The following is a 72,089-nucleotide window of genomic DNA, read 5'->3' as shown; positions in this document are numbered from 1 at the left end:
ACCTCTGGCATGTTCCTGTTTAAAGATTTCTTTTCCATATTGAATAAACCACATGACTTAAACACTAAGTAGCAAGTTTGTTTATAAACTGCCTTTAATTAAGTAGAACAAACTACTTGCCTGAAATATTAGGTGGGGTGAGGGGGAGTTCCATACTAGTTAGAAAACCTGATTAAGGTATGTCTTTATGCTCCATTTTATTGCTTAAGTTTTTTGTTCGTTTCTTTGTTTTAAATTGTAGAACTTGCCACTATTGGCCATTTGTCAGAAGTCTTCTTCCCCCTTGGTGGCTGTAGCTTCTTTTTAGAGAAAAGTTAGCTGTGACTCCAGATAAAAGGGCAGTCAAGATTTGGTACTTATTATTTTGCCCGGTTCTTACTGAAGTTTCAGTGAAGCACAGGGAAGCTGTTACTACAGATCAAGGTGTTTCCAAACATTTGCATTTATATACTCATTTCTTAGAGTGCAGTGCACACATTAAAAAGTCTCATAAATGATACATAAATTCTCCATTTCTACATGAAAGCATACTGTCCCTTCAACTAAACTCAGGCCTGGAGGCTTAAATAAAATCCTTTTCAGATTATTGTTAGTGCTGTGCCTGATTCTGCAGCAGCTGTTGCTTTTGAACAATATGATGCTTCTCCTCCCCCAAGAGAAGTCGAAAATGCCTCTTTTGCAGCATTTTCAACCTTTGTAGACTCAGGGAGCATATAATAGACTGAGAAATGAACCCAAGAAAGTTTCTGTTTGGGAATTCGGTGCACAACTTAAAAACTATTGAGTTTAGCCACTTCTTGACATTGACTTTCACAGCAACAGTTTAATTTGGAGAAAATCTGCTACCTCAAATGGCTCAAAGTATTTATGTGGAAAATTTTCCAAATGATTGACTTTACTGTGTTGCTATTTTCTTTCCCCATGAATATGTGAGTATTTGGCTTCCTCCCAGGAGTTTTTCTGCATCACTTCTCTTTAGGCAAAGAAAATTTTCTATCCAGAGTAGAAGAAAGAAGCACCAAGAGTTTCTCCTTTTTAAGTGAAGTATTATTTGAGTTTAAACCATAGCACCTGTAAAAATGAAGAATTTGAGTGTGTCTCCTAAGTCCTGAAATTTTCCCATGGCCATCTTTCAGGCAGTCAGAGTAACCTTGCTCATCACTTTGGAGCCAAAGCAACTGTGGTCGGCTCTGTGCACCCTCCAGCTCCGCCTTGTCTCTCGCCTGTCCATTCGCATCAGTTTTGCTGCAGGACTTGTTTGTCTCCAGGCCCTCTCTTACTGCCTTACCTCGCCTCCTCCACCTCTGCGGGATGTTCTTGCCAAGGTCACCAATGACTCCCTGTTGTTTAACCCAATAATTATTTTCCACTAGGATTGATCTTTCTGCAGCATTTGATGTTGTTCCCCCCATTTTCTTTAACGTCCTAGGACCACTTATCCTCCTCATTTCCCTAAATGGCTTCCTCTCCTTCTGTCCCTTTCCTAAGTGCTGTTTCCTTAAGGAATCAATGCCAGGCCTACCTCTCTTCTTACTCTATGCCCTTTTCCTAGATGATGGCATCTGCCTTGTGGCTTCAATTCCATTCTACTGGTAAAGATTTCCCATGTATTTTTCCAGCCCAGGTCTTGTGAAGACTGGTCTGTGTTCAAACTGAACTTAATTCCTTCACTTCCCTGTTTCTCATGTAAGTTCCCATCCTTAGGGGGGAATACCATTGTTCACTGTGTAAGACAGAAAACTTAACTTCCTTTATCTCTTTTCCTCTCCCATAAAATAAACAAAAACTTTCTATTGATTTTTATTTTCTACATGTCCTTTAATCCATATATTTTCCCATGAGTACTCCTCCCCCATCCTAGAGCAGGAGACCTTCCATTCCCATCTGGATTGCCCACCTCTAGTCTTGCCTTCCAACAACCCATCCTCCACATCGCAGCAAATATTTCTCCCTGATCAAAAGCTTTCAAAAACTCACAATCTGGCTCCTCTTGCTTCTCTAGCTTCAGTTCTTGGCCCTTTGTACCTTATTTTGCTCATCTTTGGTTATTCTGAATTTCTTTTAGTTTTCAGACATACCTGCTCACTCTCATTTCTGGGCCTTCATATGCTACTTTTTTGTCTGAATCATTCTTTCTATTCTCTCCTCTCCTGGTGAATTCCTCCTCCTTCTTTGGATCTTCAATTCAGAGCACTTCCTCTTATTATAGATGCTGCCCTGAAAGCCGAGTCTGGCAAAGCTCGGTCTGTACCCCACTGTCCTATGATCTCTACCCCATGGTCTCTACCCCACTGTCCTATCAGAGCACAAGCTCCCCTTTATCCTAATTGCCTGGGTCGTTGTATCTACATTGGATTGTCAGTTCTTCGAGGACAGGAGCATGTCTCCCATGTTGATGTTGTATCATTAGTGCCTAACACAGCTCTTGATGCATGGTAGGTGCTCAACAAATACCTGTTAAATGAATGAATGAGCCTCAAAGTAAACGATGATTCAGCCTTCTCTACCACACAAGTACAAATGCCTTTCTCTCATTTGCAATTTTTTCCTCACTAGTCAAGCTCCCCTGACTATAACAACTATTACTTTTCCACAAAGCAGACAAAAACTTTGTTGCAGACAAAGCAACTTATATATCCCAAAGGAAGAGAAACTTTCCTTTTCTGAGAATTAGCATATGGTAATTGTCAAATCCCAGGGTATATTTTAATTGAACCTTCACAGTAGTTCACTTAGCTTGTACTCAGTGCTTAAATTGAGTAGAACCTCATTAGGGAGGTTGTGTCATGTCATGCCTTAGTGAAAGTGTAGAGAGTGAGAAATAGAGCTTTCCATGACATGGAGACATGAGAGAAAGGGAGCATTCTGGTCTGTGATCTTAATCCATGTGTCTTAACTATATTGACTCCTGATTTTGGCAGCGACACTCATGGCTATCAAAGGAGGTTAGGATTTTGCTTCCAAATCCCATTCTAGGTTTTGTATTTTGCAAGGATCCACTGCATGTTTCCCTCCTTTCCTCTCCTGTGCCTCTCCTTTCATCCCAGCCTCATGAGCAACCTGTTTCTAGGGTATTTTTCCCCAGGAGCATATCTTCCTAAGGGAACCCTGTGGCTGCCAGCCTCAGCCACCAGTACTTATCTGGGCTTCTCTGTCACTTGTCATTCACTTGTTCTGTTCTTGCCACCCTGAGCTCTTCCCCTCTTGTGGCCCTCATGACTCGGTTGAGGCAAGTGAAGGCCGCTCTCAGATGCCAACCCTGCAGTTGCTCTTCTGCCTGGAATCCTAATCCTCAAGACCCTGCTCAGATGCTGCCTCCTCCATGAAGCTCTTGCTAAGTTTTGCCAGCCCCTCTCACAATGCAGCAATTGGACATCTCACATTTCTCCAAATTTTCAGTGGCTTTTATGTGTACGTCTCTTAGATCACATGTCGATGCTTCTATTTCTTTATATCCATAAAATGGAATTAAAATATGGCACCCCAGCATATGAATGTTGTGAGGTCTAAATGAGCTAAAACATATAAAGCACTTAGCACAAGAACTGATGCACGGTGAACATGCAATAAATGTCAGAATCCAGAATGTAAAAGGTCTAGTGAGGGTGTCTCCACCTTGGAAAATGCAGATGTGCACACTAAGGGTAAAGGACATTTGTGGCTGATGCCACAGAGAAAGCTAAATCTAAACTGTGAATGATGGAAGGCTGAGTGAAGATCTAATACTCCCCTGAGAACCAGGTGCCTACTCTTTTGAAAGGATCAATTTCATCTTTATAATTCAATAGAATAGCTTGGGCAAGGAGATGGCAAGGGAGGCTGCCCAAAAACGGCAGCAGAGGAGGGCCAAGGAGCACAGGGTTTTAAGCTGGTATTTAAGTGTGCCATATTTTAATAGCTGATGATTTTAAGGGGGTTGGAAATAGAATGCTAAGGGAAAGTCATGTTTTTGCTGCCATCTACAGATGTCAAAGTGCAATTTTAAAAGTTGCTTCACACACACACACACACACACACACACACACACTCTCCAACTCAGAAAGTGAGAATGTAGATGATAATATATGTAAAGTATAAGCTCTAGTAAATAAAATCATTTAGACATTATTATAACAGCTTATTTTACCTTTCCTTTGAAAACTTTGTATATTAAATCGTAATGCAGACTTTCTAACAAGTCAGTGTGTGCTAAAACTTCTCATTGAGAGACTGCTATAATATAGCTCACTTGAGAGTGAGTCAGTCACCTCTCAGGGCAGAGAGTTATAGCAGCCAGTGGGCAGATAGAGAGTTAATAAAGTGATTTCAATGAGGAATGAGAAAAATGGAATTTTACCCCCACACTTTCCTGCATTTCTCTGGTTGGTATTAGAATTACTAGGAATTGCATTTAAACAAGTGTCTTTTATTGGTTTGGACATGATAAATCAATAAAAAACAAGTAAAAACAAAATATAACAGTGACGTCTCTGAGATGTGTTCTGCCCCATGCTGTTTTCCGTACAATCTCCAATATTATTATGATGCTTCCACAACTTCCTTCTGTGTTACTTTTAAAGGGTTAAATATAGACAAGAATTGTTGGAAAAGCGTTTGATGGAGAAAAAGGAGGCGGCCCTTCAAGAAGCTCATGAAGACAAAGAGAGAGCACGGCGGCTAGAAGCCCTTAGGAAACAGGTGTTTTTAATTTGGAAATTTTCATGGGTGGTTTTAAAAAAAAGTTTCTGAGTGCTCTTAATAGCATTCTTCCTGGGGCTTAGTTCATGACATCTGCTATATAAAATGTAACTTTTCCAAATTGGGACACTGCTCTTCATTTCTGGGAGCAATTAGATTATATTGAACCATTTCCAGTTTCTCAGTGTATTGAAAGAACTTTATCATCACCTTTTAAAAAGCTCTCCCAAGATTTAGCTATATCTGTACCACCTAGAGTTCATTAGCTGGATAGTATCTATTTACAACAGTGAAGCTCTACATCTAGTCTACGAAGTTTACTTTTCTCGAGAAACCTGGTGGAGCTCAAGCAAGATAATCTTCTTTGGTATAGGAGCCTCCCTTTGGAAACATTCCACAGTCAACAAATGTGTTAAAAATGACTTTTGAGAAAATATCTATTTTGTGGAGAAATAAAAGACTCCCATCACTTTGCCTAGTGAAAATAAGCAAAAGTAGATAAAAATAGGTAGTAGATGGCAAGAGCAAGAATTTAAGAACTTGGGAAATGTGATAGTTTTACATGGTAATTTTTCAGGGTGTTTAATTTGAAGTGGTTGTTTCAACTCAAAATCTCTAAAATCTTCATTGATAGCATTTCCCAGCTAATAGGAAAGGACTATTTGGTTTCCCTTCTATGTTGGTGGAGGGAACACAGAATCATGGATAAGAACTAGGCCTCTGGTGTCCTTCCAACCTGGTACAAGCTGGTTCTGTTCTCACTGGGACTGGAAACAGGTCATTTACTTAACCTCTGTAAGCTTTATTTCCTCACCTGAAAAATGGGAATAATAGTACCTGCCTTATAAGTTTGCAATAATGTGAGTTCAAATTTATTATTTACTAAGTGTAAAGCCCTCTCTAAATGCTGTTAGGTATTACTTTAATTTCTACAACAACTTTATGATGTGGGTAATATTCATATCCCCATTTAATAGGAGAGGAAACAGACGGGACACAGAGGTTAGGTGCTTTCCTCAAAGTCACACAGCTAGTAAATGTTATACTGATTCAAACCAAAGAAGTATAGCTAAATGAGATGGTATAGATGTGGTGTAAATGCATACAACTATTATATCATCATCTTCTTTGATTAAAAAAAAGATTATAAAGATAAATTTAAAGCATAGAAATGTAAGTCCTGGTAATCCTGGATCCTACAAAATTTTAGTTATTCAACCATTGGCAAATATTTATATACCATGGCCTTCTGGGTACAAGATTTAATGTCACTATTACTAAATACATTCTTGTTCAAAACATAACTTTGATAACCACAGTGTCTATATGATTAGAATTCTTTCCATCTGTGAATATTTTGAAATAGGAAATAGCTGTTATCTCTTATCTATATTCAGTATTTAGAACTGTGATGTAAGCTATTTTAGCTAGGAAAACTATAATAATTGAAGCATGTTCAACCCTCAGTTATTTCATTGCAGTCTTTAAATGCGTTAAGAATGCCATTTTCTTCATGTGAATTCTTGACTTTCCGAATTAATAGGCAGTTGTTATTAATGGTGCATATCATTTACAAAATTACTGACTTCTTTTCATTAAGATGCAGGTTTGAATTATCATAAAACACAAAGGCATTTGGGTTAAAATGACTTTGCAATTTTTCAGTAGAAAGAGGACAATGGTTTCTAACAGTCTCTGGAAATCTGGTTGCCTGGTACAAAGGAAATTTACCCACCTTGCTCACTAATGCCAGCACACTTGACTTGGCCCATGAATGTTATGCTCTAGATCTAGTTCAACCATATTAAACTTCCTAGAAAACTTCATGGGGTTGTTATTATAACCATAAATTGCTAATGGCTAAAAAGTGAATTTTTTTTTTTTTACATTCTGTGACTTCCAAGGTGGTTGAATATGTAAGGTTTTCTATACAAGATTTCCTGTGACTTCATATCAGAAAGATAAATTGTTATCTGAAAGTAATTATAATTATTCAGTCATTAGCAAATAACTATATGCCATGGCATTTTCATATTTTGTCTTATATGTACTGTCTTGTTTTGTGTTCACTCCTTTGTGGATCTTTAGGACTGGCCAATCAATGTTTTTTCTACCCTTTCCTCTCAGGCTTTACCTTTAATAAAATTTCTTAACTTTAATGGGCATTAGACATCAATAATGTTGCCTAGAAATATTTAGTTTGTACATTGTTCCCAGTAGCCATGCTTTCTCATTTTTAGGTTGCTGTTGTTGCTCAACTTGATCCTGTTAGAATGATGTCAGATACAATGGCATCGAAAGCTAGGCTGGGCATTGAAATTGAAGAAGAATTTATTCTTCAAAAGCCACTCTTCACATTGAATACATACAATGAACAGCAGGTAATTATGGAAATTAGCATGACTGATGAAAAAGCCATGATGATGATAAGGACTGTAGAAGTGTGTGTTTGGGATTACAACAGTTTTCAGTATTTACGTTTGACTATCACACATATTAGCATAATTTTTACTTCTAAATGATAGTACATAATTACTACATAATTCTTAATATTACAAATTAGCTAATAGGTTACCATAGAACAAGAGGTTACCTAAAAACGTTATAACGCTGTCATTGAAACTTTTATTTTTAAAAGTTTTTAAAAATCTCTTTACAAAATGTTATTTGAGAGTTCTGTATTAATCTTGTGTTTTGTTTAAATGTTTCTCTGTTACATTAAGAATTACATTTAAATTCATAACATAAATTATATTAAACAGCTGATACTGATGGCAAAGCAGAGGAAAGCTTTTAGAAATTAAAATGAACAGAAGATAATACATAAGAATTAATGATAAAATAAAGCATTTTCTATGGAAAAAAGTGTTAAGGGTTTATTTAACCATTTTTAGGACCTAGGGTTCATTTTAATCTGTGCCTGTAACTGAGAAAGTATTTTAAAAAGATCTTTTAGATGGATGGACAGATGGAAGGTAGGAGGGAGAACAGATGAATGGATGGATGGATGGATGGATGAATAAATGAATGAATAAATATCAGTCACTAAAATTAAGAAAGTAGTTGTCAATTCTACAAATCTAAGGAGAGAAGCTAGATAATTATTTAATTATTTTAAAACCAGGAAATCGTCCATTCATCCACTACCAAATAAACCTGTTACGTCTCTACTATGTGCTGCATACTTTGCTAGGGATTATAAAGAGGCATAATTCATTCATTTATTAATTGAACCAATATTTATATAACATATATTATATTTTTGCTCTGCATATGGTGCCTGGGTTACATCTGAGCAAGATAGACTGATCTCATCTGGAGGAAGTGAGCAAAAGAGCCTGCCGGGGAAGAAAGTAGCATGTACATCAACAGCGCCACTAGGGTGGGATCAACTTCATAATGAAGGTCTAAGGTTGCCCTAGGAAGAGGAAGGGATGGCTAACCCTGACTAGAGAAGTCAGAGAAGGTATCAGAGAGAAAAACAGAGCCCTGTCTTTTAGTCAAAGATTTTTGGCAGCAGTAGCAAAATCCACTTCAGATGATTTACAATAATAACACATCAACAACCACAAAATAGGTTGTAGGGGAGGATACATAGGGAGAAGGAAGAGGTGTCTCTAGATCCTAGCTGCCAAAGTGGGGAGAACAGCTGAGGCTTGAAAGAATTAAAGTCAGAAGCTGAAAAGCCTCAGGCAGCTGGGCTAACCCTCATCCCAAGTTGAGCTATGTCACGTCTGGGCTTGACTGAGCGTAAGAGGGTGGTGCAAGGCTCTTCCTGGTATGTCTTCAGTGTAAGGTGCATGACAAGGGGTACATGACACATTCTGAGAGAGGAGACTGGAAACATGGGTTAGGTTCAGGCAGTTAAAAGCATAGTAGGTCCTCCTACTAAGGCATCTGTATGATGATGCCAGACTTTGAAACTTATTATATACAGTCATGTGTCACATGACAGTGTTTTGGTCAAAGACAGACCACATATATGTTGATGGTCCCTTAAGATTACAAGAGAGCTGAAAAATTCCTATTGCCTAGTGGTGTCTTAACATCATAGTACAATGCATTTCCTCTTCTATGTTTAGATTGACAAGTACTTAGCATTGTGTTACAACCTCCTACAATAATGAGCACAATTACATGCTGTACAGGCTATAGCCTAGGAGCAGTGGCCTGTATCATATAACCTAGGTGTGTAGAAGGCTGTACCATCTTGGTTTATGTAAGCGTATGCTATGACATTCACACAACAAAATTGCTTAAGGACACATTTCTCAGAATGTATCCTTGTCGTTAAGTGACACATAACTGTAGTCAGATTTATGTGTTAGCTGTGTGTCCTGAATGGAAAATTGGTGGGCGCAGGGGTGGGTTGGGGTGAGTTCCTTTTAAAATGGCAGAACCTTCATAGAAGTAGTGATGGTGATGGGTTCATGGATGGCTCTGGCTGGGAAGGGGAGGGGAAAAAGAAAGTAAGGATGATTGCAAGCTAGACAGAAAGTAATGTTAAGAGCTGGTGTTTTGGATTCAAATCCACATCCACTATTTATTGGCTGGGTGCACTTATATAAGCTATTTACATCTTCGTGTCTTGTTTTCTTCATCTGTAAAATAATTATTTACAAAGTCCCTGTGAGCATTAGAAATGTCAACTGCCTAAAAGATTTCCTGGCACCTAGTAGTAATTCAGTAAATTATAATCATCCGGTGGTGCTGCCATTAGCTACATAAGAATACAGAAAAAAAAAAACAGATTTAGGGAAAGAAAGAATTTGTTTTACTTATACCACGTTTAGGATAAAAATATCTAGTACACATTTACAAGAAACCTGGGCTGCCTCCAGGGAAGGGAATTGGGAAGATGGACGTCCAAGTAGGAGGGAGATCTCAATTTCACTCTCTAGCTGTGCAAAAATTGAATAATAAAAAAATTTAAGCCTCACAATGTGGAGTTGAAGAGAGAGGTGAGTCCTGGATGTAATTTGGGAGTCAATGGCATACAGATTGAACATGAATCACTGGAGCACATGAGAGCGGACCAGGGAGAAGACCTTGAGACAGAAGAGGAAAAACCTGGGTCTAAGGCTCAAATTAGTTGCTTCTCAGACACAAATAATCTGTATTATTCTTGACTTCATACTCATTGTTGCTCCAAGCCCTTTATCTGATCAGCTGCCAAGTAAAATTGATTCTTCTTTTCATAGTGTTTCTAAGAGTTATCTCTTCCTTGCTACCAGCCAAGTTCAGACATTTATTACTTTGTCTAGACAATTGTAGTAAACTCCTAATCACTCTTTCAGCCTCCGCCTCTTCTTTCCCTGCCACCCTAATTTATTCTGAACTTACAGTCAGACCCATCTTCCTATGCAACTACAATGATTATATTATTTCTATGCAAAAACCGGAAACAAACATAACCCTAGTAGCTCATTAGACTCAGCATGGCCATGCAAGCCTTTGAAGTTCAAATCGTAGTCTGAGAAGCATCTGTTTCCAGTGTTCCTCAATGGTAACCAGTGCTCTGCTCAAACTACCCTTCTCCCAAGTTGACCTATTTCACCTCTGAGTTTGTATGTGTCTTCCTTTCTCATTGGGTCTCTTTCCCCCCAGTCTGCTTTATAGACTAAGTTACACTTTAAGGTTAGTTTAATTGCCCATCTTCACCAAGACCATTCTCATGCCACCAGCACCAAAAGATGCATCTCCGTGTTTTACTACTTTTAGGGCATCTGCCACGTGTTGCCGTAATCTGTAGCTATCGGTGTACATTTTTATTGCCTCAATTTGTCTAAGAGCTCCTGGAAGGGCTGCTTTTAATAGCTTATTATCTCATCCTCTAGGGGGACTTCAAGTCCATGTAAAATGCCTCATTAGGTAAAATCCATATGTAGCCACCTTCTTATTTCAAACAGTGTCTGTTGGCATTTAATATTCATAGGAGGAGGGGAAGAGGAATAAGATCCAATCAGCTATAAATGAAAACAGAAATTGAACTACTCATATGTCTGCTCCCACTTAGAATCAGATTGATGGAGGCATTTTCTACTTCTGTTTGAAATAGAAATCCAGCCTTGAAAGAAAAGTGCTATTGATTTTGTTTTTCAAGTGCTGGCCATGTGTTTAAACTTAATTTACATATTGCCAAATGATGGAGAAATTAAGATGTCATTTTAAAGACAGATGTACGAGGCTGTGGATTAGATTTATTTTAATCAATGATTATCTGTATTTTATAATTCCAGCCAGCAAAAAGTCATGAATCAATAGTAGTACTGAAAGTAAGCTTCTTTTACTTTATCTTTTAATGATTTTAATGCATTATATTTTGACTAATCTAGTGCACAATATACTATACACCTTATATTGGAAACTGCTGATGTACTGAAAAGTAATGATGTCAAAAAGGTTTGGATGTTTCCAAAATATAGTCACTGTCTTCCCAAAGTTTACTGTCACCTAGTCATCTGTCCAGCAAAAACAAATTAGCTTGGGAAAACATGGAACTAAATGTTAAAAGTTATTTTAGTTTAATGAATTGCTATTTATTTAAATTGTGTTTTTATTTCTACAGATAATTTCTGACCCTAGACTTCGCTTTGAGTTAGCGCTTCGAGAAGCTGGACTTCATAGAACACTTTATGCCAAAGAGATATTACCAAAAATTAGTCCTCAAAAACCTCCAAGAAAAGACATGGAGTCTACTGTATTTAAAATATAGAGCTCATCCTCAAATTCTTTAGGTAAAGGAAATTTTTCTTTGGAAACATTTATATGAATAATAATACTTTCTAAAATGTTTGAAATAGCACACATAGAAATTATAGCATCTAATAAAACAACTTTGCCTTTCTTTTGTGATCTTTAAGTATACTTGCATCTTTAAGTTATATTTAATAGTACTAAATTCCCCCAAATTATGGAACTGAATTATGGCACATGTAGTACATACACTATATTTTAGTAAACTGCATGTTGGAGGTTGTGTTATCCTATGAAAAGAGCTCAAAATAACTATTTGTGAGAATTATAAATTATGTAGCTGCTACCTGCTAATGTTCATTTCTGCTTGCTATTTCAGAATTTGACTTTTTAATTATGGAAGCTTCATTATCATTAATATTTCTGTTATTTCTTGATTATTAAAAGAAGAGACTCAACCTTTCTCTAAATTTAGAAACCAATTTGGTACACCATGTTTACTGCAAACTGGTTAATCATCCAAACAATTTCATTTTGCAAATAAGCCGTTAAGAACAAATTAGAAAAAAAAATAATAAATTAGAAATTAGAAATAACATTTCAAGCATGGGAATATCTGTTTTGGTTTGGAAAAATATATATATTTGTGTGATTATTTAGAAGAAATATTTAAAATTTCATAATATTTGGAATGCTGTCAAAAGTTCCAAATTATTAAATATTTAGATGATTTTTATGGAAAAGGAGCATTTCAAATAAAACTCAAGCATAAATATTTGACTATTTCTAAAAATGATTTTTCAAGCAGAATAGCAAGTTAGTGTTGTTAAAAGTTGCCATGTTACCATTAAGATTTCTCCCCTCCTTTCTCTCTCTGTTGCAGCTGCCTGACATTTCTTTCTCTATTGTAGCTCTCACCTACCTCCCAGGGGTTGCAGTCTCCACGCAATTACTGGAATAATGTTTTAAAAAAAAATAAAAGGCCAGTCCAACTATTGGAATCTTTTACTTTATGATTGTCCCAACATCATGGAAATAAAAAATACAAGTACAACCCCATTAGAATAAATCTTCACAAAAGATTCTATGGACAATATCCTTATCTGCATTCCAAAATTTATTCTAACGCCCTTCTAGTTGCCTCATCATAACATCTCATAAAAAGAGAGGAAGAATTGTTTTACAAGAGCTAAGTAAGGAATAGTGAGCATTAGTGTTTAAGGTATCTCCTGGGGTTATGATGTTCCTTTATGGGCCCTCAGTTTGCTTGATGTGATGCCTCAGACATAGACCCAAGAAAGCCCTGTCATGTCAGAGCATACCCTCTCTAAACATCATGACACGGATACTGCTCAGAGTCCACGGATCCTTTCCAACATCAACATCCACACTGATGTCCAGAGGATCACACTCAAATTCCAGCTGAATATCATTCCCTTTACATTTTCCCAACAGTCAGACTAATAGCTGGTGATAGTACTGTGAGGGGTAGCACCACCATTTGGAGAACAATTGAGTGACATGTGGTGGTTCCTTGTAGACGCTGGGTATTAGACCTTTGTCAGATGGATAGATTGCAAAAAATTGCTTTCATTCTTTAGGTTCTCTGTTCTCTCTGATGACAATTTTTTTTTTTTTAACTGTGCAGAAGCTCTTTAGTTTAATTAGATCCCATTTGTCAATTTTTGCTTTTGCTGCAATTGCTTTTGGCATTTCATCGTGAAATCTCTGCTTGTGCCTTTGTCCTGAATGGTTTTGCCTAGATTTTCTTCTAGGTTTTTTATGGTTTTGGGATTTACATTTACATCTTTAATCTGTAATGAGTTCCTTTTTGTAAAAGGTATAAGGAAGGAATCCAGTTTCAATTTTCTGCATATAGCTAGCCAGTTCTCCAAGGACTATTTATTAAATAAGGAATCCTTTCCCCATTGCTTGTTTTCTTGAGATTTGTCAAAGATCAGATCTAACTAGCATTTTTTTTCTTGAAAAAAAAAAATCAAATAAATCTGAAATCCAAATGGCTAATGAACATATGAAAATATAGAAGCACCAATTAAAGCCCCAATGAATTACCAATATGTACCCACCAGACTGGCAACAATATCAAGAAATCTAACAATATCAATTAGTCATAATATAGAACAATGGGAAACACATACTGGAGTGGGAGCGTAAACTGGAAACATTTGAACTTAACTGATAAGGTTGAAAGTATTCATACTGTTTGATGCAGCAATTCTACTGCTAGATGCTCTTGAGAAGCTCCTGCATGTGTATAGGAGGACATAAACTAGGATTCCCAAATAAAAACAAGCCAAATGTTCAACAGTAAATAAATATAAAAAATGTAGTATATTCATATACAGAATTGTATCCAGCAATGAAAATGAATAAAATAGCATCATGGACATAATATTTAGTGAAAGGAGTCAGATACAAAAGCAGGCATATTGTGTAGCATTTTATTTGTCTAAGGTACAAAAGCAGGCCAAACTAACCTATGTTATTTAGGGATATATGCATAAGTGACAAAATAATAGAAAAAAATAGAATGATTAAATGTAGAATCAAGGTAATGCTTACCTCTCAGAGATGGAGAGACAGTTGGGAGTAGGGGCTTCCAAGTTACTGGAAACGTATTATTGCTCAACCAGGGTAGTGATTATAGTATCTGTCTAATTATTTTTTAATGTTTAGAAGTGTCTTATTTATATACTATAGTAGGTCAATGCTATAAATTCCCAATAAAATGACAAAAATTAAGAAAATTATTTAAAACAATATTTTAGTATGTAAGTGTATCAGAAACAATCTTGTTCGCCAGTTTCTGATTTAGTATCCTTAATTTACATGAATTTCTGAGACAGCAAGGCCAGTCCCTGCTCAGGAGTCATATTTACTCTGACACGGAATAGGATCCCCTTTATCTTCCTCCACCCCAACCCTGTGCTCTGCTTCATAAGGTTGTTGCTCTTGGCAGTCTAGTTTGCCTAGTATGCTTAAAAAAAGAAAGAAAAGAGGAATATCCCTAATAGGAGTCAGCACTGGGCCATGAAATTTGATTTCAATTATCTGTGTTTGTGTATAGTGGGTCATAAGAAAAATATATTTATTAGTGGGTAATGGTCCAAAACAATTTAAAAACCACTACCCTCAATCCATGATTAATAAATGGGATATCCTGATACAGCTCCACATCTTTGAAGATGATGGGCTTGTTTCAAACTGAAAGGAAATAATGTAATCCATCTGGTAAAAATTCCCTTACCTCACCACCACCAAATCTGCAAATACACCCAAATGGGCGTTTACCTTTTGCATCCTTTAGCAGAGGGAGCAAACCTCCCTCTATTAGAAACCAATGTTTCCATGTGTGTTTTAGGTTTCATCCCATCTCAACTCCGCAAAAATTTTCTGTTTTGCTTATTCTGTTTCTTTCCTGTATCTTCAAGCTCTCTCTCAGCATACAAATATGCTGGAAGAAATTCCACTTTAAAAAGAAATCGCCATCAACTCTGTATTGTCCCTTAGCTACCAAGCTATATCTCTCCTCTTCTCAAGCAAACATTCTTAAAGAGTTCCCAATAGCCATTAAATGTCTCTTTTCATCTTCCAGTTACTGTCACTCATTCTGATTTAGCTTTGCTCTCAGCTCCTCTGACACTGCTTTTAGCAAGGTCACCAATGACCTGTGCGTTGGCAAATCTGATGACCGCTTCTCAATTTTCGTCTTACTGACTTCATGACAACATTTGATTCTGTTGACAACTACTACATCTCAGAGCATGCTTTTCCCTTGGCTTCTATGATACCAGCCTCCTTTACCTCTTGCTACTCTGGTCATTCCTCAATTCCCTTTGACCTCCTCCATCTCTATCCATCTCTAGATGTTGAAATGCTCCAGGATTAGACCATTTAGTTCTATCTTTTAAATTGTTGTATTATCCAAGGGAACATCCTTCAATGTTATACTTCAGTTTTAGCTTTTAAATTAGATATTTTGAGTGTCTTTTAATCTGTAGGCCTCCCCACTCCATCCATTTTCCCCTATTGCATTTTACTTATTGAAGAAACAAATAAATTTGTACGCAGAATTTCCTATGCTGGATTTTGTTGACTTTATCTTTTTGGTGTCTTAACAGTTTAATACATTCCTTTCTCCTCTGTTCTTTCTGTTTGCCATAAGTTGGTAGTTGACCCAGAGGCTTTACAGACATAAGATTCGGGTTGTTCTCTTTTTTTCTTTTTTCCAAGGCTACTTTATTGCAGTGATTTGTTCCCCCAGCAGGATATCATATTGTCTGATGGAACCTCTTTTTGCAATTTTTGCTGCCACTAATCCTCAATGCCTACGTCTATTAATTAATTACAGATTGCATGGTAGTAATATATTCAAATTCAATCACTCTTTCCTTTATTACTTGGAAAAATAACATAAAGAAAAAATTTTTCTCTTCTGGTATTTGATAGTATAAGAGGAGTAGGCTAAGTGTTTGAGGTTTTTTTTTTTAACTTAACAGTTTTACAAGTAATGAGTTTGTTATTTGACATCCTGCAAACATGGTCAATTTTGTTGTATTTTTATGAAGTTATGAATTTAAGTGTATTTGTTCATTTCATCTATTAAAGTGTTATCCTTATTGATGCTCCATTTATGCCCTCCTTGTCCAATGGAAACCTTTTCAGTTTGGCTCATAATTCTATTAAGATAGCCTAATAGACTTGGTAACTTCCTTGCCATGCCAGCTCTCTATTGCTGTGCAATGAAACTTACTGGTTCAAAACTCATTTTTAAAAATTATTTCTCATGTTTCTGTGAGTTGACTGGGCTCTACTGGATAGTTCTCACTTGGGGCCTGTATTAATTTCCTATCACTGCTGTAAAAAATTACCACAAATTTAATGCTTTAAACAATGTAAATTTATCTTATAGTTTTGAAAGGTCAGAAATCAGAATTGAATCTCACTGGGCTAAAATCACAGTGTTGACAGGGTTGTATTCCTTTCTCAAGCCTATAGAGATAATCAGTTTCTTTGCCTTCTCCAGCTTCTAGAAGCTGCCTATAGTCCTTAGCTCATGCTGTCTTTATTTTATCTTCAAAACTAGCAATGGCAGGCCTAATCCTTCTCATATCCCAGCACTCCACACTCCTCTTCTGCCTCCCTCTTACATTGTTCAGAACTCTTGTGATTACATTAAGCCCTGATAATTCAAAATAATCTCCCTATTTTAAGATCAGTTGATTAGCAATCAGAATACCCTTTGCCATGTCACCTAACATTCACAGATTATGAAGATTAGGAAATTGACATCTTTGGGAGACATTTTCTGCCTACCACAGGGTATATTATAAATTTGTAGTCAATTGCTAGTTGAGGATGTAGTCATCCAAAAGCTCAAGTTGGCTGAATGACCAAGAGGACTCACTCACATGGCTGGAAGTTGATGCTGGTTGTTGGCTGGGAACTCATTTGAGGTTGTCAATGGGACCAACCACCTACACATGACCTCTCAAGATGACTTGGCATTTCATAGAATGGTAGCTGGGTTCCAAGATAGAATTTTCCAATAGCAAACATTCTAAGAGGCATAAATGCAGGCTGCTAGACCAGATGAGATCTGCTGGAACTGGTACAGGGTCTCTTCCTCCATATTCTCTTCATCAGAGCAGTCGTAGAACTCTCCCAGATTAAAAAGGTGCCAGAAAAAAGGTCCACTTATTGATGGCAAGGTCACATTGAATAAAAGTATGTGAAATAAGAAATATTTTTGCAGCCACTTTTGGAAATCTGTCATGTTTGTTATCAGGCATAACAAGATGTTCTAAACTCATTTTGAGTATTTCTTGCTCTGACCTGGAACTAACCACATTGCTACTAGTTGATCTTCTATTCTAGACCTTTTAAATGAGCATGGTTAGAAAAAACACACACACACTCCTATACATAATACATATACACGCATATACAGACATATATACAAAACGAGCTGGGTGCAGTGGCTCGTACCTGTAATCCCAACACATTGGGAGGCCGAGGCAGGTGGATCGCTTGAGGCCAGGATTTCAAGACCAGCATGGCTAACATGGTGAAACCCTGTCTCTACTAAAAACACAAAAATCAGCAAGGTGATTATGCCTTTTCTATTTTTTTCCTTTTGTTATCATTGTATCTATATTATGATGGATTATATAGATATTACACATACTCTCTTTTATCCATAATTGAATCTTTTTCTATAAGTATATATTTATGGATATTGCCAGTTTTTATATCAGTGTCTCTCTTGTCATTTAGGTTGTCTGAAGCCTGTTTTCAAGAAGATTCTTCAGGAATTGGTCATGGAAACAATATTTTCTGGGTCCTTGAATGTTAATAACAGATGGATGGTGGTCTTTGTAGTTGAAAATAAATTTTTCTGGTATAAGATACTTTATTTACGTTTTTGTTTCTTAGCATAAAATGTCAAAGGGCTGGCTTTAATATGGTTTTCTTTACCTAAGAATTACTTGATCTTTTTGCCTGATTAGAGTTTTTTCACTTTGTTTATAATATAGTAGTTTTACTGAACTTTATCTTTGTGTTTGTCATTCTGGGTTAACATACTTACTCAGTAAATTATATTCCCTTTCACAATATGAATTCGATTTTATTTCAGGAATTTTTAAAATTAGAATTTTTAGTGTTTGTTGCGTTTCCTTTTTTTCCCCTGGGACTCTTATTATGCTATTACACTATGTTGGATCTTCTTTGCCTATAGTCTTTATATGTCCCTTTCTTTTGAATTCTTTTAATCTTTTTCTTCATTTTTTACAAACTTTTAACTTAAAAATAACTGTACAGAATAGCTGCAAGAATAAAGCTGCTGCAACTTTAACCCAGATTCTTCCCTTGTTAAGATTTTAACTTTTAAATTCCTTTTGTGTTCTCCTTTAATTTGATTCATTTCTACAGCCTTTTTTGTCTTTCATGACATCCACTTTTTGTTTTGATAAATATACATAATATAAAATTTACTATTGTAACCATTCTAAGCATACAATTAAGTGGCATTAAGTACTTTCACATTGTTTTGCAACCATCACCCCTATTTATCTTCAGAACTTTTTCATCATCTCAATCTGAAACGCTGAACCCATTAACCAAAAACTGCCCACCTCTTCCCTTCAGCCTCTGATAAGCACTATTCTAATTTTTTTCTCCACGAATTTGTCTATTCTAGGTACTTCATATAAACAGAATCATGTAATACTTGTCCTTTTATGTGTGACTTATTTCACTTATTATAATGTTTTCAAGTTCACCCATGTTGTAGAATGTATTAGAATTTCATTCCTTTTTAAGGCTGCAAACATCCCATTGTATGTATATACCAAATTTTGTTTATTCCTCTGTCAAAGGATGTTTGGATTGTTTTCATCTTTTTGCTATAGTAACACTGCTATAAACATTGATGTGCAAATATCTGTTCAAACGCCTACTTTTAATTCTTTTGAGAATATACTCAGAAGTGAAATTGGTAAATGATATGGCAATTCTATGTTTAAGTTTTTGAGAAACTGCCATGCTGTTTTCCACAGTGGCTTTGCCGTTTTACATTCCCATTAACAATGCACAAGAATTCCAATTCCTCTACATCCTTGCTGGCACTTGTTATTTTCTGCCTTTTTGTTTTTGTTTTTTTAAAATCACAGCTATTTCAGTAAGTGTGAACTGGTATCTCATTGTGATTTTGATTTGCATTTTCCTAATGAATAGTGCTGGTGCGAATTTTTTAGGTGGTTTTTGTTCATTTGTGTTTCTTCTTTGGAGGAATGTCCATTCAAGTCCTTTGCCCATGTTTTGATTGGATTCGTTTGTTATTTTTGTTGTTGTGTTATAGGAGAGCTCCATATATTCTGGAAATTAATGCCTTATCAGATACATGTAATTTCCAAATATTTTCTCCTATTCTGTAGGTTGCCTTTTATCCTGTTGATAGTATCCTCTGATGTACACAAGTTTTTAATATCAATGTCCAATTTATTTATATTTTTCTTTTGTTGCTTTGCTTTTACTGTCATATCCAAAAATTGATTACCAAACCCAATGTCATGAAGCTTTTCCTCCATGTTTTCTTATAAAAATTTTATCGTTTTAGTGGCTATGTTTAGAGCTTTTATCCCTTTATGTTTTGTATACAGTAAGAATTCAATTTCAGCCTTTTGCATGTGGATATGCAGTTTTCTCAGGACTGTTTGTTTAAAAGACTGTTTTTTTAACTGAATGGTTTTGTCACCTTTGTTGAAAATCAGTTGAACATATACATGAGGGCATATTTCTGAGCTCTCTATTCTATTCCATTGGTCTGTCTGTCTTTACGGTAGTACCACACTAGCCTAAAGACATTAGTCTGATCACTGTAACTTTGTAGTACGTTTTGATTTGTATGGTCCTGGTAGTTGTAAAAATCATGGAGAGGGTGACACTTTCTACATTTGATGTATATCTGGTTATTTTTTATGGAATCTGTACTTCCCTAGGTTTTATTTTGCGCTCATTAATACAGCTTCACCATCTCTTAAAATCTGGCATAGCTATATTTTACCTCTGTGTTCTGCATTCAGGACTCAGAGATAAAATATGAAGCCATTTTGAAGGTAAAGGACATGGAGGGGAAAAACAGAATCTTGTTAAGACCAGTACTTTGCCTGGAGAAGTCATGAGAAAAGTCTAAGATATAAAATTTTTAAAGACTGCAAACAAATCCCAGATATGATGAAGTTTGACCTGGGAAGAAAAAACAATCTGGGAATTCTACTGTTTCTGAGATTTGATCAATTTCTTTGGAAAAATGATTGAATGGCTGCTGATACACTTGAAGATGAACACTTGATACATTACTGCTGAAGACTAGAGAGATCCTGAGAGGAAAGTCTCCGGAACTTAGACACTGAGCATTTAAGAACAGTAGATATTTGAAACTCAATACAGGACTGAATTACGATAATAGAATCCACAAGGTGCTTGACAACTTATGGAATGAACTGTACCCCTCGGTACTTAGGGAGAAATATGACATGAAATCTGTTATTACCATATTTTTATAATCTCCAGAAAGATAGTTTCCATCCTCAACTGTAATTCTTCTTGTACTAACAAATGCCTGCATTCTTTTTCTTTCCTGCCTTTAATAGTATTGGGGTCAAGGTTTTTTTCCCTGCTTAACTTGATTCAGATTTGTATTTAAATACATGTTTTTAATGTCACTGATGGCCTCACTAATTTCATCAAATATTTTTTCTCAAAGAATTTATTTTGCTTGTGGGTAAGCAAATTTGAGGAATGAATAGTTGCCTCATTTGCCTTCTATCTTGCACATTTTCCAAGACATGTCAATATTACTTAGCACCACATATGCTTAAAACTCTTAATATTTATGAACAATTTCAAAAACAATTTGCTTACGTTTCTTTAGACATTTTATAAATATGGCATTCATCTGCAATGTTTATCTTCACAGTATATTAAAAACAAAATGATGCAACAAATGCCCTGTTACTATTGAAATATACACTAATTTACTTTGGGAAGATTATTCAAAGTAATATTTTTAAACCTACTAAAATAAAATCAAAGTTTACTTGGTAGTGAAAATAAATGCCTTGCTAAATGAAATCCAGCACAGCACAACATGAACTTCTAGCTACATGGACTGAAACCCTGGCATCTAGAAGAAAAAGTCCAGATAATGTGAAGAAAATATTTTGTTCTGTTCTGTTCCATTATTCTACTTCTTCAGTTCTATTGCTGAGATTTTCCAGAGCATTTTGCATTTCTATGTGTGTCCATTGTTTCCTGAAGTTTTGATTTTTTTTTAATTTATATCTATTTCCTTGAATATCTCTCCCTTTATTTCTTGTATCATTTTTTGGATTTCCTTACAGTGGGCTTCGTCTTTCTCTGGTGCTTTTCTGATTGGCTTAATAACTAACCTCCTGAATTCTTTTTCGGGTAAATCAGGGATTTCTTGGTTTGGGTCCATTGCTAGTGAGCTAGTGTGATTTTTTGGCAAGTGTTAAAGAGCCTTTTTTTGTCATGTTGCCAGAGTTGGTTTTCTGGTTCCTTCTCATTTGGGTATGTCAGAGGGAAGGTCTAGGGCTGAGGGCTGTTACTCAGATTCTTTTGTCCCATGGGCGTTCCCTTGACGTAGTACTCTCCCCCTTTTCCTATGGATGTGGCTTTCTGAGAGCCAAAATGTAGTGATTGTTCTCGCTCTTCTGGATCTAGCCACCTAGTGAGTCTACCAGGCTCCAGGCTGATACTGCGTGGTTGTCTGCAGAGTCCTGTAATGTGAACCTTCTGTGGGTCTCTCAGCCCTGGATACCAGCACCTGTTCCAGTGGAGGTGGCAAAGGGGTGAATTAGACTCTGTGAGGATTCTTAGCTTCGGTGGTTTAATGCACTATTTTTGTGCTGGTTGGCCTCCTGCCAGGAGATGGTGCTTTCCAGAGAGCATCGGCAGTAGTAGTATGGGGAGGAACAGATGGTGGGTGGGTGGGTGGGTGGGGGCCTTAGAAATCCCAAGAGTATATTCCTTTTGTTTCCAGCTACCTGGGTCAGTAGGGAAGGACCATTGGGTGGGGGCAGGGCTAGGCATCTGAGCTCAGACTTTCCTTTGGTGGGTCTTGCTGTTGCCGCTGTGGGAAATGGGGGTGAGGCTCCCAGGTCGATGGGGTTATGTTCCTAGAGGATTATGACTGTCTCTACTGTGTCACGCAGATTGTCAGGGAAATGGGGGAAAGCCTGTAGTCACAGGCTTCACCTAGCTCCGATGCAATCCAAAGGGCCAGTTTCATTCCCACTGTGCCTCGCCCCCCAATAGCATCGAGTCTGTTTCTAGGCAGTGGGTGTGAAAGGCTGAGAATTTGCCCCAGGTCACCTGCCTCCCAGCTGCTAGAGCAAATATGGCTTTCCTTCTTCCCCCACCTGTGGAGTCAGCACACAGGATTGATGCCCTCCCCCAGGTTCTGACAAGGAGGCTTCTCGATCAGTTCAAATTGTTACAAAGTTCAGCTGGAGATTTCCTTCTTCCTGTGGCCTTTTCCCAGTACCTTTGGCCATCCTTCCAAAGCGCCCCTGTGAAGCCAGGCAAAAACTGCTTGCTAGGAGACCCAACGAGCTCCCAGGACTTTTCCCACTGCTTCCTCTACGCCTGCATTTCACTCAGCTTTCTAAATTAAATCAGCTCCAGGTAAGCACAAAATCTTCTCCAATAATCGAGGCCTTCAGTTTCCCCATTGGGGGTATGTGTTTGGGGACGGACAATCTCCCTTTCCCACTTCCACAGTTTGGGCACTCAAGAGTATTTGGGTTGTCCTCCGGGCCCTGCAGAAGCAATCTGCTTTCTTCAGGGGGTCTGAGGGTCCTCTCAGTTTTCCTGATTTATTTCTGCAGTTGTTCTGGAGCAAAAATTCACGATGCAACCCTCCAGACGCTGCTCTGTCTGTCCAAGTCAAAGCTGCAATCTAGTCCTGCCTCCTGTCCGCCATGATCCTCATATGTCTTTTCATATTTCTTATTGTTGTGTTTTAATTACTTGTTATAGCTTTGATGATTTTAAAGCTTTTCTCTGGCAGTCGCTTTCTAAGTTCCACTCTAGTAACTCACATTCTTGGGTCTAATCCTCCTCTCTGTTGACTGTGCGTCACACAATATTGTTACTTGCCTATTCTGTGACTTATCTTCAACAAGGCTGGCTATTTTGTGAGAATTCTGTGTCACCTGTGTGTGTCTGCTTCCCCACGTGGTTTTGCATTTATTATGCCAGGATCACCAGGGGCATCTCTGTTCCGTGGCCCAATTTTCTGTGTATCTTTTAAAGTGGGAGTTCCTGAAACATAAATTCAAATTCCAAGCCAGACTCAGGCAAGGAGTTTGAATTTCTCAGGGAATTGTATGTTTTCTCCCATTGCTTGTTAAACAGAGACAAACTAGATTCACTAGAATCTCCTGTGCAGGTGGAAAGACTTCTTTAGTTGGGTCTTAGTTCCAATATCCACCTCACCTGACACTAGGCCTCACGTCTACGTGAGCTTTAAACCTTAGCCTCCATGTCTATCAGCTGTAAGCTTAGATCACAACTCTGGCTTTAAGTTTTCTCTTTTTTTCCAACATGTTTTGATTCTCTTCCCAAAATATTTCATGCAGCCTTTGTAGATGTTTGCGATGCTTTGGGGTATAATAGCTCTCCCTCTTACAGAACTTCCGGTAAACTTCTTCTCATAACATCCTTCCACAGCTGTCCTCCTTCCTTACTAGTCTCCCTTCCCTCTCAATATTTCCTTTCATTTTTTTCTTATTATTTCCCTCCACTTCATGACAATTTCTTTCTCTGGCAACATATTTTGACCCCACAGAGTCCCATGTATGCTATGATAACCTGAAAAGATAAGTTACCTCATTAGTTCTTCTAACCGTTATGGAGACACCAGAGTATTTATATCCAGGTAATGCCTATTGGATTGATACAGGAAAATTTCATTTTAAACCCACAGACTTTGATCCTGTAGAAATAGCCCCTGGTGTGTCTACCTTCTTCTCTTCTCTCTAGTATTTTAGATTTAATCATTCTTTCTGATAGCTATTGATGTGCTAGTCATATCTTCTCACTGCATTCCTTAGTCTGATAAACTGTGCTTTAAAAAATAACTTTTGTCAGCTATGCTATCTTGAGCAAGAATGCCTGAACTGCCTGATTCAAAGATTCAGGACTTCTTGGCAGATACAGTCTTATATTAGAGATAAGAACATCAGGCTACACAGTCTCCCTGCTAGTAGCCATTACCATACCCAACTCCTTTGCTGTGACTCTTCACTCAGCACAGAACCTTCCTAGAGTTATTTAACTCCTCCTATAGATCAGAGAAGCCCACGTGGAAATGGCAACCAGCAGGCAGGAGTATCAGCAATGAGTAAATTAATAAAATTGGTATATTAGAATTTGGTATTATAAAAACCACAAAATGTTTATCATTGAGCCTTTACATTTTTTATTGTAGTGAAACTTACATAACACTTATCATTTTAACTCTTTTGCATGTACAATTCAGTAGCATTAAGTACATTCACATTATTGTGCAACGATCACCATTATCCATCTTCAGAACTTTTTCATCATCCCAAACTGAAACTCTGTGCTCATGAAGCAATAAATCCTACTTTCTCTTTTTCTCAACCCCTGGTAACCAGTATCCTACTTTCTGTCTCTGTGAATTTGTCTACTCTAAGTACCTCATATAAGTGAAATCATACAATATTTATCTGTATGTGTGCACTATTTCATTTAACATGATATCTGAGCTTTATCCATGTTGTAGCATGTATCAGCATTTCACGGAGACTTTACTTTTTAATGAATTAAATTTTATACATTTTTTGGGAAAAGCTATTTTTTTATTAGCCACAAAACCATAAGATGGTTTTATCTGCATAGATGCTGAGATCATCACTGACATCTCTCACGCATCAGTCCTGCACAGATGCCGAGATCATCACTGACATCTCTCATGCATCAGTCCTTCCAATGCCACTGTCTCCCACAGCTACTGCTCAGGCTCTGTCATATTTGAACTCTCCTTAGCCTTTTAACATAAGAAGATTTGGAAGCACATGATCTTTCACATGAAAAGGCCATTTTTATTCTGAAATATGTAAGCAGCTTGACTTTTTAGGTAAAAATTTGAAGCCAATGACCTTCACAAGAAAGGAAACTGACTTATCGCACAAGAAAATAATGTCTTTGGAGGCCTCATCTTATCTTTAATCCACCTCCCCCTGACCACCCACCACCACCTTGGAAACTGTGAAAAGTAGCCAGTCAAGTTGTGGTCATCTACATCCAGGTGTTTCTTGTTAGTGGTCTTTATCTGAGAAAGAACCAGTGCTTTTACACTTTTTAACAACTTCCCATTGCCTGGCCAATATGGTCCAATCTTCTTAACCTGACTTTTAGAACCCTACCTAATAGACTCCCAAAATACTTTTTCAGATTTAGTCAACCAGGATTCTTCAACATTCTAGTCATATGTCCTGTGTTTTCCTCATTTTTTCTTGTTTAATGCTTTTCCTTTTAGTAACACACCTCCCCCAGAATCTCTATCAAAATGATACCCTTAAGTAAAAATCATCTCAAATAACCACCTTAGCCAAGAAACCCTTTCCAAACCTCTCAGCTCTGTAGTATCATTTTCTTTGTTTAACCTCTCGGAACACTTTTATTTCTACCTCTCCTTTGGGGGCTATCAGATCATCCTTTGATTTATAGTTATCCACACATTTGTCTTAGTGCCTTGAACTTAACTAGGTTGCAAATTGCTTTATGGAGCTGCGGTGGCTTGTTCTTTCATAACACCTAGCCTTGTGACTTACAGAAAGTAGATTTTTTATAAATATATTTGTTCTGTCATTTGATTGTTTACTTGGAGCGAGTTCATAGCATTGCAGCCTTAAACCTGTTGTGGGACTGGCTCTTTAAGAAGTGAGTCCTGGCTGGGCATGGTGGTTCACGCCTGTAATCCCAGCACTTTGGGAGGCCAAGGCGGGTGCATCACCTGAGGTCAGGAGTTTAAGACCAGCCTGACCAACATGGTGAAACCCTGTCTCTACTAAATACAAAATATTAGCCGGGCGTGGTGGTACATGCCTGCAGTCCCAGCTGCTTGGGAGGCTGAGGCAAGAGAATTGCTAAACCCAGGAGGTAGAGGTTGCAGTGAGCAGAGATTGTGCCATTGCACTCCAGCCTAGGCAACAAGAGTGAAACTCTGTCTCAAAAAAAAAAGAGAGAGAGAGAGAGAAAGAGAGAGAGAGAGGTGAGTTCTCTGGGGTCCTAGTGGAAGGGAGAAGATAGCACTGAAGATAGGACAATGAAGTGTAGGAAACATCTGAATAGAGGGCTCGTGGTCACTGCTGATTATTTACCCAGAGTACATGGAACCTGAGTGACATTTTATTTCATCTCATCATTGGTTTTTATTGGTTGGAATGCTGGTAGGAAATGTGCAAACTTGAACTCAAAAGAAAAAAGTAAGTTGATTTGGATATGAAAAGCATCTAGATTTTTAAAGATCCATCTTCCTGTTTTAACAAGGGATGGGAAAAATCCGATGACCCAGATAATGTCTGTAACCCTAGAATATCCACAATGCTTCACAGTGTTAACAATTAAGCTGCTGTAGATGGAATGGCTTATCCAAGAAATATTATAAATTTAGAAAAATAGACACAATCCCTAAAGTACTACTTTTTGGTAGAATAATTCTAGACCAGTCCTCTGCAAAATAATGATATTGATCTAGGTTGTTTGCCTAATGAATTTCTAACCTACATTATACTAATAAAAAATAATATTTAAATCATGCTTAATGTTTCAAGGGGCAAAAGTGGCTTAAGGGCTTTTGTTCTCATGTGAAACTGCTATGCTCAGTTTTTTAGAAAAACAAATGTTAAATTGATTCTAGATTAAATGACTTCTGTTTGAGAGGAGTGAAAAAAATCAGAAATGGAGAAAATCATTGAGATGTGAATAATGAAGCAGATTGCAAATGGTACATTTTTCCAGTTATTCATTTTAGGGGACAGTGGTTTGCAGAGTCACTGACTATTGTTTTAAGACCATTAAAAGATGGAGAAAGTCCTGGAGGACTGGGAAAGAAAAAAACATGTATAACTCATTTATTTTTTAAAGGAACAAAGGGAGACCTTAACAATTAAAGATTAGTTTACTTAGCTCCAATCCTGAGGTGAAGATTGTTGATCAAATCCTCAAAAAAAAAAAAAAAATCTATTTATGGTATAGACATCTAGAGGCACACAGGGTCCTGGAGAGGAACAAGTGTGGCTTTATGAAACTCAGTATGTGTCAGACAATTTTAATTTCCTTCCGTGACAGGATGACGGAACTTGTAGCTTAGAGGCAAACAGTAGAGGCCATTAATCTGTCTTTTACTCAGGTTTTCAATTCTATCATGCATGTGATGCCCAGCAGCCAGCCAGGAAAATAAGTCGAGCACCATGTTTCTCAAGCTGCAGGCCCTGGAGAGTTCATGAGAATCTCTAAATAAAAGAATACATTTTGTACAGAAGATTATATTTTTAAAAGTATTCTACCATTAAATAAATGACTAGCTTCTATTTTGCAATTTAAAAAATGTATAATTGAAAGATCTTCATATAGAGTGACTTCAGTTTCTTAAGTCAGTGATTTTCACAATGGTTTTGGTCCCCAGATGTATTTTGGAGGCTGTATTCCTCGGTCCCAGCAGGAACCAGATGGCATAATTAAACAGGGAACTGAGAGAACTTACTGAAGGGACTGTTTACAAATGGATGGGCAGGATTTAGGGAGCAACAAGGGATGATGATGCAGCTGGAAACAACTGTTACCAGCCATGATCCGACAGGGCTGAAGCAGGGCAATTACCAGAACCCAGGGAGGGCAGCGGCATGGCAATGGCCACCCACGGGAGCTGTGGCCTTTGGTAGAGGACATAGGTGTCCTGTCACAACCTGGCCTGAGGAAGGTGCACAAAGCCATGAAAATATATGCAGATTTAGGGATGTACGTATGAATGTGTGTTTTCCTGCAGATCAGGTCCACAGATTTTATCAGGGGTCTCCAAAATGAATCCCAAATGTTAAGAACTGTGTTTGTAAAAGAAAGAAATAAAATTCAAACTGTTATATTCCTGAAGTTGATAGTTTACATCTCTTACGAAGCCTCTACAGGATGCAATGCACTAGATAACGTTCTATAGCTGATAAAAATAAGTCAAAAATGTTATTTTGTGTATTTTGGACCACATATTGAGTTTTTCTAAGCAATGATTAAACTTGACTGTTTACTGTGCCGATGTTTTGGAATGAAACATGGAATAGAAAAGCAAATTATATTGACTAATATATACATGTTATCTGAAGACTTGTTCAGGTGACAACATTTGCATAAAATTACCCTGAGAAGTAGTCAGCCACTTTTTGTTATTTATTAATTTTTGTAATTTTGTTCATTTTTGTTTCAGCTTTCATTGGGGTGTTTTAGTTTTTTGTTTTTGTATATATATCATTTTCATATATCATACATGTAAACAGGCACACACACATGTGTATGTGTATATACATACCAAATATATGTGTATATATATATATATATTCATACAAATACACATACACAAATGTGTGCATGTGTATATGTATATATATACACATACATAGTAAGATTGAATGAGTTATATATTAATATATAATGTAAAATGTATAATTATATATAATTTTAATATATCACATATGTTATGTCAATTGTAAACTGTTACATACATATGTAAAATCCTTTCAGTCTTACTATGTGCGAGATACTGCAAGTTGCTGGGATATAAAATGAATAAGATACTGTCGCTAGCATCGAGGAGTGAGTCAAGTAAAAGAGCTTGATCTTTATATAACTCTTCCAGTAGAGACAAGGCCTAAAAAGTGTTAGAAATTCAGCTGGAAGAGCACCTGCTAGAGTCACAGACTGTCCATTCTGCTAAATTGGTAACTCTTAACTTAAGCTGCATGTCACTAGGGGACATTTTAAAAATAGAGCTTCCTGGCTGGGCACGGTGGCTCACGCCTGTAATCCTAGCACTTTGGGAGGCTGAGGTTGGCGGATCACAAGGTCAGGAGGTTGAAACCATCCTGGCTAACATGCCGAAACCTCACCTCTAATAAAAAATACAAAAAAGGGCCGGGCGCGGTGGCTCACGCCTGTAATCCCAGCACTTTGGGAGGCCGAGGCGGGTGGATCACGAGGTCAAGAGATCGAGACCATCCTGGTCAACAGGGTGAAACCCCGTCTCTACTAAAACTACAAAAAATTAGCTGGGCATGGTGGCGCGTGCCTGTAATCCCAGCTACTCAGGAGGCTGAGGCAGGAGAATTGCCTGAACCTGGGAGGCGGAGGTTGCGGTGAGCCGAGATCGCGCCATTGCACTCCAGCCTGGGTAACATGAGTGAAACTCCGTCTCAAAAAAAAAAATAATAATAAAATAAAATAAAATAAACTTAGCTGGGCACAGCAGCACGTGCCTGTAGTCTCAGCTACTCAGGAGGCTGAGGCAGGAGGACACTTGAACCTGGGAGGCAGAAGTTGCAGTGAGCTGAAATCATGCCACTGCACTCCAGCCAGGGCAACAGAGCAAGACTCCATCTCAAAAAAATAATAATAATAGAGCTTCCCAGTCTCACTCCCAGAGATTCTTGTTGAGTTGGTCTGAGGTGGAGCTCTGAACAGTGTTTTCAAAAGGCTTTCCTGGTGATCCAGTATGCACCCGTGTTGAGAATGTCAGGGCAGTGTCCCGGAGTGAACACAGTGACCCCGACCGGGGCTCATCCCCCAACTCCACACCCAGGCAGTCTAAGATCCACACTCACCTCTACACGCTGTGGCCTCTTAGAATCAGGACTAGTTGTTTTTCTCCTGATCATTAGTTTGCATTTTTATTTTAGAGATGCTGTAAATTTGTTCTGTTCATGAAGCAACTGCTAGCGGACCACAAGCTAATTCAGAGTCCATGTTCTGCAGATGCACAGTCTATGGGATCACAGGAGCACTAGCTTCAGGCTTGTACCAGTTGATGCTCCTTCCCTTTGCTTTTCCTTTTCTTGCCCACTTAGTTCTCACGTATATTATCTTGATGTGCTATTATTCAACCTCGTAGGCTGTCTCAGATTCTATTGGGGAAGAAGGAGGAATATATATTTATAAAGAATGAACAAAAGAAAAAAAATGCAAAAAATGCACACAAACATACATAGAAGTGACCAGAAGAGGGTTTGTGCAGGCCGATCTGCTTCTTGAAGGGTGTTTAAAGAGGGCAAGGGTGAATGAGTAGTGAAGCATGTTACAGGGGAGGTAAAAAGCCGGTGCCCAGATCTGGAGCATGCATAGGCAAGCAGTCAGAAGATACCTGTAGAGGACAAAACTCTGTGACATGCTAAGAGTATAAAGGAAATGTGAGCCTCCCAGATGAAGACAGCCAGGAACATGAGAAAGGATAAACTTTCTCAATACAGCATCTGCATGAGAACAAATTCCTGTCTTCCTAGTGCAAATCTAGTTCTCAAGGAAAGAAGGAAGAAGCGATGACTCAAGGAGAAATTGAACCTCCCCAGAGGAGGTGAATCTGGGGCTTGGTTTTGACAGACGGGAAAACTGTGTACATATGAGAAAACAAGAGGTCCTAGACAGTGCCACAGATGTATGCTGATGGTACAGAGGACTTTCCTTCCTACAGAACGAGATGTAGTGGGAGGAACAGCCAGGGAGAGCTGTGCTGACCAGGCCTGAATAAGGAAAGCATGAGTCTTGCAAAGACTGTGAGATTATAGTGAGAGTTTACAAGGGAAATGCTATGAAAAGGATTCATTCTTCACTTGACAAGTATTTATTGAGTACCTAGTATGTATCTGGTACTGTTTTAGGTGCTTGGGGCAACAGATGCAAATAAAATACATGCAGTCTGTTCTCCAGAGCCTTATAATCTAGACAGTAGGCATTAATTAAATAGTGACCTCAATCATGACATAGTTGCAAGCTGTGTACTTTGAAGAAGCAGTAGAGGGGGCTGTGGAGAGGGCTTATGGGTGAGCATGGAAGGAATCTGGTTTGAGGATTGGAAGGAATCTGGTTTGAGGATCGGAAAGGCTTTCCACAGGGAGGGAGCTCTGAGATGAGATTTAAACCATGAGCTTGAGTTAAGTGAGGGACCGTCAGGGGAAACAGATGGCAAAAGTCTCTGAAATAGGAAGGGGCATTGGCACTAAGAGTCCCTACTGTCCCATATAACACCATTGTATAAATCAGGAAGAGGCCCCTCTCAGTGGATGCGGCCCAGGGTAGACTGAGATTCACCCTGTCCAGGTCATAGAGCTAGCTGGACAGGTTGGATCTCAGTCCCACTTGTCCCCGCAGCTAAGCAGTCCCATTGGATGGATCTGTAGGCAGTCCTTCCCATGGGATTGTGCCTTTGTGAATTTGTGCCCTGGGTAAGACTGAAGAACCAAGGCTGATGTGCCTGGAGGGCAGAAACAAGGGAAAGAAGTGAGCAAGGTGAGCTGGGCTACCAAGCTGAGCTCAGTCGGGAATGCCTAAGCTGTACAGAGGGCTTTGGTCTTCAGTCTAAGACTAATGTGAAGGCTTTGAAGCAGGAAAATAACCCAATCAAATTTCAAGAATGGAGGCAGGGTGATCAGGGGCGAGGCTTCCTCAGTGATCTGGAGGAGAGATCATGGTGGGCTGGACTAGGATGGGTGCCAAAACGATGAAAGAAAGGGAACAGACTGGGGGAATATTTAGGAAGATCGATTAATAGGACTTAGTGATTGACTGGCTGTGGGAATTAAGGAGAAAGAATCATCACAGGGGTTTCCCAGGTTCCTGGCTTGTGCAACTGATATCGTTTACTGAGATAGGAAATACTAGTGAGGAAGACACAGACACAAATACATGCATGTGTGCATCTGTGTACACACACGTACTCATTCCTAGCAGGAGCTGAGAAGATTAACTCTATAGTTATTTCATTCCTCTCCCACCCACAGCCTCTCCTTCTCCCTGTAAAAAAAAAGAGAAAAAAGATTGTCCAGGAGCAGGCAGATAAAAGTTCAAACTGAAGGCTTACAGAACCACTCTGAGGTGGTTTCCACTACTTCATCTAAAAAACTATGAAACAAAGTAAAAACCCCACCAGAAAATGACTGCAGTGCTATTCTAGCTTGCTTTTAGCTCTGACCTTTGTATTTGATGGTCAATTATTGGGATACCCTAAAAACAGCACTTAAAGTGTCTTTGGTCCCAAAAAGAAGTTCACAACCCAATGTACCTCTTGAGGGATTGTTTATTGGTGACAATAAGCACCTCTTGTTTATTGTCATTGCTTAAAAGAGAAAACCATTCCCCACCAAGAAGCAGGACAATTCAGACTCAGCCAGCGTAGGACCTGTTTTCTACCATCATGGGATCCTCCCCCAAGCCTCCATTCTGTCACATGTGGCAATGTCTCTGGGAACCAAATAATCTGTACTGTGTTGGAATTAAACTTTATTAATGAGCCACAACCATATAAATATATGTACACAACATTACATACTATACAAGTGTGCAAGTCATCCTCTACCCAGCCCTTACCCCATCATTTCAACTCCCAAGTATGTCAGATTGAGAAGAACCCAAGATGCAATCAGTTCACAGAGTGCCTGTGCAGCCTGGAGGAGCACCATGCCTCCCGGAGGAGCACCACGCCTCCCAGAGGATCAAACAGGTAGGGCAATAGGCCCGTCTGGACAAGACCTGCCTCAAGGTCACACAAAAGGATTCCTTTAACATCTCGAACTCAAGTCTTAATTCAGTTGCTACGAATTTCTCAACCTATTTGGTTAATATTGAAATGGAATTAAAAGATACAGCCTCCTCAAAACACATTTTTTTAAAGAAAAAAAAATGGCTAGAAGGCAATTGAGTCACTTGTGATTCTGAAGAAAAAAGAAGGCCTTTCTTTGCATTACTCAGGGGTTTCGGTTGAAAGGAAAATGTACTCCAGAGATGTTAAATTCCAAAATAAAATCACAGACAGGCATATGTAAATCTCGAATCCTCTTCTGTGGTGCACTGAAATTGCGCAGGGGTAAAAAAGAAGTGTGGCCATATTTTCCTAATGGTAACTTTTCCACATAGACCTATATGACATTGACACTTTTTTCTGTAAATATTTTGAATGTGGATGATCAGTTTCTGTCACTTGTCCAATATATAGTAGTGCCTGACAATGTTCTAACATGAATTTCTGGATTGGTTTCAGAAACAGAGTGACTGGTAACTGTATCTGCAAATGGCTGATCTATTTTGATATGAACTTAATTAATGCTGCATATAAGAGTCCAAATGGCATAATCCAGGAGTCTTTAAACTTTAATTATTAAACTGATTTAGTTAACTTCTCTAAAATGAAATTTGAATTTAATTTGAGTATTAAATTCTTCTACAATAAGTTCCTTTTTTAAGAGAGAAGGATTTCATAAAGTCTCTCTATTATGATTTTAGCATGTGGATGAGAACTATATAAAAATGCCACAAATAATACATGACTTTCACATTACAACCTGAGCTACAAACTTGCAGGGGAGGTTTGGGTTGCCCCATTAGGACGTCTAGTCACAAAGTCCAAGCCGCCGTCTGATGAAGTTGGAGATTAGGAGCTGAGGCCGTTGCTGGTACTCTACCAGGACATCATGAGGCAAGTTGATCTGATCATAGTCAAGTCTGTCAAGAAGTGTCACACAGACCACAGCAGCTAGAAGAGAAATTAGCACAAACGATGAAAGGAATGGGGTCATCTTTTCTGTAGAAGCATTAGCCGAGTATGCCAACATCCACAGCACATGTACATTGTGTTTTTTGTTTGTTTTTTGGTAATGTAGACACAACCTACTGAAACTTCTGTTCTCACTGTGGAATCCCACCAAACACTTGATTTAAATAAGTTAACTGAAATTGTTACAGACACTCCTCCTTCCTCTTTTACTCCACAATTGACTAGATGAAGGCTCAGGAAAGCATCATGTTCAAGATGAGAACAAGGAGAAAGCTTTGCAATCTGAGACACGCCATCTCCAGCTTTCTATCCTATTTCCAATTCTTAGAGAAGGATCTTCTTGCTAGAGGATATAACTGGAGAACTAGCCATTATTTCCAAGGCAACATTTTACTTCTTGGTGGAATGTTTGAGTTTGCCTGCTGCATTGCAGCCCTTGCTGAAGAGAAAAGTAAATACAGAAGAGATATAGAACACTGACCTCAGGAATTACCAATAAAGGTGAGTACTGGCCCTCATGAAATTTGAGAGGAAAAAACATGATTTGAAATGCTTAAATGTAAGAAGCAGCACCATGAAAAAGCAAATGTATTAGCATTTAATTTCTAAAGAATGAGAATGAAATCTTATGATAGATAAGAAACTAGAGGAAAAAGAACAAAAGTCTTTTTTAAAAAATGAAACTGTCATTTTTGAAAAGTTGTCATAAGGGCAATGTCTTTAGTTTCATCAGTGAGAGAAATTGACTGCCATGAATTCTTTATTGTCAGTTTCACAACAAATCTTTGACTTCAAGGAATGTGGTTACCCACATTGAAAACAGTGTTAGCCACTTTGAATTGCTAACAGTGTAATAATCTCCACCTGAATCTGCATAATTTTAAAAAGGATTTCAGTGCATATGTGATTAGATGTGTCTACATTAACAAACTTTGAAGGCATGGAGAGAGTTGGGCATGAAAGTAATGTTTATTTCTTTGACCTCTCTGCTACTTTAGACTTCTTTGTAAGATCTAGATTTAGGAAGAAGTATACTGTAATTAAAATTGTACATGCTATCTTCATTTTTAAATGACAAATAGTAATTGTATATAATTATGAGGTACAATGTGATGTTTTGATACATGTATACGTTATAAAATGATTAAGCTAATTCACACATCTATCATCTCATATACTTGCATTTTTGTGGTAAAAACAATTAAAATCTCTTTTAGAGATTTTTCAGTATAATTAGTAACTGTAATCACTATGCTATGCAATAGATTGCTCAAACTTAATCCCTTGTAACTGAAATTTTGCACCCTTTGACCAGTTTCTCTTCGTTCCCCATCCTGCTCCCCTATCCTCTAGTAACCACCATTCTACTCTGCTTCTATGAGTTTGATTTTTCTAGATTCCACATATAAGTAAAATCATACAGCATTTGTCTATCTGTGCCTGGCTTATTTCACTTAATAGCCTCCAAATTGATCCATCTTGTTGCAAATCAGAGAATTTCCTTCTTTTTCCAGACAAAATAGTATCCCATTGTGTATACATACCACATTTTAAAAATCTGTTCATCCGTTGATGGACACTTGGGTTGATTCCATATCTTGGCTATTGAGAATAACAATAAACATGGGCGTGCAGATGTCTGTTTACAGCACATTGATATCAATTCCTTCAGATATGTACTCCGAGGTGGGAATGCCAGGTCATATGGTAATCCTATGTTTAGTTTTTTGAAGAACCACCATACTGTTTTCATGATTGATGTACTAATGTACATTCCCATCAACAGCAGTCAAGGGTTCTCTTTCCTCCACATCCTGCCAGCACTTTTTTTTTTTAATTGCATTTTAGGTTTTGGGGTACATGTGAAGAACATGCAAGATTGTTGCATAGGTACACACATGGCAGTGTGATTTGCTGCCTTCCTCCCCTTCACCTATATCTGGCATTTCTTCCCATGCTATCTCTCCCCACCTCCCCACCCCCCGTCCCTCCCCTATTTTCCCCCAACAGACCCCAGTGTGTGATGCTCTCCTCCCTGTGTCCATATGTTCTCATTGTTCAACACCTGCCTATGAGTGAGAACATGCGGTGTTTGATTTTCTGCTCTTGTGTCAGTTTGCTGAGAATGATAGTTTCCAGGTTCATCCATGTCCCTACAAAGGACACGAACTCATCATTTTTGATCTGCCAGCACTTTTAATCTTTTGTCTTTTTTGATTATGGCCATTCTAGCAGGTATGAAGTGATACTTTTCCATGGTTTTAATTTACATTTTCCTGATGACTAGTGAGGTTGAGCATTTTAAAAATATATCTATTGGACTTTTGTATGTCTTCTTTTAGAAACTATTCAGATCCTTTGCCCATTTCTTAATTTGTTTTCTTGCTGTTGAGTTGAGTTCCTTGTATATTCTGTATGTCATCTTTTATCAGATGTATCAGTTTAGAAATATTTTCTCTATGTATTTCTCCACATTTCTCCAATCCATGTATCTTTTTTGTTTGACTTAGTTATTGCTACATGCCAAGCATTTATGATATCACTTAATCCTTTACAGCTGTGCCTTGAGCTAGGTATTATTTTTGTCCCCTTTTGACGGATTACTAAATGAGGGCTTAGAAAGGTCAACCAAATGGCCGACTATTACACAGATAGTCATAACCAATCAACTCCTAGCTTCCTAAACTAATAAGAGTTCTCCACTTTCCACCATTCCTCCCCTGAGTTAGCACATGGTGAACCACTAGGCCAATGTGCCCTGACCCATCCGTCAGACTGACCCTCTTGTTCAGTGACGTGAAAAGCAATGAAAATATTCAACTTGAGCTGAGTCAAAAATTTCATCACCTAGGACCCTGTTTATTCAAAACTCAGTCGGTTGTAAAGCAACTTGGCTATACAGGTAAACAGGCAAATGGAAGAGCTAGAAACTTCCCACAACTTTTCAAGTTAATGATCAGCAAATCTATGAAGACTGACGTGGGCTGGCAGTAGCACAGAAAAGTTGAAAGTCCTTCTCTAATCCTTCACTTTGGCAAAAGGATAAAAGAAAACCAGTGCTCTATACTTTTTACAGAGTGGGAACCGACTTTACTAAATGTCTTTTCTGGATTTCAAGGGGAATGCCAAAGATAGAAAAGAACAGGTCATAGCAGTCTCAGTGGTGTTTTCTTGACCCTGGAGAATCCACTAACAAGCAGCATATAATAATCTTGTCACCTAAAATTACTATTTCCATGAGCAATTAAAAGAGACTAATTATCCAAAACAATTTGCTGAAATTAAGCCTGACAGCTTTGCTAGCATAATCCTCAGATTAGGCAGGGAGGGTGGCTGCGGGGGAGGAAGAGATACTTAGTGACCTAGCTGTTACCAAGGAGATTGTCAGTGAACTGACTTGGGGTTAGAATGTTCTGGGAACACACAGACCTGAACATGGAGCCTCATGCACCCTGAGCCGAACTAGAACTGCCCAGTGATTCTCAGCCCTTTGAGATCATTTATGGCCCCTTTCTAAATCTGATGAAAGTCTTAATTAGAACCTCTTTTCACACACAAAAATACACTTATGCCTATACACATAAAATGTTCGTGTATAATTTCAGGGGTCCCAGAGCCCCTGAAAATTCATCCATGAACCCTTAAAATTCCATGCACTCCTACAGGCCACCAGTTCAACCCCACCTCTCTGATTCAGAATGAACTTCCTACAAGTTTTTCCCATGAACAATGGGCGAAGATAGCAGGGCTGGGCAGATGTGCACAGCAGAAGCCAAACAGGGCTGGTCTTTGGAAAATGGCAAAGCAGCAAAGATTAGCTTTGGAGTTCCCAGCCTGGCCTTTCTTCTACTTCTTCCTGGTCATGTTCATACCCTCCACCACTGCCCCTCAAGGCTTTGAGTTTATTAAGCAAATACCACCTTTGCTCCCTTTATGCCTGTCACGTAAAGGACAGGAAATGTTTTTTAATCAACAACCCAGAGCTTTTGCACTTTCTGTATCTCTGCTGAAACATTAATCTCAGGCTGTTGGCTGCTTATTAAAAACAAGGTGGGGAAAATTTATATTCAAAGGGGCTGGTCAATGGTAAGAGGCATAGAAACAATTTGTTCTTCTAGGTTGGTGTTTCTCAAAATGTGTTCTACTGGCCTCTTGCATCAGAATCAGAGATATTTAGGCTTTATTCCAGATATATCAAATCAGAATTGGGGATGGGGATTGGGAAAGGGCAGTGAATCTACACGAAAAAAAATCTTCCCAGTTAAATTATTTGTATATTAATGTTTGAAAATGATGGCTTTAATGACTTTAAACTCTATCTCTGAATAATCATTACCACAAATTTACATATCTGGACCCCAGTTCTTTGGGCACCCAAACAGTGCTGAATTAGAACCAATTCATTATACCTATGAAGAATTGTCCAATATCTTTCATAAAGGTGCTATTACAGACACTGCCCATTACAATATAGCTGATAATTTCACTTAAGTTTAACATTTGTATCAAGATTTTGTAACCTCAAATGTTTCTGTTTATTAGCTAATGGTGACTGTATAATGCACAATGTCTTCATTTACAGCTTGGCCTCCAGGAAACTCGGAGCTCAATCTAGGTGTTTAAATTAAGTATTGTACTCCTGGGTGGCTTCTTCAATGCTGAGACCTTCTGGCCAGGCACAGTGGCTCATGCCTATAACTCCAGCGCTTTGGGAGACTGAGGCATGAGAATTGCTTGAGCCCTGGGAGTTTAAGACCAGCCTGAGCAACAAAGTGAGACCTCAACTTTGGAAACACACACACACACACACACACACACACACACACACACACACACACACACACATTTAGTGGTTATATGAACCTGTGGTCCCAGCTACTCTGGAGGCTGAGGTGGGGAGATGGCTTGAGCCCAAGAAGTGGAGGCTGCAGTGAGCTGTGGTCATACCACTGTGCTCCAACCTGCGTGATAGAGAAAGACCTTGCCAAAAAAAAAAAAAAAAAAAAAAAAAAAAAGGAGGCCTTCCTATCTACTTCCTTAAATAAATGATAAATGCCTCCTATTTTTTTAATCTCTGTTTAAATTATGTTATTATGTATTCTTCTTTCATTGAAAGCTGCTGCAAATGCTTTTTCAAATAGAGGCAAGTACAGGTCATCTTTCAATGGATAAATATATTACTTTTTTGCACCTTTTGGAATAGTGGAGAGAGTGGTGGTGAGCAGACAGATCTCTATTCTAGTTCATCTCTGTTTTAGTCTATCTGTGTTTCCTCAGGCAGGTCAATTATATTCTCAAGACATCATTTCATCCTCTGAGCAAGAGTAGATTAGATCTCAAAGGATTTTCATAAGTCCACATCCTCAGCTTACATGCCTCACATGATTTGGTTAGTTCAAAGATCTGCTGTCATCTCCAGGAGGTCCAGATGTAACCTTGAGGACTTGGACTCCTGCCAGGTGTGGGATCCTTAACCAAAGATGCTGCATGACAGGCAAAGGATGGAGCCTTGTGTACTTACTGGAGGTGGGGGTGGAAGGCTCACCAGGGGTATCCAGATAGCCTCATTCGAGTCATAGCAGGGCAGAGGAGGGCCATAGATATTGATAGCCAGACAGGGTAGAATCAATTGCCCTAGATGATCTCTAATGTATGAGTTGTTGGCAGTGGGGAGGCAAGAGTGGAATAGAGGCTAGGAGGGGGGAATTAAAATGAATCAAACAAAACTATAGGCCTTGGTTAAAATAAAGCGAAAAGAAACATTTTTTCAAATCTTGTCCCTGGAAAAGTAATAAATGAATTATGTATCATTTATACTTGATTTTCCAGCTACAGTGACTGATTTTCTTGGCAAAATAAGGGCTCTGCATACTACTAAAGTATCTGTTGAATATTTTATTTGATCCCATCACTAAGTCAATTGGTATGTGCTCAGCCCTTAGGGTTTGCTTGTGGCAGTGGCACAACTATCTGTTCACAACACTTAAAATGGAAAAATCTGCGTTGACTTTTAGTGGTGCACGTTTTGGTTCTTCTGTCCAGAGACTATGAACTTATTGTCTCCACGTGGAGGCTGCTGGCAAGAAGTGGCAGGCAGGGTGCAAAGGGGCCTAAGTCAGCAGAGCTGGGTTCAAAGTCCAGCTCACCTGTTCCCAGCTCTGAGAAGGTGAGAAGTTATAACCTCTCTGAGCTACAGTCTGTTTTACTCTTGTAAAGGTGAAGAGCACTGCAGTTGATCACTTTGTACCCTAGTGTAAGGATTTTTCAAAATCTGGATTTATCTTCATTTTAGGGTTAAGAAATACTCTAGCTCCAAACTGATTATAATCTTTAATCCTTGTAGTAACTTTTTACCTTTATGAACAATCCTCATGTAGTTCTCAGAGTCCAATATCCTTCACTGTTGGGAACAGCAGAAGAATATCAACATGGAATTAAAGTCAAGATTCGAGTGCTCCCTCTCGTTGAACTGTACCAAGGTAATAGTATAAAGACTAAATATTTCCCTAAATTACCAGTGTCTGTCCAAGGAAATAACACTGAATTCCTCAAAGAAAAGCCACTGTGAGTGCAGCAAACAACTAGACATAGAAGAGGATTTAAGCAGAACCTAATCTTATACACATATTAGGATCTATATATTGTCATGCAAGCCTGTGTCAAAAGGCAGCACTGTATTTAAAATGTGAATACAAGTTAACCATACTTATCACAAGTTCACAGTGCAAGAGGATTATCATCTTTAATCAGAATGTTTGGGGCTTAATTAAAGTAGATTTTGTTTTAAGAGAGACCCAGATATGTGCATATTATAAAATGATAGGGGATGCATTAATTGAGCATTGCACAGTGCTTCTAGTGTACAGGTTTACATTATGCTGAAAATTCAGCTTTGGAATAATCGGGTGAATTCTACCATTTCCCTTCACCTGAATATAATATGATCAGGGTAGCAACAGTGACTTACGGGTGTCAGTGGCCTTATTATAGGTAGTTTGACCACCTATCAGATACTGGGAGACCCAGAGGTTGCAGATCTAGCAAAATAAATGTTTGTATAGACCTCAGAGCAAAGGGAGGCTTGACTTTAAGGCTTTACTTCCTCCTATGCGGAAAGTTAAGAGATACTCCTAAGTCTTTTGGACAATTCTAAGCCACTTATATGGCTGGGGGATGAAGGTTAAAGTTTGCAATGGCCATTTTCTATGGTCAAAAAGAGTCTAGTGGCCATTTTTTTTCATTCATTCACTTGTTCAGTAAATACTGATTGAAAGCCCATATGGCAGGCATTATTCTAAGTGGTGGGGATACAGCAATGACAAACAAGGTCCCTGTTCTTATGGCACTTATATTCTAATGGAGAGAAATAATCAATATATGCCTTTATACATTAATATGCATGAAATAATATATGTTAATATATAAACAGACTGGTGGTAAACGTGAAGAGACATGAAATAAAATGACATCATTGTGAGTGAGTGAGTTTAGGTAGTCATGCAAGACTTCTTTGAGGAGGTGAGATTTAGGTTGAGATGTATGATATTAACTGCAAAGATAATAAGTAGTAATCCACGTGGGCCCATGACCTCCTCATGCTCAGTAGATATAGAAAGGTCTGTTTCTGAAATGGTCCAAACTCAGTGAGTAATTCATCTAAGTTAGCACAGTGCTTCTCTAGAAGACCTTTGTTTATGTAAAAATTTGTTATTTATATGCTGAAGCCATCATATAAGCCATCACCTTAGTATGAATTCATATTGGTTATCCAGTCATCTGGTAGTACTAAAGGAGCAGAATAGGTCCCAGAAGGCTGTCTGGAGAGAGAGGATGGGGTGGGCCATAACTAACAGTGGCAGGGAGGGGGCCGAGGAGACATGCCAATGGGCCGTGGGTTCTTGGTGCCAGGTGAAATCCTTTTTTCCATATTGCCTGCCATTGGAAATCCTCTCTAACTTCCTGTTTCAGCATCTGCCTGTGAATGCATTCTCAGCTCTTCCCTGAGGAAGCTTTTCTGGCTCACACAAAGTGCATTATAAATGGGTTAAAATTAAAAGGTGCCAGGTGCCAGCTTCCAAGCTTCAGTGCTATGAGAGCAGGATGTTATGAAGTAGTAATGAAAGAAGAGAATATGACAGCATCCTATGCATGGGGCTTTTGTCTCTGTACTTGGTGGCTGATCTTCCAGAGGGCAGCATACCAGGAATCCACCTTTTAAAACAGTTGTATCTGAGGGAGATAAAGAGTCCCTGACACCATGAAGACATCCGGATAGAAATACCACCAAGAACTACAGAATTACAGAGCTGCAGATGTAACATTTAGTGTGAATGTTGGCAGCCTAGAAGGGGTCTACTCCGTGAAAGCCTCCAGCAGTGGCCTGGGAAAGAGCTATTTGCAGGCTAAAATCAGCTACCAACAGGTTCAGCAGCTGCATAAAAAAGAAAATGCAGTGGGTGGCAGGAACTACAGAAACGTAGGAATAAAGCATCCAGGAGGGGAACCTGCAGGTAGCAGAGAGAGCAAGGTCACAAAGATTTGCAGCAAGGACACAAAGGCTCTTAGAATAACTTCACTTCAGTTTCTGCATCATCCTAAAGAGAAAGAAAGACTCAGAGTCCAGGGTCCACAAAGCCTAGACCTCTTCTTGGCTGCCAATTGGTGCCTCTTAAGAAAGAACTGACGGTCATCACCCAGTTTTCACGAAGGCAACATGTTGATAACTAGGCATTTTATGTTTAACTATTGATAAATTGATTAACAAATTATGTAACACTTACATGGAGACATGACTCAGGTGATCATTTGTTTATATAATAAAGAAATGTGAAGAGGCATTTCCTGGAGCAGAAACATCTGAATCCAGGTGTCCCTGCAGACTGCGTGGGTGCTGCTTTTCCACAGTCACTAACTTGTAGACAGAAAAACAGATGCTATTATTCTCTAAAAGGGGGTATTAGCAATGTCCTTCAAAAGAGTACAAAGGTAGGCTGGGCGCGGCGGCTCACGCCTGTAATCCCAGCTCTTTGGAGGCCGAGGCAGGTGGATCACTTGACATCAGGAGGTCAAGACTAGCCTGGCCAACATGGTGGAACCCCTTCTCTACCAAAAATACAAAAATTAGCTGGGCATGGTGGCACATACTTGTAATTCCAGCTATTCAGGAGGCTAAGGCAGTAGAATCGCTTGAACCCAGGAGGCAAAGATTGCAGTGAGCCAAGATCCCGCCACCATACTCCAGCCTGGGCAACTGAGGGAGACTGTCTCAAAAAAAAAAAAAAAAAAAAAAAAGAAAGTACAAAGATGCATTGTCTGTTCTTCCTACAGTTTACCAAGAATTTACATGAACATATATTTTGACAGATACAAGTAGTTAAGAATAGTGGTTTGACAATCTCCTTAGAACTATAACTTTTTTCTAAAACGCATTCTTAGAAATATGACCACATATATTCTGTTTGTTATGTGTAGATTAAAATTGATTGACTGTAAGGACAATTATTGCAAGTCAAATTCCGCTTATGATAAAAATGAAGCTTTATTGTGCTGTAATTCTTCACATCTTTGAAGCCTTTCTCTCTGCATGTCAGGATGCCGCCCTTCCCCAGTGTACTGCCAGTTTCATAGGCCACTCCTCCTTGGTCTCTCCCATCTCCCTTTTAACGTTTAAGCAAGGACCTCTCGCCATCTGTGTCTCATTGTTATCTTATCCATTGCATAGCTTTAAATGCCATCTATACACTGTCAACTTAGAATTTTATGTCTCCAGTCCAAACGACCCACCTAAACTCCAGATTTATAAATTCACCTGCATGCTTGGACCCATTTTGATGTCTGCCACTCCAGCATCTTCACCCACATTTTTTTCTGTCCCAGTTATGACAACCTCGTGCTTCCAGTAGTTTAGGCCATAAACATGGGAGTCATTTTTAACTCCTGCCTTTCTCCCCAAATTTACATCAAGTTGTCAGCAAATGTTGCTGGGTTTGTCTTCAACATGTTTCCGTGTTTCTACAATCTGACTACTTCTCACTACCTGCACTGCCATCACTTTGTCCATCAACTCTCACTAGACTACTGTGTTCGCCCTCTTGTTCTTCTCCCTGCCTCTGCCCTTGACCCCATTTAGGTCTTCCCAGCTCAGCAGCCACCACGATTCTGTTAACACAGATCCAGCCACCTCTCTATTCAAAGCTCTCCAATGGCTTCCCATTTCACACCAAGTGAAAGTCATCGTTCTCACAGTGACCTACACAATCTCCACACCTTCCCTCTCTCCTCTCATTCTCCACCACTGTCTCTCCCCTCCTGAGCTCTTCTTTGTGCCTCCAGTTCTCCCTGAATGCTCCTGCCTGTGGCCTTGGATTTTGCATTGATCAGAATGCTCTTCCCCCAAATATTCATGTGGCCTATTCTCCTCCCATCCTTCCCTGACCATGCAATTTAAAATTATGATTGATGGACACTTTTAGGAATATTTTGTTTGTATCTTGTCTCCATGAATGCAGTTCTAATAGAAACTAGCAGCCACTGCCGGGATGAAGGAGACCAAACTTGCTGTCGAGCCCTGACCTTGTCACCAACTAGCTGGTGACCTTGGGCAACTTGCTTTTGACCCCTGAGGTTTAGTTTCTTTATTTCCATGATAGGAATAATGTCCTGCCCACTCACCAGACATTATGAGATAATGTATATTACATACAATTATACGTCATGCTTTCAACCCAAAGTAATATCTAACTGGACCCCTTTTTCTTCTCCTAAGATATAAGAGTAGCTTCATGAAAGAGGAGAATTTGACCCTAAGCATTCATGAAAAATTTACCTTTTAGACCACAGAGTCCGCACATAGCTGCAAACACTGTAGATTCCATTTCAATATTCCTGACGCCAGCTTCATATGCTCTCTTCAAGTAATCTAACTTTTTTTCTCTGGAAAAGGAGCACAGTGCTCCATCTAGGCGGCCTTGGCCTGAAAGGGAGAGGAGAACATTTAGTGACTTGAATGTCCCACCCCACTGGCAGCGACATCACGAGAGGCTTGCTATTGACTGGAGCACTCTGCAGCTGTCTCTAACTCTGCAGCATGCTCCCTATGTAGGATATACTGTGCTGTGTGAATCTTCCTACCAGAGGACCATGGAGTAAGGCTGCCCCTGGCTCAGGAGTCTCATATGTAGGAAGGAGCCTCCATGGCTGAGGGCCTCAGTTCTGGGGCCAGTAACTGCTGAGTGGTTGCTGCAGCCAGCACTGTGCCCAGGGACACCAGGAAGCGGGGCATTGCTGTGAGAGGTGCCCTTTGAGGAAAATCTCAGGTTGCTCCAATGACTGGGGAATAACCCAGGGACAAGTGCTGGGAGAAAAAAAAAAAAAAAGGTTTCAATGCTGCTAAGCTCCTTGAGGAGAAGGACTGTGTTTGGATGTTGTGCCTCTCCATATGCTCTTTGTGACACTGTCCACCTTTCCCCTTTCCGCACACCTCTCAGGCTGCACGCCACTCTTTGTAATAACATTTTCCTTTCCAGGCTGCCCCCAGTGTTCATTCACCAGTGAATTTCACCTGTATCCACTAGTGGGCACAGAAGCAAGGAAAGGAAACTGTGATGTCATTACTCCTCCTGCACCCTGTGCACACCCAGAAATAGACCTCCTAATCCCTCCCCACTCCTAAGAAAGCTTGGAAGGATTCGAGCAAGTAGGATAATAGCACTCTGTCGCCATCCATTATTTTCACAATCCCCTTTTTAGTGCTCTTTTCTCTTTTTCTCCCTTTCCTCTATCTCTTTCATACTACTTTCATCCCTGGCAGTCTGCTTCTCCTTGTTCCTTCTCTTCTCATTAGAGCTGCCCGCTAACACCTCTAACAGAGTGTTATTTAAGCTGATTCAAACACAGACATTGCAGAAGCCAAGCAGGTAATGTCAATGAGGGTGTCTGGTCTGAGGGGAGCAGCCTTACCTAAACTTCAGCAAACGTAGCCCCAGATGTGGGTCAAGGCTTGCCAACGCTGCCATGCATATATAATTCTACATTTTAAAATGCTAGTTATTTCAAAAAGCCAGAAATGTGGATGTTTATATAAAATCTCCAGATACTATAAATGTTGGCAAAATAATTGACATTTTAAAAAATACTGTGCAAGCCAAAGGAAACATTGACTTCAACGAGCTGCCATTTGCAAACTCTGCTTTAACACATCAGTGAGTGACCTTGGACAGAGGGTCTCAACCCTATCAGACCCCAACAGCCCTCCTGTTTTACAACAAATGTGTGGTAAAACCACCTTTACTAACCAGAAGTAAAATGTATAGATAAGATGACCTATCTCCAAACATAATTTTTTAAAATTCAATATAATACCTTAAGTTTGATCCAAAGGGAAAATAAAAGTAATTTATAATGAAGTAGTATGGATTTTGAAATGAATACAACTATAACTGCCATATTTTCAAAATACCCTTCAAGGCATGGCACGAACTCTGTGTAGATTCTTTCTTCTGGGATGAGTTGGGTCTGTTTCTAAAGGTATTTTCCCCCTGAACCTTCATCCCTAGTAGCAAGTGTTGCTACATGGCAGTCACCTTCAATTTTGTAAGGGGTCCCCAATCCTCTTACTCATGGCTGAGAGACAAAAGCCCCACTCTGAGACCACACAATCCCGTGGAATTTGTATGCCCTCCCCAACCATTTCTCCCCATTTTCTGGCCCATTCTTTCTTGGGGATAAGATCCCTTTTGAAGTACAGATGAATGGCAGAAACATAGAATCAGCATACTTCCCTTCTCTTGGAACTGCTCATTTAAGTTAAAGGCATAAACAGAGATAAGATTTTGTGAACATCACTAATGGCATTTTAGTATTCAATTTGTTCTTGGAGGATTAAATCCGCCCTCAATATAAATTCATTCTGAGTGTTTCTCTGCCGCTCATTATGTTTTTGTGTTTCTATGCTTTAGTAAGTAAAAAAAGATGTTTTGATTCCTTTTTAATCCACAAATATTAATTTTCTAAAGTAGAGTTTTTAATATAAATTATGGGTTTGAATAACAAAGAGTTGGCTGGCATTTTTCTGTTGCCTTCACAGCTTATAAATTGTTCTCACCTTCATAAAAATCATAGGTACACATTGTATGTCCAATGAGGGTTGGGAAGTTGGGGATTTCTTTGCTACAGTTGAACAGTTCTTCAGACAGTTCCTTGTCAAGTTCAGTACTTCGGGTGACGATGTTGTCCAAAATGACCTGTTCAAACCGGGGCTTAAAGAAGGAGTCTACAGCTATATCCGTTATTACAACAGTCCCTGGTGCAATCCCTGCAATATGAGAATAAATGATTACAGTATCATTTAGAGTTTACTTTTGACACATGGTATGCAACCTATTCTGCTAACATTAATGCTAGCTGCTAATGAGTCTTCCTGTTTTCAACCTTAAAATTATTTTCTTTTCCAAATGTAATTAAATAACATTCAGAAGAAGCATTTACATTTGTTGTCTTTCCAAATGCACATTTACAATGTGATGGGGTTTAGATTTCAAGACAAACATGACTCTTGGACATGCAAATTAGTGCCAGCTTTTGGGCTCACATTTGAATAAATTAGGTCATGAAAAAATTCAATAATCCTGCCAGCAAGTAGCTTTCATAAAGCAATGTGACTTCTTAGTATTTAATCTTCTCTGTGACTTCTTGATTACTGTAATTTCTTTGCATCTCTAGCCTCTTTTTCTTCTGATTCTTGTCACATTTGTTCTCTCCTTGACTCCATGTAAATCAGGTGTCTGGGCTGACCTTCCTTGGCTACAAAGTCTGAGCTGCTCAAGGGACTTGGGCTTACTTAAGAAACTGTTTTCTGACAAATGTTAGTCTCCCTTCCTGGAATGCCCTCTGATCCTCCCCCCACCTTTTCATCACACTAACACCAAGTCACTCTTCAGGTGTCAGCTTAAGTAACTTCCTGAAAAAGATCTGAATCCACAGAAGGGAAACAAACAAATGAAAAAATTAAAAGGCAACACAGATAGGTTACATTGAATTTCCCCAGACTTAGACCCAGTTTTGACCCTGTGTGGTTTCTATTTAGAGCCTGAATAAGAAGATATATCTTGATAAATGCCTGAGACTCTTTGTCCTAACACTTTTTATAATTACTCATTTGTTTATCTTTTTCTCTGATAGAACATAAACTCTATAAAGGCAAGAACAATGTCTGTTCATAGTTCTCCTGGTCTAGCTCTGTGCCTGCCACATTATAGGTACTCCGTGAAAATTTGTTGAATGAGTGAATGCTTTCACAAAGATGCCATAGATTATAGCTCTACGAACCTATGGTTCATAAACCAAATCCTACCTGTCTTTGTAAATAAAGTTTTATTATCACACAGACACACCCATTTATTTACATACCATCTATAGCTGCTTTCAAGTTATAGTGACAGAGTTGAGAAGTTGCAATAGAAATCACACAGTCAGCAAATCCTAAAATATTTACTATCTTGTCCTTTACAGAAAAAGCTTTCTAATCCCTGCTGTAGAGTATAGCTTTATCCTTCTGGTGGCATAAATTTTGATATTGATGAAAGTAGACTTAATTACAAAATCCTTTAGAAGATCCAACTAGAGACCCAAGGTGGCCACTGATGATGGATCCTTGATGGGTGAAATACTTTGTATTTACTTATTTTTTTGAGATGGGGTCTTGCCCTGTAGTGTAGTGGCGTGACCTTGGCACACTGCAGCCTCTCCCTCCTGGGTTCAAGTAATTCTGTTGCCTCAGCAACAGAGTAGCTAGGACTACAGGCGCACATCACTGCATCTGACTAATTTTTTTTGCATTTGTAGTACAGATGGGTTTTCGCCATGTTGGCCAGGCTGGTCTAAAACTCCTGACTTCAAGAGATCCACTGTCTCAGCCTCCCAAAGTGCTGAGATTTATAGGTGTGAGCCACACCCCGGCCAGATGCTTTTTAAACATGCCAAGTAAGTGGCTTCTTGAATTGTTCACAATGTCCTAAGAAAGTGATTGAGAGGGGAGTTGAAAATATATACATAAAAATGATGTTATTTATATATGCTATCCTAATATTTAAATGTATTAGTGTATTATGTGATGGTTAAGATTTCTCAATGGTCAACATACTATTTAACTGAGTACTTTATTCTTATCAAAGTGTGTTGGCTCATGTAGGAAAGGAACATGTGAGCAACATAATACTCTGTACATCTTTCATCTCCAAATGCAATGCTGCTTAAAACAAAATAAGCAAATACATCTTATTGATAAGCTAAGAGTTCTTATTGAGGACAGAACTTCAAAATGAAAGTGTCCACACCAGCACGGAGGGTTAATTTGCCACGATACATAGGGCTTCATTGTGATATTGGTACTGCCTATGTGCTGTATGTATCATGTTGCCATGAAATAAAAGACCATTGCCAAGAGCTTGATGGTCATCGAAGCACCTTGCCCATGCTGGTGTTCATTAATATCAAGTGGTAACTGGAGCAGGCAGGACTTTACAATGCAAGAATATGGGCTATGGAGGCAGATCCTTGTGCCCCACAACCCAAAATTATGGGCAACTTCAATAGCTGTTTTATCTGAAATTCATGCCCAAATGCATTGTTCCCTTCTACAGATTATTTGGGGTATTGTTGGATAAATGACAATCTAGAAGGATGCCTGATCTAACACTTATTGCTGGCACTCTATTTCTCTCTTTGAATGGACGTCCACAAAGGTCCTACTTTCTCCCAGATGTAAGGGCCCTGGCTGGGCTTTATTCCTGGAGCACAGCTGTGGAAAGGCCATTATCTTTTCCAACATGTCTAATTTCTAATTAAGCATGGCTCAGCCATGGTGCCTTTGTGATGTTGAACGCACCGTGTCTCCCCCTCCTTGTGTGGATTTCCGACATCCCTTTTTGCTCCAAAAATGTCTAATTCTATGACCATTTCTCTTCCCAAATCTCAGCCCTTTTTCTAATGTCCATTCAGTTCTATCTCCCTGTCAACCAAACTTCTCAATTTACCATGTGCGTCTGTATTTGCATTTTGGTGACATGGTAAAATCATACCCTGACAAGATGTGCTCCTTAAGAAAAAGCTGAAGAAGAAGAAGTTTCCTCTAAACTTCATCACAACACATTCTGGAAGCAAAAACAAGGCCTCCTTACAGCTGCCTAAAGAGCCAAAGAAGAAGGGAGGGCGGGAGGCTCTGTGAAAACTTTAGGAAGCATCACTTAAGCCTTTCCTGAAAGCCCAGCCTGGTTTCTTTCTGGTGTACTGATGAGGAAAAGATACAGCCAATAGAGGTAATGTAGTAACTGATGTGAGCACAAAGCAATGTTTTTCTAAGGCTTTGCAGTTCGCTCACTTAGCTGATAAAACTGGGAAATTTTCGTGATTTTTGTTTTGCTTGAACACATTTATTTCTGTCACTTGAAAAAATTTCTAAGACTTGAATTTTACCCCTACCCTCAAAACATATTTTCTAGCAAACTTTCTACTCTTTATGTAAACACCTAAGACCATCCTGCAATAGGCAGTGAGATCTCTCCCTGTGGGTTTTCATGAAGAAAAAAAAGGAGAAAAGAAGAAGGCAATGTGGGCGGATTTCCTTAAATTTCCTCCAGTCCAGCCTTCTGACAGTTTTTAGCCCATATGGGCTTCTGCTGGACTCTGAATATGATGGCATATTTTGGCAGCTACTATGTATGTAGGGATCACTGAGTTCTAATAGTAGAATTCAATCCATCTTACCTATTCCCCCTGATGTACCAATTCTAATAATGGTGACATCGCAGCACCGTGCATGGTGGAGTAATTTGATGAGTTCATGAAGCATAATAGAAATGGAGGGGATGCCCATGCCATGCTGTTGAGAGAAAGAGAAAGTCATCATACATCTTGCAAAGTGATACATGAGCAGGACATATTTTCTTCCTTCATTACAAGTTAACAGCCCTCGGATAAATTTACATAATCATTAAGACTTTGCCAATGCTGAGGAAAACGTAAGTCATCCCTAACTGACGCCTACATGACATGCTGTTGGATATGTCCATCTGTGAAGATCAGAGGGAGGTATCTCACTTCCATTTCTGTTGACTTCAGCCCTCATCGTCAAGAGCAGAAGGTGGGGATGGCATGGTGTACGGGTGTACAGGTGTGTCAGGCTGGTGCCATTTCCCGTCTTCCCACTGGGCCCTTCATGATGAGCCTTTGAAAAAGAGCTTTTCGCAAGATTGACTTGATTTGAAGGAAATATAATTTTGGCTGCCAAATCATCAGTCCTTTTCAACCATACTAAATGAAATAGTGAATTTGCTGTTAATTTTGTGTGCTCTGAAAGGTACTAGGATAGAAACATGGGTTAGATTCCCCACCTAACAATTTTAAACTGATACTGAACGTGGATGGGAGTTTAAATTACTGTAGATCATGACCATAGCCCTGTTATATTTTTCAGTATTTAGGACAGTAGAATCAATGTCACCAGTAAAGGGATCAACTTAGGTCAGAGCATTTAGCATTCCTGGTGGCTACATGATGTCCTAATAACTCTCCAGAAAGATCTTCCATTCTGTAATTTGTGGAAACTGGACCTGAGTTAGAAACTGGTAGTAACTTCCTTCCTGACATAACAGCAGAGAGTCAAAAGTGTTCCTCATCGTGTCCTACTCTTGGACACAAAGACTTTGGAAAACCACTGGAGCCGTGACCATGATGTTTTCACCTGAGCTTCCTCCTCCTATCAAGATTGTTGAGCTATGGAAACTTCAAACCTCTGGGTTCCCCATTTCTGGTTCCCATTGAATATGTCCTGACTTCCAAATGATTATTTTTTTCTTACCTGTAAATTAAGAAGATGAATTATTATTTGATCTATTAGATTCCTTCTAACTCAGACATTTAATAAGTTAATGATTGTCACTTATTATGTGACGTGTTGATAAAATGACAAATAGACTTGTTGTGCTGTCTTTCATACACACACCCCACTCAACCACGACTGGAGAGGAAGAATTTTCAAAGAAGGAATCACAATTTGTCAATCCCCTGCCTGCCTAGTAAGGCCCGTTTCTAATTGGCTAACCTTGGCATGACATGTATTTCAGGTCTTTTTCCCAGACAGGGCAGCAGGATCGGTCTACTGCTGCTTTATTTCTTACTCTGAAGTTTTACTGCTTATTTATGGTAGTGTCATATTTTTTAGAAACTTATTTTTTTGTCTTCCATTTACTGGACAAAATAGGACAGTTGTGGTCTAAACCTGCAAATGTTGGTAAGAAAAAATTTGCCAAAATCAGCGGATATTCAGCTCCCTTCTAATGTAGATATTCTGTGATGGTTTATTGAATGCACAAGTGAATAAGTGAATGGATTCTCCCATTTGAGCAAGTTTCACGCATTCTTGGCCCAGAAAGGAGATCAATTTAGCTGCCTCATTGGTGTTGCATAATTTTCCTTCCTTATTCCCTGATTTTCATGATTGTCCACACTATAGGACAATCAATGGATGATGCCTATTCCCTGTGGTAAGAGCCACTTACAACTCAGTTCCTTAGAACTGCCACCCTGTGCAGGAGATTCTTCCCCTGTCCCCTGGCATGCCTGCCTGTGCCTCTTACAAGGGTTGCACTGCCCAGAAATGTGATGGCTTCAGAGTTATTGCTTCAGAATACACCCCTGTGCAGAGAGACAAGCATGGGAAGGCAAATTGGATACTTATGCACATATGCCCTCATAAGTGTGTGCCCAGCTGAGTCCAAGGGGGAAATAGTCTGCATGTTCCCTAGAACTGCAAATCATCCCCCTTTCATTCTGTCTTAGGACACTGTGTACTTCCATAACTGTTCACATATTCTAAATGCAGGAGAGTAATTCATAAGAGCTCAGTAGAAATGCATTAGCAGCTTTTCAGCAAGCTTATTATAGTGTTAAACAGCAGCACTTTAGCAGTCCTGAAAATAAGCCTCTGTGTACTAAAAGCTCGACATTCCCAAAGCTGGATAAGAGATAGAGGAAGGAAAATTGCGGTGGAGGGCTGAGGGGTGTTAATCAGTTACAAAGTAAAGAGAAAGGAGGGGTGCTTTGAGGATTTTCCCCCTAACTTGAATACCTAAGTGGTAACTAATAAATGAAAATGATGCTGCATGCTATGTTCTGCCCTAGGGGCTTTTTCCAGTAATGAACTCATACCTGGACACCCAGTTTAATTGTGTAAGAATGCAAAGCAGGAGGGAAAAAGAACCTCTACATGGAAAAGTTCCCATTTTTTTCTCTAGCCTGCAATGACTAGCTGAAATGCAACCATGGATACTTACACTGATGGCAAGCACAGGTCCGGTTTTGTACATACAATATCTGTCTGTCCCAGCACAAATGTCTTTTATGTCTTCTTCAGCTTCCTCCAACCTGAGCTCCTTCTGCATAAACAGTGCAAATGCTTTCATTCTGTTTGGGCTCCCACCAACGCAGACAAACTGTGAATAAAAATAAACAAGAGCCTGCCATAGCAGCTGGGGTAAGAAACACTGGTCAGCTTTCAACTCTAATGTTTTATTTTACATTTTAGTTAATTTACTTAAGAGCATGTGTAGATGTCATGGTTTATGTTCCATGAATTAGCTAATTTGCATCATCAACCTGTAGATAAGGCAACAGATGCAAAGTTTCATGCACTAAGTTAGTAAAGAAAATCACAAAATCAAAATAAATGATATTATTCAAGGAGGTGTTTCCTGGTGTTTTTGTTTATAGTGAACACCAATCAGCATCTTAAGTTGACATAGACAGCCTAGTGCTGGGCATTACCATGACATATGCTTAGGATGTAAGTTCTGAGGTCATAGCATGTAAGTGACATGAGAGCAAAAGCAGAACTACCAGTTTTAGGTATGTTTTCTGATTTCCCATCCCCGATCATAAATTTTTATTGTGAAATGGACTGTGTGAACTTAAAACTTTAAAGGAATCATGTCAAGACTTTTCAATTTCTTATTCAGAAGAAATTTTCACGGAATAAGCCTTATTACTGTAAATGTGTGATCTCCCTGTGGCCTCAATTCAAGTGATTTATTTTTGTTTTTGTTTTATCCACATTTTATCTTCTCTGAAATTAGGATAGGTGTAGCAGTCAAGGGTGTTGAACCTAATAGAAGATGGCAATACTCATCTGTTATATGGCAGTTACTCATATAACAGTCTGTTTAGGGGTACACTAGCCCCAGAGACCAGGTATGGGAGAAGTGGATGCCAGGGAGAGGAGGAGAGAAGCGTCAGGGGTCGGCAACAAGAAGGTGAGCAGTGGCAGACTCTCACACTCAGGAGGAAGCACAGGCCACCGCAACGTGGCAAGAGCCAAGTCGTCTGGGATTCTGAAGTAAGTGGTGAGGAAAATGCAGAGAGGGGGAAGACAACATAGTGAAGGGTCTGTCCTTCGAGTTTAGGTAAGCCTGGCTTTGAACTCCAACCCCATCAGTAAGTAGCTTGCTCAGTGTCACACAAATAATCTATGTGCCTCAGATGTTGTCCAAAATAGGAAAAACACAGTATGCCTCAGAGAGTTTTGAAAGAAGAATGTGAAATTGCATATGGCAAAGGACATTGCACAAATCCAGATACCTTCTCAGTGTTGGACAAATGGTGATCATTATTTTTTATATCACATAGCAATTTCCTATCCCTGCTTTTGAGCTTGCTTACTGTTCCTATATTATAGAATTTAGTACAAATGAAGCTGGTTTGAGTCCGCTAGTAAGGAAAAGGCAGTTGGTGATATCTTGCTGATGTGGACAGAATTGGACAGAGGATTGGGAGGGCTGACAAGGTCCATCACAGGGATAAAGAATATCTGTCTAACGAAATACCTAACTGAGGTTATAGAATAGAAGGCCCCATTCACAAATGATTTACCCTAACTATGAGTGGTCTGATTACATGATGCATTCTATTTCCATTTGAGCTATACTCATTCTCAATCATGGGGTGTAATTAGCCCTGTATCCAGGCCCTCTGCTTCTCTTCTACCCTTAACATTGTCTTTTCTCTGCCTTCTTATGAGTTTCCCTGATGGAGCCGTAAGCTAATAATGGACTGAAATAGAAGTCAGCCATAAAGACTGGTAGAAAAGAGGCTAAGACCATGGTTTCACCTGAGTTTTAAACTTTTTATTGAGAATTCATGGAATTTTCTTCTTTGTTGGTATCAATAGTTAAGACTTGGCTCATGATCTAAGTCCAAGGAAATGTTTTTTTAACACAATACAGTAGTTTGAAAATAATCTCATTGTGTGGTGCCAGTGAATGTAAATTACAACTATTCAGATTGACCATAAAACCAAAACAGATGTTAGAATAGCTTGTGGTTTGAATTCTCCTTTGAACTGTAGATATTGCTGTAATCAACAGGAATTTCTGAATATTTCTGGAGACATAAAGATGATATGGACAGACAGAAGCAGCTTGATTTTTAAAGCTTTCCTTACTCCGAAACCAGATTCACTAAACATCACCTCTGGACACAAATTTCAGTCCGGCCACTTTAATGAGAAGTAAAATATGGCTGAAGACCACCAACTAACATTGACCTTAAGTGACACTTACTGTGTTTATGTCTCAAACAAAATGATCATTTGTCCTGGTTTTATCAAAGAAGTTAGAAGCACACTGGCAAGGAGTCAGAGGCATTACAAAAACATGTTAAGGACTTTGCCTAATGACTGCCAGAAAAAAACTCAGCTTTAGATATCCCCAGTATCTTAAAAGTCTTAACTTTGCCATGTTATATTAATCTGGTCTATTGCATTTTATGCATTTTCTATGTTAACAAGGCAATATAGATACCTTCAAAATGCATATTACATGGTCTTATAAAGTAATAATTTTGCATATTACTAGAAATTTCTAGTGAGAAATTAGAGGATACCAGTTAGTGATTTTATAAAAGACACATTTGGATGTTGATATTGAATAGATAACTTCAAAGGATTCTCTGCAATATGTATTAATTGTCTATTCTTTCTAGCGAGTATGGCAGAGATTGATTAGCTATTTACCTAAATTGTTTGCCCTTCTTTCTGGGCACCCAGCTAAACTTAACATCTCAGCCGCCTTTCCAGTTAGACAAGGTCATATGTCTAAGTTTCAGCGACTAGAATTTGAGCAGAAGTAATGAGTGCCATTTCTAGTCTTAGCCCATAGAAATCTCCCATCTTACAAGGAGGCCGTATTGGTGACCCTACATACTGTCACTCTTATCTGCTGGACAGATGTTGACACACTGGGAAACTTAGCAATTTATGCCTTGAAGGAAGCAGAGTAACAATTATGGAAGGAGCCTGGGTCCTTGAATTACCAGTTGTAGGAAAACTGTCCATCAACCAGGAATACTCACTTTGCACCTAATGTGAGTGAAAAGTAAACTTAAACTGTATTAAGCTACTGAGATTTCACAGTAGCAAGTAGCACAATTTTTTAGATATGGTAAGAATATAAAGGAAATGGGAGTGATTGCTGGAGTCTAAAGTTTAAACTTTATACACTCAGAGTTCTCCTTTATTTGAAGATAATGCTATTAATAATGATTATCATCTCTGTGAAGACAAGGCTGAGTTTTCAGGTACTGTTGGATTATGTCCTCTTTTCTTAGCCAGGACTGCTGTGCTGGGATTTAAGGGCGTCAAGAAATTGAATGTAGAATGTTCTTATTCAAAGAGAAGAACATGGCTAGAGGAAGGCAAGTTTCTGAGGAAACCATCTATGAGAACAAATCAGACTTTACCTGCTGCCTTGAAAAAATTCTAGTTTAGGTTAAATGGCCAGTTTTGATCATTTGGATCTATGTTACCTGCTCCTCAATTTACAAACACACACACAAAACACACACACACACACACACACACACACACACACACACATACATACACACACTTTTGTCTCCTATTCAGCAAAATGGCTCAATCAGTAGAGTTGCTCTGTGATGGGACAAAACAGGTTTTACACAGAACATGTCTTTTTATCCAAAATTTACTGAAGTTTCCACAACCAGGTGGGTGGTGAATGTATAAGGCTGGATAGTGGTTATGACAGTGTCTGAGAATAAGTGCTGAACAAAATCTGGTCAGGCAGGGATATGAAGGTCTATTTCCTGGGATTATAACTGAAATGAGACAACTGTGTGTGTGCATGCGTGTGTGTGTGTGTGTGTGTGTGTGTGCACGTGTGCATGCACGTGCATGTGAGAGAGCGAGAGAGAGAGATACATGTAAGTTCCCTTATTTTTATCTCTAAAACAAAGTTTTCCATCCAAATGATTTCCCAGAAACTAATACTTGGAGTACTAACAAGTACTAAAACATAGTGCTTTTGGTTTTGTTTTTGTGTTGTTTTGTTTTGTTTGAACAGAGAAAGAGCCATTACTTTTTTCCATCAGAGAAACCTAAAGTTTAATCTCAGCCATTCCACTTACCAGCTGTGTCATGCCTATTAGAGACAAACATATATTATATGTGTGTTATAACACTATGTATATGTTCAAGCCTGGGTTTTCTCATCTGTAAAGTGGAGATAATGACTACTTTTGTTGCTGTGGGGACTGAATGTACCATTTGCATGTGCCACACAGAGTCTGATATATAGAAAGCACTCCATAAATGGTAGAGGAGAGACAGACACCCAGATATGGAGATAATAGATCATGTTCTGTCTCAAATACTTATCTCAAGTCTTTTAAATTTATTAACTAGCTATGTGCCTTAGTTCATTAATTATGAAAAGTCTTTTAATTAACAAGGGTTCTGGGATAATTATTGTGAGGCGTGAACCTCAAATCTAACTTTTGAATTCTGGTACAATCTGATTATTGAGTATTAAAGACCGTCTTGATCAATGACTCTTGGAGCATAAGTAACCAACACAGCAGCAGGGGAAGAAGTTACATTGAGAAAATGAAGCACAAGATAGAGATAGGTCCCACAAAGGCCAGGAGCGCAGCCTGGAGAGGAGTGAAGAAAGGGTGGGTCACCTGGCTGCCAGGATACTCACCCACACCTCACACCTTCCTTCCTAAAAGAGAGGGAGCCGGAGAAGGCCACTCAGCACCTACTGATAATAAACATCATAGATCTATTTCTTCCCATTTTCCCTTCTTTTCTTCTTTCCCTTCCTCCTTCCTTCCTTTCTTCTTCCCTTCTTTTTCCTCTACCTCCACCCTCTTCCTCCTCCTCCTTTTTAGCCTCTCCCTCTTCTTCCTCCCCTTTCCTTACCTGCCTCTTGACCCACTGGGTAAGTGAAAAAGCTAAGATTAAATAATTACAGACTATCCTGAGTTACTGTGACTCAAAGGGTCCGCCTAGTGCAGTGAGCAAAAACCCTGGCGATTGAACTTGGAAAAACTTGGTTCAGGTCTCAGCTCTAACACTCTATAGTGTAACTGTAACCTTCTACCTTTCTGAACGTAATTTTCTTGTTTTATGGAGAGAGTTAATATCTGCTAAACCCACGTAAAAGAGCTAAACGTGCAGATATTCGTGAAATAGTAGATGTGAAGCTTTTATTTTTGTTCTTGTAATTGCTAAAGAAATGAAAAAGTCAGGTGAAAACTGCAAGATCCTCCATTAGTGCGACCGTAAATAGATACAGTCTTTTGGAAAACAAAAGTTCTTTAAAAGTTCAGTCTCTTTGACCATTTCTATGAATCACCTAAGCAAATTGACCTAAATGTAAAAAAATATTTAGGTACAAAGATGTTCATTTGAGTCCTGATTATAGTGGAAAATATTTTAACATAAAAGTCAATAGTCGTAGTAATATGTGGTATACCATTTGACACCCATAAATGTTTCAAAAGAATGTAACATGGAGAAACGTTAATGACGTAAAGTTACATGATAAAGCGCAGAATGCAGTTATATAATTACAACCATTTTAAAGTCTATTCATTAAAAATGATAGAAAAAAATGAATTGATCATGTCTATGTTTAGGTGGCAGGACTACTGGGTGTTTTTTAAAAATCATATTCTTTTTTGTATTCCCTATTTTAAATAATGAACACAAATTGCTTATATAATTAAAATATACGTCAGATAAAACATAATGCAGAAGTACAATTTTCTGATAGTATTTGATAAATAATTTTTATGAAATATTTCTTATGAAACAAAAAAGTCTTAATAATATGAAATATTAGATAACGGTTATTTTCCAGAAGTGAAATAATATTATATTTATAGTTAGGGTTAAACTATTTGTTGAGTTATTTCTATGATTTAATAAAATGAGAACTAGTGAGATTCGGCTATAAATGTAGATGTTAAGTAGTGAGCTGAATCTGTTAAAACATAATGAATTCTCAGCACCTGGCGGTATTGTCAATAAAACTGTATTTATCTCCAGGAACAAGAGTAGCCAAATAACGTGTTTACACTAGATTTCGTTAGGGAACCTTTATGTCTTGTTGAGGTGGAAATGATTGTTCATGATATACAAATTCCAAATTGTTTCAGAAAATGAGTGTGGCTTCAGCTCCTATTGGGACTTCACTAGCAAAAGGTATATGGATTATTTTGGGAAGGCAAGAAGAATAATTAGTAGAGAAAACTTGATCATTTTTCCTGAAATTAGAAATGTTTTTACCTTTACATCTCCAAACATTGCTGGTAGGTTGTGTGTTTTTGTCCCCAAATCCAAGTGATAGAGAATGTCTTCATCCATTGAATCCAAGTAAGGATTTTTAACATGAACAAACCTTTTTCTGAAAAAAGAAAATTACACAAAGAGTACATTAAAAAAAAAATTGGAGAGAAAGCTCACAAGAAAGAGAGTCTGAACATAAACCTTCTTTTAGGGTTAAATTATTGACAAGCAATGTAGTATAATAATAACAACAATAATTATGGCTAATATTTGCTCACACTTACTTTCATGAATTAAGCATGAAAATGACATGAAAACTGCATCTAACAAGTGCATTAACTCATGTATCCCGTAACTGCTCTATGGGCTGGGTAAAATTAATAATTTAATTTACAAAGAAGCCAAGGCTTACAGAAGTTGAGAAACTTGTGCAAGATTAACAACCAGTAAATTACAAAACAGCCGTTTCTGTTCAGTTCTGTCTGACTGTAATGGTCGTCTAATTTCTTTGCATGGGAGGCTATGTAATATAAGCTACTGGTCTCTGCATTCAAATTGTTGGGGTTCCAGTACAAGTTCAACCATATATGTCCTAATTGTGCAACCTTGAGTAAGCTATTTGTATTTTATTTTACCTTCTCAAAGTCTAGCCTGCATAAGAATCAGCCAGACACTTCATGGACTCCTCTTCTGGTAATTCTGATTCAGCAGGTTGCTGATATATGTCCAAATTTGCATTTCTAGGAAGCTCCTCATTGGTGCTGATGTTGCTGGCCTGTGGACACCACTTTGAACAGCACTGCCATTAAGGACTCCACCAACCATGCTGAATACACCACTTTCTTTCCACCCCAAACCCCCATCTCGACAGGGCTACCTAGACCACTAGTCCTTCCTCTCTTTCTTTGTAAAATACCATCGAATGCAAGACAGTGAGCTGATGATGGCTGTATGAATGACCTTAATTCAATCTAGTTCATAATTATGAAGCAGATCGTTTGTAGCTGTTGGTTATTTGGGTAGTAATTACATGCCACTTGAGTTATTAGTGATAAGAAGGTATCTACAGCCACACCACAGTGGATCAACATGTCTTTGCCGAGAACCGTCTGGCACTTCTTTGTTCTTTGTTCCTCCCGTTTCTCTCCATATGCCTGCCTTTCTCTCTCTCTCTCTCCCTCTTTTCTTTCTTGTCTTTTCTTTTCTTCTCTCTCTCTCTCTTTCTTGACAGAGTTTCGCTCCGTCATTCAGGCTGGAGTGCAGTGGCCCAATTTCAGCTTACCCCAACCTCTGCCTCCCGGGTTCGAGTGATTCTCCTGCCTCAGCCTCCTAACTGGGATTACAGGTGCCCGCCACCACACACAACTAATTTTTGTCATTTTAGTAGAGACAGGGTTTCGCCATGTTGGCCAGGCTGATCTCGAACTCCTAACCTCAAGCGATCCACCTGCCTTGGCCTCCCAAAGTGCTGGAATTACAGGTGTGATCCTGTAATCCTGGATGTATCCTGGCCTTTCCCCCTGCCTTTCATTCCACACACCTCAAAACGTTTTACCAAGCCTTGCCTCTCTGTATCTTTATTGACTCTGACTTTGGTTGTGCATTAAAATCACCAGAGAGCTTTAAAGAAAACCACCACTGGTGACAAGGAACCAATTAATTTAGACACTCGGTATTTTAAATTTAAAGACTTAAAATATTAAAATCTTCTCAAATGATCTTTGCTGCAGCCAAAGTTAAGAACCCCTGCTTCAGGCCTTTGTCCTTCAAACATCCTTCCCCTGCCTTCCACGTTTCACCTATCAGAATTCACATTTTTCTTCATGGTCCAGTTCAAATATTACCTCTTCCATGAACGCTTTTCCAAGCATCTTCTCTCCTTGGTCAGTATTTTTTTTTCTCACTGTGTTCCTAAAGCATTTGCTTCATTATAATGCTGGTAGACAGCATTTCACATCATAATACAGTTAAGTTTCCATCCCACTAGAAAGACTGCGAATCCCCTGATGCAAGCTATCTCAGATATCCTTCTTGAATCCCTAAGTTTTAACAAATTCTGTTGTTGAATTAAATTTAACTGTTCAGAAAGTGGAACAAAATACTATTAACTTCTGTCTCAAAAGCATCCAGAGTAACAGATTTTTAATTAGTTACTGGGTCATACACACCTAGTTTCAAAAATAAAGTATTCCATAGTGTTAGTACACTACTACTTCAGAACAAGCTTAAAAATCCCAAAGCAAAAGGACATGTCCTTTTTTTTCTTGTGAGGCAAGAATTTACCCATAGTCCCTTGTTACACAGTGTGTGGTCAGTGAACCAGCAGCATCTGCAAACCTGGGGAGCTTGTTCGGAATGCAAAACCTTAGATTCCACCCCATACCTACTGAATCAAAATCTGCATTTTAACAAACTCTGTGTGATTCACATGTACAATAAAGTTTGACAAACACTGCCATCCACCTTTTCTTCCAAATTCTATTACACTTTCTGTTTCACCCTGCCAAGACTGCTTTCACGACCTGGAAAATTTTCCTTTGGATTCCCAACTGAGTCTGTGAATCATTACTCTACAAAAGAGTCTTTTTCATCTACCCTAGTGATTCCAAACTCTAGCTACATGTCAGAATCACCAGGGGCACTTTAAAAAGTACTGATCTCTAGACCCTATCTCTAGAAATTTGGATCGAGTTGGTCAAGGAGACCTGGACTTTGTTAAAATCACTGATTTATGCCACTTATCTTCAAGGAGAAATTCTCCAACCAGCAGATTCATTAATTATTTTCACTTTTATTATAATACTCCTATTAATTCATTAGAAGATATTCTTTAGTTTTCCTTGATGCCCTATCCTTATGTCTAATCATTTCTCAGTCAGAAAATTTGGGGGAATGTCTATAGAAGCTTCTCGTTTCATTGTGCTCATCAAGAAGCAATTCTAAGATGATCACTCTATCAGTACCAAAGAAAAATCTTGTTTGGGATTTCACACCAAATTTCTACCCAATGTGAATGTAGTTTTTATAACACTTTGATTGTTCCAAAATATATAATTTTTACTAAATAAGCATGTATGTGTTGTTTTCTCTGCAAACTTTTTTACTTTTCCTAACGCACAGAATAATCTTTTTAGCAACTTATCACAAATTATACTACATAGTAAGTATTAAATATTGGTAACCAAAAGAAAGTGCCGCCTGGGAAAAAGTCTTTGCCATTATTTTCATCTTCTTAATTTTTCCTTTTCTCTTTCTTCTGGGCTGCCCCAAGGAAGGGAATGTGCAGGAAGCTATCTCTGTTTGGGATGGGCAAATGGAGTGTTTTCTGAAATGCTCATAATGGAGGCTCTAAGCAAAACATTTCACACAACTCTCAGGGAGTCGGAGGGAACTTGCAAAATCTCCTTATGCCTCACGATGATTAATGCTCTGTTATGTTCTGTGAACCTGGGGCAGGAACTGGAGCTAAATTTGTAGACAACTTCAGCAATTTTATGTCTACCCATGGGATGAATCACATAGACTGTGTTTTAGAAGTAAATTCTATGTCGGTTCCATCACAAAGCATATGAAATCACTCCACAATATCCTGCAACACAATTAAAGCTTCCTCGGGCACTGGGAGACCCTTTTTATGCAGCCCATGGTCTTGCAGTTAAGGGCTGAACTCTATAGTGAGTCCCAGGCTGAACCTTGCATTTGTTTACTACTGAAGGTTGGCTAAACTTTTGCATGTTTTTTGTGACCTATTTTGCTCCGTTTTCTTAGATGAGCCAATCCCTAACCCCCAAAACCAAGGAGTAAAAAATGTCATTGAAAAGACATTTTTATTGTTTTATGAGCTGTGTCCAATGATATAATCTCCACATTTAAGAAATTTGCTTAACTGTAGAGGCCCACTATCTAATCATTTAATACAAAATCCAAGGAGCATCTGTCTGATCAAAACAAATTTAAAAAACCAAAATTACTCACCCAACATATGTATTCCTGTCAGATCTCATGGATCTTTTGGAGGCAGGTAAAACCGAAGCCATTCTCTCTACTATGTGAACAGTCACTCTTAAACTGATGTCAAGAAAGAGAAATATTGCGACTTGCTATCAGATTATAGATCTAGTCATAAGAGTTCAGTTCCAAGTTAGAATGATACTCTCCCTTAAGAATTAAGTTTTTTGTGAAATTACTAAGGAACTTTTCCCTTTAGCATTTTAAATTATCCTATCAAACAAAAAATGCCCTCCCTGACATGCCTTTTATACCACAGCCCAGCTCTCAGAGCGGTGCTTCCTCAAGAAGATAGGCTCCCTCTGAAGGTGTGGCATCCTAGCTCTTCGACCAGGTTGGTTAGCTTGTTAGCTGTTGGTGAGAACCTTTCCCTTACATCTGTCCTTGATCCCAACACAGGTTTGACGTTGCAAACAGACTTATTTGCTTTGAGACAACTGTACAGATGCAAGCCCCCTTTTGGTTTCTAAAACACGCCTACCAGGTTGTCTCAAAACCGTGTCCAGTACACATGAGAACTTCTGGTTCTCAAACATTTCAGTTTCCCATATCCAGCCCCTTGCCAACTCGTTTTCATTCTTTGCCATCACAAGTTAGGAAAGCATTCAAAGTCAGGACCTCAGACTGTCCCTTTATCTGAACTTTGCTCATTCAAGTTCACATAGAAGGACTGATAACTAAACAAAACTTACTTCCCAGGGCCTTTTTCCTTAGTTAAACCCTAGGCTGTTGGTAAAATCTATTGAACCAGGGTTTAATCCATATGGAATAATGAAATATAGCTTAGTATTTTCAGAAAACAGAGTCTCTGCTAAGAAAGGCATGAATTCACTACTTTTGCTAATGCTTCTCACTTTTCACTTTTGGGATGGGAAAATCTAGAAGACTAGATAGCTCCATCCTGATTTTTTTTCCCTCTGCTCTCATAGCAATCAGCTGAAGTTCTTTGCTGGTGAGAGTTTGAAGAACATAGTCTCATGGCTTTCAGGCATGTCAGAACCTAAAATGTCCATAAATGCCAAACAGCAGCAAATACAAGACACCTCCTAATATGCTTGGATTTCTCTCTAAGAATGTGCATCGCAGTCAAGAATCAAGTGCTCACATCCTAACTGAGTGTTCCATGTTAGAAGACACTCCTCTTCCTGGTGATAGTCATTCTTGGCAAACTCTTCGAATGCCACACTGGCCTCCTTGGGACCATCTTGGTCAGGCAGCAAAATTTACAAAATAGGAAGGTAAAAGAATAGGGGACTCAATGATGGGGAATCCATGTAGCCTAAATTTTGCCACTGCTACCACCAACTAGACATTGGCAACTGTGCCCAGATATAAAAAAAAGTCCTGGGGACACTTCTCTTGGAAAAGATAATGACGACTATGAGGCAAAATAGTCTTTAACATGTGTGCTGCCTTTGTAACTTAGGACAGTAGTTCTTGTTGATAGCTTTTAGTAATACATCTGTCTCTTACCTCCTGACTCGTCTCAGGCTCGTCTACCTGCTGCTCCTTCCTAGCAAGCACTGGCAGTTTTGATACTCAACAGACTCACTATCACTGGCACCTGCGTAATTTTATTTGCTATTCCATGCCATATCTCTCAATTTGTTTTTAGGGTATAATGAGAAGAACCACCTATTTCAATCTGACATTTACCTCTGGCTTTGAGAAGTGAAAGTGTTAGCTAATTAGATAACTGTTCACCAATTAATTACCCCAGCGAATTAACTAGGCTGATTAACATGTCTATTCCAGTGCATATTCAGTCAGCCAGTGATCTTGATCACTAACAGCGCCAGGTAACACCAGCTAAGATTTATGGACCCCATGTAACAACTCAGCCAGACATTAAGAAAAGTGATCGTCATTTGGGTGAAGTTCAGAATAATCTTGTGGAATCTATGAAAGTTGATGAAAGCAGAAAGCTAGTTAATGCTTTCTGGGCAGTCTTAAATTATTCTTCCCACTTTTCAATCTTCTCAAGACTTGATCCTGCTCTTACGGTGGGTTGTTTCTCAGCAATGTTTTTTGATTGACTGTATTGCAAAAGGCCAGTCACCTGAAGAGCATGGGAAAAGGTTTCGTTTTTAAAAATTGTGCACACAGGAGTGCACAAGGCAAACTCAGGCCTGGCCACTGGGTGATTTGCAAACAAAGGCTGTGTGCCAGGCACAGCCCATGACCCAGTCCAGCCTTGTGATCAGGAGGGTCTTGCATCAGATCTGCCAAATCCATGCTCCACAGTGTCTGGCCTGAGACAAAATGTTTCACTTCCTACTGTCTTGCTTTATGATGCGGGCACTATTCACATTCTGACTTCCATGGCAATTTTCTATCTGGCTTAATTTTGTCCCTGAATTGCTAATACCAGAAAAAGAAAGCACAGTCTTGATGTGCAATTGGATAACATTTAGGCCTCCCTGAGTCCATGCTTTTGTGCTCTTTCTCTGCCTCCTAAACCAACCCTGAGACTAGAGTCTCAATTCTTAGATACCTCTCCAGCGGGTATCAGCAAAGGTTGTATTGGTTCACCTGAGGCTGCAGCAAGCACCCCTGCCAGAAAACACTGCCTTATACATGCACAGATACACACCCCAGCCTCACAACCTATGGAAGTAGGGGTGTCGTCACATAGCAAAGTCCTCAGATCTCCTCCTTTTTTTTTTCCCATTTATTTATTTTATTGCATTTTAGGTTTTGGGGTACATGTGAAGAACATGCAAAATTGTTGCATAGGAACACACGTGGCAGTGTGATTCGCTGTCTTCCTCCCCATCACCTACATCTGGCATTTCTCCCCTTGCTATCTCTCCCCAGCTTCCCACACCCCACCGTCCCTCCCCTATTTCCCCCCAACTGACCCCAGTGTGTAGTGCTTCCCTCCCTGTGTCCATGTATTCTCATTGTTCAACACCCGCCTATGAGTGAGAACATGCGGTGTTTGATCTTCTGCTCTTCTGTCAGTTTGCTGAGAATGATGGTTTCCAGGTTCATCCATGTCCCTACAAAGGACCCAAACTCATCGTTTTTGATGGCTGCATAATATTCCATGGTGTATATGTGCCACATTTTCCCTATCCAGTCTATCGTCGAAGGGCATTTGGGTTGGTTCCAGGTCTTTGCTATTGTAAACAGTGCTGCAATGAACATTCGTGTACACGTGTCCTTATAGTAGAACGATTTGTAATCCTTTGGATATATACCCAGTAATGGGGTTGCTGGGTCAAATGGAATTTCTATTTCTAGGTCCTTGAGGAATCGCCACACTGTCTTCCACAATGGTTGAACTAATTTACACTCCCACCAACAGTGCAAAAGTGTTCCTATTTCTCCACATCCTCTCCAGCATCTGTTGTCTCCAGATTTTTTAATGATCGCCATTCTAACCGGCGTGAGATGGTATCTCAATGTAGTTTTGATTTGCATTTCTCTGATGACCAGTGATGATGAGCATTTTTTCATATGTTTGTTGGCCTCACGTATGTCTTCTTTTGAGAAGTGTCTGTTCATATCCTTTGCCCACTTTTGAATGGGCTTGTTAGTTTTTTTCTTGTAAATCTGCTTTAGTTCTTTGTAAATTTTGGATATCAGCCCTTTGTCAGATGGGTAAACTGCAAAAATTTTTTCCCAATCTGTTGGTTGCCGATTCACTCTAATGATTGTTTCTTTTGCTGTGCAGAAGCTGTGGAGTTTGATTAGGTCCCATTTGTCTATTTTGGCTTTTGTTGTCAATGCGTTTGGCGTTTTGGTCATGAAGTCCTTGCCTACACCTACGTCCTGAATGGTTTTGCCTAGATTTTCTTCTAGGGTTTTTATGGTGTTAGGTCTTATGTTTAAGTCTTTAATCCATCTGGAGTTAATTTTAGTGTAAGGTGTCAGGAAGGGGTCCAGTTTCTGCTTTCTGCACATGGCTAGCCAGCTTTCCCAACACCATTTATTGAACAGGGAATCCTTTCCCCATTGCTTGTTTTTGTTTGGTTTGTCAAAGATCAGATGGTTGTAGAAAGGTTGTGTTGCCTCCGAGACCTCTGTTCTGTTCCATTGGTCTATATCTCTGTTTTGGTACCAGTACCATGCTGTTTTGATTACCGTAGCCTTGTAGTATAGTTTGAAGTCTGGTATTGTGATGCCCCCCGCTTTGTTCTTTTTGCTTAGAATTGACTTGGCTATGCGGGCTCTCTTTTGGTTCCATATGAAGTTTAAGGTGGTTTTTTCCAGTTCTGCAAAGAAGGTCATTGGTAGCTTGATGGGGATAGCATTGAATCTGTAAATTACTTTGGGCAGTATGGCCATTTTCACGATATTGATTCTTCCTAACCATGAACATGGGATGTTTCTCCATCTGTTTGTGTCCTCTCTTATTTCGTTGAGCAGTGGCTTGTAGTTCTCCTTGAAGAGGTCCTTTACATTCCTTGTTAGTTGTATTCCTAGGTATTTTATTCTCTTTGTGGCAATTGTGAATGGAAGTTTGTTCTTGATTTGGCTCTCTTTAAGTCTGTTACTGGTGTATAGGAATGCATGTGATTTTTGTACATTGATTTTGTATCCTGAGACTTTGCTGAACTTGCTTATCAGTTTCAGGAGGTTTGGGGCTGAGACGATGGGGTCTTCTAGATATACAATCATGTCGTCTGCAAATAGAGACAATTTGACTTCCTCCTTTCCTATTTGAATGCCCTTTATTTCTTTTTCTTGCCTAATTGCTCTGGCTAGAACTTCTAATACTATATTGAATAACAGTGGTGAGAGCGGGCATCCTTGTCTGGTGCCACATTTCAAGGGGAATGCTTCCAGTTTTTGCCCATTCAGTATGATATTGGCTGTTGGTTTGTCATAAATAGCTTTTATTATTTTGAGATACGTTCCATTGATACCTAGCTTACTGAGTGTTTTTAGCATAAAGGGCTGTTGAATTTTGTCAAAGGCCTTCTCTGCATCAATTGAGATAATCATGTGGTTTTTGTCTTTAGTTCTGTTTATGTGGTGAATTACGCTTATAGACTTGCGTATGTTGAACCAGCCTTGCATCCCTGGGATGAAGCCTACTTGATCATGGTGGATAAGCTTTTTGATGTGCTGTTGCAATCGGCTTGTCAGTATTTTATTGAAGATTTTTGCATCTATGTTCATCATGGATATTGGCCTGAAGTTTTCTTTTCTTGTTGAGTCTCTGCCGGGTTTTGGAATCAGGATGATGTTGGTCTCATAAAATGATTTGGGAAGAATTCCCTCTTTTTGTATTGTTTGGAATAGTTTCAGAAGAAATGGTACCAGCTCCTCTTTGTATGTCTGGTAGAATTCAGCTGTGAACCCATCTGGACCTGGGCTTTTTTTGGGTGGTAAGCTCTTAATTGCTGCCTCAACTTCAGACCTTGTTATGGGTCTGTTCAGGGTTTCGGCTTCTTCCTGGTTTAGGCTTGGCAGGAGGCAAGTGTCCAGGAATTTATCCATTTCTTCCAGGTTTATTAGTTTGTGTGCATAGAGTTGTTTGTAATAATCTCTGATGATGGTTTGAATTTCTGTGGAATCTGTGGTGATATCCCCTTGATCGTTTTTTATTGCATCAATTTGGTTATTCTCTCTTTTCTTTTTTATTAATCTGGCTAGTGGTCTGTCTATTTTGTTGATCTTTTCAAAAAACCAGCTCCTGGATTTACTGATTTTTTGAAGGGTTTTTTGTGTCTCTATCTCCTTCAGTTCTGCTCTGATCTTAGCTATTTCTTGTCTTCTGCTAGACTTTGAGTTTTTTTGATCTTGCTCCTCTAGCTCTTTCAGTTTTAACGATAGGGTGTCAATTTTTGATCTCTCCATGCTTCTCATGTGGGCACTTATTGCTATATATTTTCCTCTAGAGACTGCTTTAAATGTGTCCCAGAGATTCTGGTATGTTGTGTCTTCATTCTCGTTGGTTTCGAAGAACATCTTTATTTCTGCCTTCATTTCATTGTTTATCCAGTCAACATTCAAGAGCAAGTTGTTCAGTTTCCATGAAGCTGTGCGGTTCTGAGTTAGTTTTTGAATTCTGAGTTCTAACTTGATTGCACTGTGGTCTGAGAGACTGTTTGTTACGATTTCCGTTCTTTTGCATTTGCTGAGGAGTGATTTACTCCCAATTATGTGGTCAATTTTAGAGTAGGTGTGATGTGGTGCTGAGAAGAATGTATATTCTGTGGCTTTGGGGTGGAGAGTTCTGTAAATGTCTATTAGGTTTGCTTGGTCCAGGTCTGAGTTCAAGTCCTGGATATCCTTGTTAATTTTCTGTCTGGTTGATCTGTCTAATGTTGACAATGGGGTGTTAAAGTCTCCCACTATTATTGTGTGGGAGTCTAAGTCTCTTTGTAAGTCATTAAGAACTTGCCTTATGTATCTGGGTGCTCCTGTATTGGGTGCATATATGTTTAGGATCGTTAGCTCTTCTTGTTGCATTGATCCTTTTACCATTATGTAATGTCCCTCTTTGTCTCTTATGATCTTTGTTGCTTTAAAGTCTAATTTATCAGAGATGAGAATTGCAACTCCTGCTTTTTTTTGCTCTCCATTTGCTTGGTAAATCTTCCTCCATCCCTTTATTTTGAGCCTTTGTGTGTCCTTGCATGTGAGATGGGTTTCCTGGATACAGCACACCGATGGGTTTTGGCTTTTTATCCAATTTGCCAGTCTGTGTCTTTTGATTGGGGCATTTAGTCCATTTACATTTAGGGTTAATATTGTTATGTGTGAATTTGATACTGCCATTTTGGTGCTAGCTGGCTGTTTTGCCCTTTAGTTGAGCTGGTACTTGTTGTTCCTTTATAAGTGTAGAGCCTCTTTCAGGAGCTCTTGTAGAGCTGGCCTGGTGGTGACGAAATCTCTTAGTACTTGCATGTTCCCAAAGGATTTTATTTTTCCTTCACTTATGAAGCTTAGTTTGGCTGGATAGGAGATTCTGGGTTGAAAGTTCTTTTCTTTAAGGATGTTGAATATTGGCCCCCATTCTCTTCTGGCTTGTAGGGTTTCTGCTGAGAGATCTGCTGTGAGTCTGATGGGCTTCCCTTTATGGGTAACCCGACCTTTCTCTCTGGCTGCCCTTAGTATTTTCTCCTTCATTTCGACCCTGGTGAATCTGACGATTATGTGCCTTGGGGTTGCTCTTCTTGACGAATATCTTTGTGGTGTTCTCTGTATTTCCTGGACTTGAATGTTTGCCTGCCTTGCTAGGTTGGGGAAGTTTTCCTGGATAATATCCTGAAGAGTATTTTCCAGCTTGGATTCATTCTCTTCGTCGCATTCGGGTACGCCTATCAAACGTAGATTAGGTCTTTTCACATAGTCCCACATTTCTTGGAGACTTTGTTCATTCCTTTTTACCCTTTTTTCTCCAGTCTTGCCTTCCCGTTTTATTTCATTGAGTTGATCTTCGACCTCTGATATCCTTTCTTCTGCTTGGTCCATTCGGCTGTTGATACTTGTGCATGCTTCACGAAGTTCTCGTGTTGCAGTTTTCAGCTCCATCAATTCACTTATATTCCTTTCTATTTTGTCCATTCTTGTTAGCATTTCGTCAAATCTTTTTTCAAGGTTCTTAGTTTCTTGGCATTTGGTTAGAACATGTTGTTTAAGTTCACAGAAGTTTCTTATTACCCACCTTCTGAATTCTGATTCTGTCATTTCATCACACTCGTTCTCCATCCAACCTTGTTCCCTTGCTGGCGAGGAGTTGTGATCCCTTTTAGGAGGAGAGGTGTTCTGGTTTCGGGTGTTTTCATCCTTTTTGCGCCGGTTTCTTCTCATCCTTAAGGATTTATCCACCTGTCGACTTTGTAGTTGCTGGCTTTCAGATTGGGTCTCAAATCTTTCAGATTGACGTTCTGTTTGTTGATGATGAGGTTATTTCTGCTTCTTGGTTTTCCTTCTGACAGTCTGGCCCCTCTGCTGTAGGTCTGCTGAGGTTCACTCCAGGCCCTGCTTGCCTGGGGTTCACCTGCAGCAGCTGTTGAACAGCAAGGGTTGTTACCAGTTTTCTTCTTCTGCTATCTTTGTCCCAGAAGGATACCCGCCTAGTGTCAATCTGATCTCTCCTCTATGAGGTGTCTTTTTGGATATATAGGGGTCAGGGAGCTGCTTGAGGAGACGGTCTTTTCTTTATAGGAGCTCAAATGGTGAGTTGCGAGCTTTGTTGTTGTTCATTCAGAGCTGCTGGGCAGGTACTTTTAGGTCTGCTGCAGGAGAACTCATAAACTGCTTTTTGTTCCCTGGTGCTCTGTCCCAGGGATTTAGGGCTTTATTTATGAGTTTCCGTTATGCTGCCGCCTTCTTTTTTTTTTTTTTCCTTCAGACCTGCCCAGCCCAGCAAAGAGGCAGCCTAGTCACTGTCGGCCTATAGCAGCTTTGCTGAGCTGCTGTGGGCTCCGCCCCGCTGCCGAGTGAACTTCCCTGCAGTCCTGTTTATATGGGTGTAGTTAGAACTGCTTTGGCGATGGTGGCCCGCCTCTGTTGGGGCGGAGTCTCTGCTGTGGCGGGTTGCCTTGGCAACGGCGGGCTGCCTCAGCAATGGCGGGTTGCCTTGGCAACGGCGGGCTCCCTGGTAATGGCGGACGCCCCTCCCCCACAGAGCTGGACCTTCCCGGGTTCAGCTGCGCTGGCTGTGAAACTCTCAATCCAGAGTTTCTGGTTGCTGTTCTTTTGTGGGGGTGGGGCCAGCCGAGA

The 72,089-nt window shown here is 39.1% G+C and overlaps 2 protein-coding genes across 6 annotated transcripts in view; one reads left to right on the top strand and one right to left on the bottom strand.

Annotated features, from left to right (window-relative positions):
• CCDC148 (coiled-coil domain containing 148) overlaps window positions 1–19,091 on the top strand; it is a 204,631-nt gene extending 185,540 nt beyond the window's left edge. For 3 of the 5 annotated variants that reach the window (XM_032286469.1, XM_032286473.1, XM_032286472.1), the window contains 4 exons: window positions 4,560–4,677; window positions 6,918–7,058; window positions 11,246–11,414; window positions 17,671–19,091. In XM_032286469.1, coding sequence (XP_032142360.1) covers window positions 4,560–4,677; window positions 6,918–7,058; window positions 11,246–11,392 — 406 coding nt within the window. In that variant the 3' untranslated portion in view covers window positions 11,393–11,414; window positions 17,671–19,091. Of the gene's footprint in view, window positions 1–4,559; window positions 4,678–6,917; window positions 7,059–11,245; window positions 11,686–17,670 lie in introns of those variants that run through there. The other 2 variants (XM_032286471.1, XM_032286470.1) reach the window with 2 other exon arrangements.
• Window positions 19,092–32,470: 13,379 nt separating this feature from the next.
• Window positions 32,471–63,724, bottom strand: UPP2 (uridine phosphorylase 2). The gene is made up of 7 exons (XM_032286453.1): window positions 63,372–63,724; window positions 59,397–59,514; window positions 53,086–53,244; window positions 50,519–50,633; window positions 46,860–47,069; window positions 44,583–44,729; window positions 32,471–33,736 (listed from the first exon to the last, which is right to left on the bottom strand). The coding sequence occupies exons 1-7, from the start codon at window positions 63,431–63,433 to the stop codon at window positions 33,594–33,596; spliced, it is 954 nt and encodes a 317-aa protein (XP_032142344.1). The 5' UTR covers window positions 63,434–63,724; the 3' UTR covers window positions 32,471–33,593.
• Between the last annotated feature and the right edge of the window lie 8,365 nt (window positions 63,725–72,089).

This window comes from Sapajus apella, unplaced genomic scaffold (assembly GCF_009761245.1).
Source record: "Sapajus apella isolate SASKATOON/1434 unplaced genomic scaffold, GSC_monkey_1.0 scaffold18, whole genome shotgun sequence".
In the NCBI taxonomy this organism is placed as follows: Eukaryota; Metazoa; Chordata; class Mammalia; order Primates; family Cebidae; genus Sapajus; species Sapajus apella.
Note: the sequence above shows the minus strand (reverse complement) of the source record. Positions and strands in the feature narration are given on the sequence as shown.

Coding starts and splice junctions, on each gene's coding strand:
- UPP2 (XM_032286453.1), bottom strand. CDS start 63,433: ATGGCTTCGGTTTTACCTGCCTCCAAAAGATCCATGAGATCTGACAGG. Junction 59,515..63,371: donor GACAGGAATACATATGTTGG/GTGAGTAATTTT, acceptor TTCTTTTTTCAG/AAAAAGGTTTGTTCATGTTA. Junction 53,245..59,396: donor CAATGTTTGGAGATGTAAAG/GTAAAAACATTT, acceptor TTTTATTCACAG/TTTGTCTGCGTTGGTGGGAG.